Here is a 72,089-nt window from a genome sequence, read left to right on the forward strand (position 1 = left end):
CTATAACCGCTCTTCTTCATCAAATAAAAGAATTGATGAGAATTTTGAGATAATGTACAACAACTAATTGGTACACAATTAGCGCGAATTATATATGATGATCTAATGAAGATTGATAAGCAGAACTATAAGATTGTTTCACACGAGACTTACTTAATACATATTTATCATATATTAGTAAGTCTCTTGTGAGACGGTCTCACGAATCTTTATCTGTCAGACGGGTCAACCCTACCGATATTCACAATAAAAAATAATATTCTTAGCATAAAAAGTAATACTTTTTCACGGATGACCCAAATAAGAGATCCATCTTACAAAATACGACTCGTGAAACCGTCTCACGTAAATTTTTTCCTAGGAGGAATCTCTTGTCTCACTTTCTTTATAACCACATTGAATAATTTTTTTCCTTTCGTATCAACGATTAGTTGATTATGTCATTGCATTGGTTCATCATTTTTGGCTTTGATAAGTGCATTTTATGCACTTAAATTATTCTTATACTTCATATAGATTGTTAGTCTTTTTGGGCGGAATTACGCGCTTTTGTTGTTTTTTGGTGTAATTGCAGGAATCTAGGTGCGGATACAACACGTGCGTGAAAACGAGCTAAAATGGCGCCTAAGAGAAGAAGTGTGAGCAATGCCCCGAAGGTGGAATGCAGTAAGCCCCGCGCATATGCGCGACTTATTCCTGCGCACATGCGCGCAACTGGCAGAAAGATCGGCGCACATGCGCCCCCAAAGCCGCGCACATGCTCGACCCATACAGTGAGTCTCGCGCATATGCGCCACTCAAGCCGCGCATATGCGTGAGAGACAACAGGCGACATCCAGAGAGCAACGCGCATATGCGCCGCTCATGGCGCGCATATGCGCGCGGCTCGAGCTTTCAGAAATAAATAGGCTTCGGCGTGTTCTTTTTAGGGATTCCAAAATTTTTACACACAGCCGCCATCAGAGAGTGCAAGGGGAAAACGAGATCCAACAACGGAACGCGAAGAACGGAGACTGGAGACGCTAAATCCGGACACGGAGACGCACTTTTATCTCCCTTCAACACGTTTCTAATTCGGTTCTTTGTTTTACGTTTTAATGATCATAAACAGGTTTCGTTGTGATCTAGATTCGAGCATGAACAAATTTTATTTTCTAGAGATTGACGTAGTCGTGGTCAAACCTATGTTATTGACGTTTTGAAATTTCATTAATTTAATTCATCGTGTTTATTTACTGATTTCTTGTCTTTAATGTTTATGGATTACTGTCCATAATTCAACTGATTTAATAATTGAGATCTAACACTCGAGAGAGGTGATCGAAATTAGGACATGGGAAATCGCATCATCAGAAGTTTATAACGTGCAAAAGACGTATAACTTTTGTGAATCCATTATAGGACCTTGTGTGCTTTATTACATGTTACATGATTTTGAATAGACATATTAAAATCGATAATATGTAATACATTTCTATTTATCACTCGACGGAGGGAATAGAAAATATTGTGAGTTCTTGGTTAATAAATGGTGTTATTTAATTAAATGTTAGTCAATATTAATTTAGCATAGGGGAGACTCGACGAAATCATATCTCTAGATTGCTTTACTCATTGAAATTCTACGGCGTGTTATAATTATAGGAATTGTTATTTTAGTTGAATTGATTATAAACCAACTATTCGATTTGTCTAAATAAAGTTGAGCTATGTCAATTATGATAATTAATATACAATCTTAAATAATTACTCTTCGTGGAATTGATATCTGTACTCAAACCAGTACTAAAACTTGACACTGTATACTTGCGGTAGTGAAAATACGCAACAGGCTTCAAATGTATTTCCGGCTATATAGCTTTGGGACCAATGTATCTTTAGAATCGATCACTTGACTAATAAATTCTTTTCACACTTAATTCTTGATTCTTAATTTAGCTTTATGACACTTAATTCTGTTAGATCAATTCAATATTTGTGGATTAACAAAGGCTACAGAATTAAAGAAAAATTAATATAACTTAGCCGAACTAAACTCATTAATTGAAACTGAATATTCTTTATTAAGTTATTATTTTCCGAGCAAACTTATCTTGGAGCCCAACCGATCAAAGGACGTAAGTATTGAAAGATAGAATAATTATCGAAGACCACTGGTTCAATTATCACTAATGATTCTACCAAACTGAATCAACCAGGCTTTTCAACTGACATCCTCTGAATCAAACTGGATTATTCCTTGTTAATGATCAAAGCCCAACTGAAATTTCTGATAAAATTTTCTGTATTATCAGATTTTTTTATGTTGAATGTCAGAATCCATGTGCACTATTCAAACTGTACAACTATCTATCAGAAAATTTGATGACATGTCACAACAACTATTTGGAAACTGTTATCAGATTGAAAATTCGACCGTTAGGATCGAAGCCTAGATATAGATCAGTTGAAAGAACTTTCAAACTCTCCTAGAACTTCTAATTTACGTGCATTATCCCGAGTAACAAGTTCTTAAGAGTCTAACTGATCAAATATTTTTTCACATCACACTTGAGAGTTTCTATCTAATCATTGATGATCAATTCGTGCTAAATTATTCTTTTATGAGATATTTGTAATTGGCAGTAAAAATTTTACTGGTCATTCTGTTTAAAGTATGAAGTAATCTAGGAGTTTCAGTAGGCAAGAGATAAGTATTGTTGAAGTATGTGATTGCAAATTGGTTGTAATTATCAAATTTTTCAAGTAGAATCCTTCTTGAGTAGAATAAGGGTGATGTAGGAGTTATTCAGTCTCCAAACATCCATAAATATATTTTGTGCATTGACTAATTCAGTTTGATAGCCTAACTATTAGATTAGCCTTGTAATTTTCATTGTTCAAACAGTTTCAGTTAACTTTTTTTTTTGGTAGCACCAAACTGTTGGGTATATTCTTCTAATGACCATAAGTGGGTTGATAAATTCTTGTCATTAAAAATATTAACTTACAAATTTCAACCAATAACTATTCTTAGTCAATCACAACATTTTCAAAAGTTATTCACTGGATTTCCCTACTAGTAAATTTAAGGAAAACTGATTTAAAACCCCATCGTAAAAATTCCATTATTAAAGTAAGAGCTCGGGTCATGGATGACCCGGAATATCGAATGGATTCCCAAATCCGAGTGAGTCTGCAGATGGATTCTTCCGGAGTCGGGCAGGTGCAAGCCCATGCTCTACTCTCCGGGCAGTCATAGGCCCGTGCTCTTGTATAAATCTCCCGGGAGGCATTCTACCCAGGCACCTCGATAACAGTGCCGCACTCGAGTGGTTCAGAAGATAAGATCTTGTATCGAGAAACGTGCATAACAGAATCCTATTGATGTGACACGATGGGAAAATAAGGTGGTTTGACAGAAAGTCAACATCAAAGGCTATGAGTGGTAGGTGTATGTGTAAATCGAGGTAATCCTTGATTTTCCTTCCTATAATAGCAGGTATGTAATTCATTTGGGGGACTTCGGTTTTCCTCTTCTTCTCTTCTCTAGTTCTGGAGAATGATTCATTCACCAACACATATGTTAACACACATATTTACACCAGTAGCCTTTACTTTTATCTAAGCTACACTGGTTATCATCTTCAACCTGATAACTTAAGCATCGGAGTGGCCACGCTGAACACCCCTCTGGCACCCATTCACGAGTTCATCTCCTTGTCTACAGGTCACAGTGGAAGCTATAGCTCACAGATCCATCTACAATGCTCATTTTCCTGAACAACATTATTGATAGCAGATCCGGTGGAGCACCCGGCTCACTCATTTCACAAGGATCGCATCATTGGCGCCGTCTGTGGGAAATTGAGTTCAAGACGTAGATATGGTTTCCATTCAGAACTAAGTCCGACCAGCTCGGCACTCAGATCTTATATGAGGATTTCATATGAGCTCGAAGCTCAGCAGCTATTCCGGATTGACATGCAAGAGTATTTGCTATGTACTCAGTAGCATACATCTGTAATCTAGCTCAAATATACAATTTCACTCTATCGAAAATGAATTCGGATTCAGTATTTCCAGGTTAGTGATTTGGTTTTTAATAAAACTAAAATAGCAGGAGAAGCAAAAATATTTTAAGTCCGGGAGACACGAGGTCCCGGCATCATATTTAAAGTCCGGGAGACATGAGGCCCCGGCATCTTATCTGAAGCCCGGGAGGTATGAGGCCTCGGTATCTTATTTGAAGTCCGGGAGACATGAGGCCCCGACATCTTACTATTAAGTCCAGAGATCCGTACCTCGACCATTCATGAAGGCCAAGGCTCCACACCTTAGTTATTTATAAGCCCAGGGTTCTCAAACCTGGCTCGGGGCTCCGTACCTCGACCATTCATGAAGGCCAAGGCTCCGCACCTTGGTTATTTATAAGCCAAGGGTTCTCAAACCTGGCTCGGGGCTCCGTACCTCTGTTAGAGTAGGTGCACGTCGAGCCAAGTGTTGGCCGAGTGTTCACAATGAAACTCTACGTATAAACAATCTTTATTTTAATAATATTTCAAATTATTATTTGGGCACATATTTATCTGAATATACATGCTAGTTGCATAGATAAAGCCCTTGAATATACAAATAGTAGAAAGAATATGAGATGCTCATATGATGATCATCATGAAACTCATATTTGGAATACTGTATATTCTAAAAAGGATATAGGCCTCCCGAGTTCGAGAGTAGTATCTGCGATATGAGTACCATGTTTCATTGGTATGGGACATTGTGATGTCCGAGAATGTGCTCCTGGTAGAGTGCACTGAACAACCCTCCATAAAGGACTTTTCAACTGGTTCTCACTTATCGAGTGGAAACGTCCTAGTTTATGGTTGTACACCATTAGTCCTTATGACCCGGGACAACATTGAGACTCTATGTGCTAGCATTACACTTTGACTTGTTTACCGACTCTCAAGGGGTCATCAGATGGCAAGGTTGGGTATTTTGTCGAAACATATAGGAGTCGATGCATTGTAGTCGAGGATTCACCGCTTACCTTCGGGTATGGATATCCTATGTGATCTCATGTATATGTAGTATGAAATCTCTGATCAGAATATGGTGGTAATTATGAAAGGGGTTTCATAGATTACACCATCGATACAACTACAACATGACACATAGTATCGATTCATTGACAACTCTCGATTTACCAATGGTTATCGAATCGGTCGGGATATATGAGTTGAAGGGACCGTACTGTACGCTAACCATAATTGAATGGTTCTTGCAGGCACTATCATTTGATACCTAGGGAATCATGTAAGCGATGCTGCTAGGCGTTTAACATGATTGGTTGGGTACTATCAGACTTGAGTTCTAACGTTCTTGTTATCAAAGAGTCGATAATTAAGAATGTATCAATTGGGGTATGCTCGTATAAGGACATGTTTAGTCCGAATCACATGGAGATGTAAACCCACAGCAAGTAGTATCAATGAACCATTGAGGGTCACACAAGTGCTAACTTTTTAGATCCCGTTGAGAAGTAAATAGTTCAATGTGTTGAACGGCTTATAAAAGAGTTTATAAGCATAAATAAAAATAGAAGTATGACTTCTATAAGGAGAATGCAAATTTTAATTTGAGAAAGTGTTCCTAAATTAAAAGTTGGCCAAACAAATAATGTATTTGAAAATTGTGATTTTAATAAACATTATTATGGACTAAATTAAATTAATTCAAGTGTTGAATTAATTGAACACTAGTGGACCTAGTAGAGTCCAAATAATTAAATTAATTCAAGTGTTGAATTAATTAAATCACATTAGATCTTGTAGAGCCCAATTGAAATAATTATTTAAACTAGTGGGCTTGAATAAAATCAAGTAAAGTTTAAATGTGCTCAAATGTGTTTGAGACATTTAAATAAAAGTCCATGGGCTTATAATTGTTACAAGCCCAAATAGAATGTGCATGAGAAGGTGAAAGGTTGAGAGACAACTTTTTCAAGGTCCAGGGCATGGCATGCTTTTGGGACACCACAACACTTTTTCAACCACCAAGAAAATTGTTCTCCTTTCTCTCCCATCACCTTATGGCCGAAAATTTGATGTCTAATTCTCTCCAATTTTTGCTTCTTCACTTGTTGATGAAAGCACACACTTCTCGAAGAAAAATGCGCTAATTTTTCTAGTGCAAAATTAGGGTGGATCTACCTTGTTAGTGGTGGACCTAATTTGAAGAAAGAAGTCCAAAAGAAAGGTGAAGCTTGTAGATTGTCAACGTTCAAGAGCTAAGTTGTTTAAAACTTAGTTGGAGCCAAAATCAATCTTTGTGATTGATAGGTAAAAATTCTAGACACCCTATGTATGAAATTTCGTGTTTTCGTATTTGCTACATACTATAGGCTTAGGGTGCTCGGTTTTCTTGTTGAAAAACAAATTTTGAAACTTCCGTTGCGCTACCGGCACCTTAATCGATCCTCTTTCAACCTCGACCATTCCCAAGTCTAGGGACATGCTCCCCGGCCCAAGGCTCCGCACCTTGGTTATTTATAAGCCCAGGGTTCTCAAACCTGGCTCGGGGCTCCGCACCTCTACCATTCTCAAGTCCCGGGACATGCTCCCCGGCACAAGGCTCCGCACTTTTGTTATTTATAAGCCCAGGGTTCTCAAACCTTGCTCGGGGCTCTGCACCTCGACCATTCCCAAGTCCCGGGACATGCTCCCTAGCCCAAGGCTCCGCACCTTGGTTATTTATAAGTCCAGGGATCCATACCCTGGCTCGAGGCTCCGTACCTCGACCATTCATGAAGGTCGAGGCTCCGCACCTTGGTTATTTATAAGCCCAGGGTTCTCAAACCTGGCTTGGGGCTCCGCACCTCGACCATTCCCAAGTCCCGATACATGCTCCCCGCCCAAGGTTCCGCACCTTGGTTATTTATAAGCTCAGGGTTCTCAAACCTGGCTCGGGGCTCCGCATCTCAACCATTCCCAAGTCCCGGGACATGCTCCACGGCTCAAGGCTCCGCACCTTGGTTATTTATAAGCCCATGGTTCTCAAACCTGGCTCGGGGCTCCGCACATCTACCATTCTCAAGTCCCGGGACATGCTCCCCGGCACAAGGCTACGCACCTTGGTTATTTATAAGCCCAGGGTTCTCAAACCTGGCTCAGGGGCTCCGCACCTCGACCATTCCCATGTCCCGGGACATGCTCCCCAGTCCAAGGCTCCGCACCTTGGTTATTTATAAGTCGAAGGTTCTCAAACCTGGCTCGGGGCTCCGTACCTCGACCATTCCCAAGTCCCGAGACATGCTTTCCGGCCCAAGGCTCCGCACCTTGGTTATTTATAACCCCAGAGTTCTCAAACCTGGCTTGGGGCTCCGCACCTCGACCATTCCCTAGTCCCAGAACATGTTCCCCGGCCTAAGGCTCTGCACCTTGGTTATTTATAAGCCCAGGGTTCTCAAACTTGGCTCGGGGCTCCGTACCTCGATCACTCCAAGACCCAGGACTCTGTACCCTGGTTATTGTATAAGCCCAGGGTTCTCAAACCTTGGCTCGGGGCTCCGCACCTCGACCATTCCTAAGTCCGGGAGATATGAGGCCCCGAAAATCTATTTTAAAGCCCGAGAGACATGAGATCCCGGCATCTTATACTTAAGTCCGGGAGATATGAGGCCCCGACATTTTATGCAAAGACCGAGAGGCACGAGGCCCCGGCATCTTATCTCAAGTCCATGAGACACGAGACTCCGGCATTTCATCTCATTTCTAGGAGACATGAAGCTCCGATGCTTTTATAGAACAAGATTGATTTTATTTCTTTGAGAATCCAAGCATGACTGATCGAGACAGCGAGTATTACTCTCGCCCGACTATTTAAGAGATGGGTGATGATACCCCCGTAAGAGCCGGGTCATGGATGACCCGGAATATCGAATGCTCTTACGAGGGTATTAGTTATGTTTTTAATCGAAATATTACTTTATAAAATTGATCCAAATTGAGACTGAAAAATAATATTATTTTAGAAAAAATGTTAATTTATCAAATATGAATTTATAGATATTTTATTTATAAATAAAAAATTGACATTCCAAATTTGAATATTTTACAATTTGGGAAGCAATATGAGATTAAAAAGGGTAAAAGAAAAAAAAAAACATCGCAGACCTCGTGAAAAACGTTTACAATGGCCTACTTTAAACGACTAATAAATATTTCTTATAACATTGACCGTAATATTTATATAATTTATGGCGACCCTTTTCTTTTTCTATCCTTTAATTTTAATCCATATTCGACAAAAGCTCATTTAATTTGGTGCATATAACTAAAATATAAGTTTATTTACAATTCATCAGCAATCATTTAATCTTGAATAATAATGATTACAAGTAAAATATCATAAATTAAAATAAAATTACAAAATTTTGCAACTTATAAAAAATTGAAAATTTTAGGACTTTACAATGTTTAAATTTTATTTTAATTTGCCATGTAATTTAATTTTTTTACAGAACTAACTAATAACAAAATACAAATTAAGAATCAAATAATATTTCTAAAAACCATCCTAAATTAGAAAAATTTATGATATAAATTTGTATATAAATATTGTCTCGAATATGTTTATTTTTAATCAAAACTTGAATTAAACTAATTCTTTTGTTTGTATTGATTTAAAACTAATATAAATCATGATTGACTAAAAATTGATCCAAATCATAACTTCTTTTTATTATTATTATTATTATTATTATTATTATTATTATTATCTTAGCTCGATTTTTGAACATCTTTAAACAGAGTTATTTAATTTTATGAACATATATTTTTCAAGAAATTCAATTTAAACGGTGACAGTTCAAATACAACATTCAGATACGATGAACCAGCTATATCGATAGCAATGGGGCTTAGGCCATCCAACCTAAGGCCTTCCCCTTGGGAATGGGCTATCCAATATAAATAAAACCGAGGACGTGAGCGATAAGAACGTCCAGTAAAAAAGCATGAGTATACAAACCTATATGACATGTACATGCTATGATATCAGGGCGGTCAAGAAACATGAATCACAAAGGATCTCAACATGCTCAGTCTAGAAGCGCCAAGTGGATAGTGTCGCGCAGTACTCATCTGGGTCACTACATCCACTACAAAATCAGACGTTGGCCTGAAATGTTCCGGATCACCGAATCCATCCCGACCATTGTGTACTCTCGATGTCCATGCGCCCTAAAGACATGTCTGAGCAGCCCCACAAGATATAGCTTATCTCGAAAGAGATACAACTCAACAGTAAATGTTAGATCTCAAAGGAGATACAGCTCAACATAAAATGCAACATCCATCATAAAGCATGACATAATAGCATGCATCATATGATATATATCAATGCAGCAAATAATCAAGCAACACATATAAGAATGTATACATGATCAGGATATCTCGGATAGTACTTTCGTACCTCTATCACTGAAATTCTAATCCACAGAAAAAACCAGAACAACCAGGTCTAGCCCAAGCCCATTAATCAAGTGAAAATCATCACTAAAACATATCTACTAGGCTTAACTAGAGTATCAAATAATCATGAAATAATAATGATACAATTCCAAACCTTCGTCGGTCGTCAGCCTCGCTGATCTAAGTCCAACCCATCCAAGTTCGAACAGTTCGTTCCCTGACTGCTTTGTTCCCTTGCTGCCCTGCTCGGACTTCTGTCCTGTTCAAATTGCTCTGCTCTAACCTGCCCGGACCAGTTATGGTCTGCTCTGTCCAGACTGCCTTTCTCTGACCTGCCCGGATTGCTATGGTCTGCTCTGACATGCCCGGACTGTTGTGCTCTACTCGGATTGTCCGGACTGCTCTGACCTGCCCGGACTGCTCTCTAAGATAGCTAGAACACACAATACCCCCTTCATAGTGAGAGATCCCATGATCTATTTATAGACCTCAGTTCCGGACTCTCGAGCACTTTCATGCATGGACGTGTCAACACAATGCCATGCACTTCGACACATGTCTGGTCACCTGCCACTCGGCCACATGCACAAAGACACCTTCCCGATTTGTGACACGTTACTGGACACCTCAGCTCACTATCCTGACCCCCAACTTTGCACCCTAACCAACAACCCAGTTCAGACATATTCCCTAGCACCAGTTTGGACTTATTCCCTAGAACCCGTTTGGCTCAGCCATGTATGTTCAGCCACTACCTAGGTTGCCATGACTTCAGAAATCAAGTATGGCTTTTGAAATCAGCTATGGAGGTTCCAATGTCAATTAACACATGATTTACTTAATTAAAGACATTTAATCATGTTTAATTAACTTAGTAGAATTCGAGGAACTACATTCTCCCCCACTTAAAAAGATTTCGTTCTACGAAAAGGCGAAACTCGGAGAAACACTTTCTTACATTGCTGAAACTGAAGAGGTTGACACTTGGTATTCGCATAACTAGCATGTCGATTCTGTGCAGTCTTAATCCACTTCTTGATTACTGCAACCTTATCAATAACCTGTTGGACTAACTCTGGTCTCTAAACATGTCGTTCCCCAACTTCGTCCAGAATAATGGAGTACGACAACGTCACCCGTAAAAGATGATAGTTATTGTTGTACGCGAGCTCAATCAAAGGCAAATGATCATGCCAAGCGTTCCGAATTCCATAACACAGGAACACAACATATCCTCAAGCGTACAGATAGTCCTCTCTGACTGACCGCCAGTCTTCGGATGATAAGCAATACTCAAACTCAGTGAAGTACCCAATGCTGACTGGAAAGTAACCCAAAACCGTTAGGTAAAACGAGGATCTCTGTCACTAACAATACTGATTGGCACTCCATGTAAACGTACAATCTCTTGAATGTACAATCGAGCCATACGATCGAAAGTGAAATCACGGTTATATGGCAGAAAATGAGCAGACTTGGTGAGTCGATCCACTGCTACCCAAATAGCATCACTTCCTCAAGAATAGGTATATTCAACAATAATCCTCTATGTCGATGATGCTCTTCCTTACCTGTTGACAAATTAGACTCTTGGAGACAAAATGATACACGCTGCGCTTCATCCTTTTCCACCAAAATCGCGTCCTCAAGTCTATATACATCTTGTTGCTTCCCAAGACTCAACTTGCTGCGATGAGCCTGAGATAAGATCTCTTACCTCGAAGTGCCATCCTATGGTACTACAACCCGCCTAGACAAACACAAAAGACCATCAGACTGATGTGGAAACCACTATCTCCATCAGCTAACCGAGCTAGTATCTGAGTCTTGAGATCAGACGTCTGAGCATCTCGAATCCGAGTGAACAAAACTGGCTAAGATAAAATGGTAGCAACACGAATGCTCTCCATACCCTTCCAAATGCTTGAAGTTAAACCCCAACAAACAACAATCCTGGACAGCACTAGACATAACACTGGTCTGAAGTGCAGAAACTCTTACCTTTCGACTAAGATAATCGGCTATGAGATTTGCAGAACCTGGATGGTACTTGATCACACAGTCATAATCCTTAAGTAGATCCATCCATCAACGTTGTCTCATGTTCAACTCAGCCTAAGTGAATAGATACTTCAGACTCTTATGGTCAGTAATAATTTCAAACTGAACACCGTACAAATATTGATTCCAGATCTTCAGTGCAAACACAATAGCTGACAACTCCAGATCATGAACAGGATAATTCTCCTCGTGAGATTTCAACTGTCTGGAAGCATAATCGATCACTTGACCATTCTACGTCAACACACACCCTAAGCCCAGCAAAGATGAATTAGTGTAGACCCTGAAACCATTAGATCCTGACGATAACGCCAAAATAGGTGCAGAAGTCAGAAGTCGGCGAAGCTCTCTGAAAATATCTTTGCACTCAGATGACCATTCAAATGGAACATCCTTTCAAGTAAGATGCGTCAATGGTCTAGCTACTGAGATATTCATGATGAATTGACGATAATACCCTGCCAGACCCAAAAACTACGGATCTCGGCCACTGTCGTCGGACGTGACCAATTCAACAGTGCCTCAAGTCATACTCCCCTACTTAAGACTCAGAAGTTCAATCGTCTTTGCCTGGCGAAGAGCTGGAGGAAAATATAGCTGCATGAAAGCTGCATGGAAGTCAGCCCAAGTCACCTTACCGTGAGACTTGACTATCGGCGCAGAAGTCGATCGCCACCACTTGCGCATGCCCCTTGAGAAGAAAACCAAGGGTCTCCATCTGCTGCTCCTCGGTGCACTAGAATGTACGTAAACAACCAACATCGGGAGTCTCACCACTGACTAAAGGCTTAGTCCCCATCTGAATGAAACGGTGCAACTGAAAACGCCTAGGGCCATCCCGATGATGAAGATGCTCATGATGACGCCTATGGTCGCCCTGGTCACTCCAACGACCTAAACTGCCATGACTACTCTTGTAGTGACCCGTTCCAGAATCACCTACTAATTGAAAACTAAGCATGCAATTAACTTAATAATTACTAATCAGAGATAATAGCGGAAACAACTAACAAATGATAGTTATACAACCCAAACGAACTCTAGAACAACTCAAAATAAAGTAAAGAATATCTGGTACAACCATATCGAATCAAATGATACCGAAACTAAACCAACCGGCTACTCAACGTCCTCCTCCTGCTCCTCCGGAACCATCCAACCTGAGACCTGCCCCGTGGGAATGGGGTGTCCAAGATAAACAAAACCGAGGACGTGAGCGATAAGAACGCCCAGTACAAAAGTATGAGTATACAGACCTATATGAAATGCACATGCTATGATCATGATACCGGGGTAGTCAAGAAACAGGAGTCACAAAAGGATCTCAACAATGCTCAGTCTAGAGGCGCCAAGTGGATAGTGCCGCGCGGTCCAACCTCTGGGTCACTGCATCCACTACAAGACAGACGTGGACCTAAAATGTCCCGGACCACCGAAGCCCTCCCGACCCGTCGGCCACTGTGTACTCTCGGTGTCCATGCGTCCACAAGACAGGGCTGAGCGGCCCCAAGATATAGCTTATCTCGAAAGAGATACAGCTCAACAGCAAAGGCTATCTCGAAGGAGATACGGCTCAACATGAAATGCAACGTGCAGTAATAAACGTGACATAATAGCATGCATCAAATGACATATATCAATGCACCACATAATCATGCAACACATATATGAATGTATACTCAACCAGGATATCTCGGATAGTACTTTCGTACCTCTATCACAGCAATCCTAATCCACTGAAACCACCAGACAACAGGTCTAATCCAAGCCTATTCATCAAGAGCATACCCAATCAATACTACCATGCTCAACTAGCAAAACCAGTACTCCCTAGTACTACCAAAGGTTTAGGGTTTACCTTCGTCCGTCGACAGCCCTTTGATGTCGATTGCCTCGAAACTCCGGCGCTGCTATGCTACCAATCCCGGCAGCTCTTGGCTATCGCTCGAACAACAACTAGCCCTAGAATCCTTCAAAACTCAAAAGGAACTTAACTCAAGGATGGCAAGTCAAAATAGAATCCGAGCACTTTTAGAGCCATGTCACCTCCGAACTCACTCGGAACGTCCGACACGTGTCCATCGGCTTTGACAGCTCATGTTCGATCCACGAACATACATGACCGAACGTGAAAACACGTGTGATCCACTTTGACACTCGTTCGTCACCGACCCTGATCGTCCAACTCTTCGGTGCTCGAACCACTCGACTTCCGATCATGAAATCACATTAATCCGTTAATTACCCAATTCGCTTCGGTACTACAACTCTCATCACCAAGGTGGTCAGCCATCGCTACAAGACATAATGGAGGAAAACAGTTAAATGGTCAATGGAAATCCCAAAAACAGAATCTGTATCCCAAAATCATTTGTATGCTCTGATACCATAAATGTAGTGACCCGTTCCAGAATCACCTACTAAACAAGAGCTAAGCATGAAATTAACCTAAATAACAATAATCAGAGATAGTTGTGGAAACAGTTATACAACCCAATCGAAGTTCAGAATAATTCAAATCAAAATATGCAGTACAACCATATCGAATCAACACAGTACTGATAAACTAAATCAACCGGCTACTCAACGTCCTCCTCCTCCTCATGAGCCATCCAACCTGAGGCTTGCCCCATGGGAATGGGGTGTCCAAGATAAACAAAACTGTGGACGTGAGCTATAAGAAACACAGTACAAAAGTATGAGTATGCAAACCTATATGACATGCACATGCTATGATATGATAGCAGGGTAGTCAAGAAACAGTAATCACAAAAGATCTCAACATGCTCAGTCTAGAGGTGCCAAATGGATAGTGTCGCGCGGTACTCCTCTGGGTCACTACATTTCAAACATATAATGTTATTACTATCATGTAATTAATGTTTGAGGAGGTGATTTTTCTAAAAAATTATGGATCCGAATATATGTTCGAGATTAATTATTTATGGAACTAATTCCAATACTTTGGAATAATGTAAAATATAGGCAATCCTTGAGAAACAAAAATAAATTCTTTGAACTTTAAATGATATTCAAACAAGATTCAAACTATGGAACAACAACCAAAATTTAGTAAAATGATCTCGAAAGGAAGGTTACCACAACCTTTGGTACTGAACCCTTATTACATGAAAGTTGGACGATCAAGGTAATGCCAAATCCTTTAACTGGCGAAAAAAAAAATGATCAATCTAATTAAAATTGTCTCATAAAATAAATTAACCTGATGAAATATATAGAAATGATTGGTCTATAATATCTTCAAAACCTTACAGAGTCTTTTGCATATCTCAATGTCGTAGATCTGAAGATAAACACAACAAGGGCTGAACCTCCATCAATAACTTAGATACCTTCTCACGAACCAGCAAGAGAAAGTGTAACATCCATAAGCTAACTTATGTAAACCACATGCATGCAAATGAACTAAATTGCTTAATTATTTTATTTAATTGATTTTAAATGATTACATGATGCATGTTATATGATTAAAATTTCGATTTTGCATGATTAAATGATTAGATAACATGATTTCATGAGAATCGAAGATATTATCGAATGATTTCATGAGAATCGAAGATATTATCTAAATATTCGATAATAGGCAAGGGAAAAGAGACCGGGGACAACCAAGATAAAATAAATATTCTTCAATAAATATTTTCAAAGCTTATTAATATGATTAATTTTTTTAAAAACGGGAAAGTTCAAATTATTTTACGAGACGAGTTTGATTCTATTTGGGAAGCTGGTTTTGGGCAAACGAGAGAATTTTACAAGAGTAAAATTATTATTTTTGAAAACTAATTTTTATAAAATTTTATTTTTCAATTAACTAAGTGTTATTGAGCCTAATTTACCTAGGATTAGTAGGCTCAATTTCTCTTAACTCAAAGGTCCAAAATGTAAGTTCATTAACATGCAAATTAAAATCTGTAAAAAATAAATCATAGGTCTTTTGTACCCCCTATCAGCTGAAATCACACACACACAACAAACACAAGTTCAAAAATTCCTAGGGGAGAAAACAAGGAGTCTTCGTCGCTTGTTTGTCCTTCTTCGTACCTCATGCCGACGATCGTATATTCGAGCGTTCTAAAATGCAAAGACAAATTTCTAAATTCCTTTGACACATCATCCAATCCATATTATGCATGTTTTGTTTATTTTTGCATGAAAAATATTGGAGTTCAAATTGCTTATCATTTTGACGGTTATTTTTAAAGTTTTGAAGAATTGTAAGTGTATATGAACGTGTTATGATTTCCAACGAGTACGCTGCCAACATAGGATGTTTATGGGATTGAACAAGTGTTGTTTATGCACGAGATGAGGGTTTGACAAGAGCTAGAAGGGGCCGTGCATGGCTGATGGTTCGAGGCTAGGGTTTTCATGGGACATGTGTATGTAGGTTTTGGCTAAGGGAAGAGGGGGCATGCAGCTCGACCTAGGCTTGGGCAAGGGGTCATGTTGGACGTGACTAAGGGCTAGGAAGATTTCTAACATGGCTAGGGCTCAAGGGATGCCGTAGGGAAAAGTCCACAACCACGTGGACTCTTCTTATACACGCTAGGTGCGATCGCAAAGGAGGCGGTTTGTGGCTTGGCTGGGATGGTGTAGGCTATTCCAGTAGGGTCTAGGGAGGATGGTCAAGAGTCGAGACAGAGGCTGGTGCTTCTTGCTCCATGGTTCCGCTCGAACTCGTACAAGACTTGGTTGCTGCAAATCCGAGGCACGCTACTGGAATTTCGAACATGTTGAAGGGAATTCGGTTAGTGGCAGTACTTTGAGCAGCAAATTTAGCTCAAAACTTTGGACAAAATGTGGGTAGGATGGAGGTAAGCTGAGGCTTGAGAATAGCAGCTAGGGAGCTCAAAAATATGGCTAACTTTCTGCTGAAACTTTCAAAATGTTTGAGAATGTTTTTGTTTCTTTTTTTTTAGTCATCTTGTAGGGTATTTATAGGCTAATAGAGGTGAGATGAAAAGGCTGTCATTCAAGGCCATTACAACCCTCTTTTAAGGCTTTCATTAGCCTTAAAATGTCTGTTACTCGTGGAGTCAAAACAACTCTTGAATGCCCCTTTTAAATGAAATTGGATGATACAAGTTGTCATTATCTTTTGTTGAATCTCCTCTAAAATTTTTGAGTCCTTACAAAGGTGACTGCCTTGCATTGCTCTTTTGGATTAACTTCAGTGTTTCTAGGAAATTGACCCCTGTTTTGATCTCTTAATGCATAGGCCAACTATCCAATTTGTATCTCCAAGGATTTCATCGAGGCACCCATATTTCCTATGTGAGTCTCCATACTGTCAAGATGAGACTCAGTCCTCGCCATATTTTTACCAGATTCAGCAACGAACGTCCATACCAAATCCTCAAACGAAGGCTTTCCTTCCCTTTTGATGCATTGAACCCTACTGGAGGATTCAACACATTCTTATTATTTGCATATGAAAAATTTCTTGTGATTTCCCGAACCAAGATGATAAGTATTATGGGGAGGGTTACCTCGATATTCTCCACAGCCACAAAAATTCCTGTTGTTTATGTACCGATCTTCTTCAGAAAGATGTGGTTCTTCAACAACAATCATTGCACCTTCACTCTCTGATGTGCTCACCTTATTCATAGCAGTTATCCGTGTAGTCAGTGCAGATACTTGCGCAGTGAGTGACGTAATAGGATCCACAGCATAAACTCCAGCTGTCTTCTTCACTCCAGACCTTTCAGACGACCACTGATAGCTATTACTAGTCATCTGCTCAAGCAAGTCATAGGCTTAATCGGGAGATTTGGCAAAGATCGTGCCACCAGCAGCTACATCCACGGTTCCTCTTGTTTGCCCATTCAGACCATTATAGAATAATTCGATTTGTACCCAGTCTTCGAAACCATGGTTCAAGCACTTTCTCAACAACTCTTTGTATCTTTCCCATGCCTCATACAATTGCTCAAATTCAGTCTGCCTAAAAGTGCTGATCTCTATCTTTAACTGTGTAGACTTTGCAGGGGGAAATATTTAGCAAAGAAATTCGTTACCAACTCCTGTCATGTCGTGATGCTCCACGAGGGAAGCGATTGGAGCCATCTTCTTGCTCGGTCATTGAGAGAAAATGGTAACAAACGAAGTCTAATAATATCATCAAGAACATTATTAATTTTTACTATGACAATAATCTCCAGGAAAGTTCTCAAGTGCACGTGAGGGTCTGAAGTGGTGGTTCCAGCAAATTGGTTCGGCTGAATCATATTATCAGAGCAGGCTTCAGCTCGAAATTGTTGGCATTATAGTCCCCCAAGAAATGCCAGAATAATGAGTGTTGATCACTGGCCGAAAGTGATCTCTGATAGGTATAGCTTCTGGTGGATTATGTCTCGCGTCCTCTCTGTTTCCAGCCATTGCTTGGATTCTTTCTCTTCTCGATTTTCTTAATCTCCTTGCAGTTCTTTCGATCTCAGGATCAGAAATAAGCAAGTCAAGACTTTGTGATCTTCGTATACACTGTCAAATAGAGAAAATAACAAATCAGTGATTATAAAATGAAATAAAAAACAACTCTGAATTAAAATCTAGAAAAATTGGTAACAATACTGATAAAAATTTAAATTTGACACTCCCTGGCAATGGCGCCAAGAACTTGTTGCGTATTTTCGGCTTGCAAGTGCACGGTTGTCAAGTTTTAATATATGAAAGTCAAGTGTCGTTCTCATGATGAGTGTATAAATAAAAATATATTAGTGCTTGTAATTAAAATAGTCACGACTTTATTTAGTAGAATCAATAAGAAGTTTGGTCTATCTAACATGAATTAATTGCAACTAACTAGAAATCTAATCACTGAATGGAGAAATATCAATGAGAGAAAATATCTAAAAGAGAGATTTCACTAAGTTTCCACGATAATTATTCTCGTTGAATTTATATTCATGAATTCCAATTATTTGATGGCCAAGAACACTTAATTATTTTATTCACCCTTTCCCAAGTGATAAATAAATGGTATCATTGAAACTTCGATCCAATCATTCCTAATAATAATATAAGTTTAATTGATATATGCAAACGATGATCTTATCTAGGCCTCGCTAAAGCTATACGCCTTCCGAACGATATAAACATTCAACGACGTATTTCTAATGATCTATAATCATAGTCCCTCTCTCGAGTTGTAAAATTACTCAGACAACAAATAATTTATGACCAGTAAACTGAAGTCGAATAAAAACAAACACAATTAAACTAAAAGGAATTCAATGACCTAAACAACCAAGTCGAATTATCGTATCAACAAAGCTACGTCATCTTCTAGAATGGAAAAGTTAGTTCATAACGAAATCTAAACAAAAACAAAGCATGTTTGATAGTTTAGACATCGTAACACAGGAAAATAAAGGTGAAAGAATCATATAACAAATAAAAATGACGTCTCTGTCCCTGGATTCGTCGTTCTTCGTCTTCGTGATCGATCTTTGCGCTCCCATTCTTCGTCTTGTGTGTGTGATCTCGTCTCTCGTTGGCTTTTCTCCCAAAATGGCTTTGTCCTTTTTGTGACCTAACTTTTTCATTTTATCCTCACATGGTCGTTGAAATTCGGAGTCTGCATGCCTCTTGGGCGAGAATGCGTGTGATCCGGCGCTATCGCATGCAAGATTCTAGAGTGTGTGCGTTCGTGATGTGCGCACGGCCGCGCGCTCTGCTCGTCTGCCTAACTTCTGCGCGCATGGATGCGTGTGCTCTGTCGCGGCCGCGCGTGCCGTTCTGGAGTTCTGCTGCACATATGCTTGTGCGGCTGCATTACCGCGCGAGCCTCTGCCCTTCTTGCATCCTTGTGGCTTCTTGTACACCTTTTTTCTCCATTCATGTATGTCATTCAACATAATCCAAAACGCATAATTCGGTTCGAAACTAACATAATTTAAAATGGATTTTTGTATAAATTAAGTGTAAATCTTACCCTTATAAAATATGTTCGATGTATATAACATTGCACACTAAAAATAAAGAGCTCAAAAACATTTAGAAAATTTTAAATAATCAAAACAAATTTGAACGAGAGTGAAAATAATGTGTGTTTTGGTCCCATTTGGTACTGACAATCCTGCGTCTATTAAACCCCACCCCCGTCGACATGGAATCTCATTACATTTCGTAGTTTTCTTGATTTATTTCTCGAGCATATTTAATTTTAATCCTAAAAAATATGGGTGTTTTTCTGCCTTGCCATTCTTCAGAGATGTTGGAGAAGCTGCTGGGAACGGTGTGTGGGAAGATTAAGGATGCACCCAAGATCGAGGAGACGAAGATTCGGGCCAGTGTTGTTTTGATGAAGAAGAATGTCTTAGATACAACTGATGTTGGGTCTTCTATCCTCGATCGATTCTATGAAGTGTTCGGGAAAGGCGTCTCTTTGCAGCTTATCAGCGCTGAAAAATTTGATCCGGGTAAATTTTTTGAACTTCATCTTGTAAATCAGGAAAGGTCGGCTTTTTGGAAGCCCTTTTCTTTCAAGTACTGGTATTCTGTTTTTGTAGGGCTTTAGCAATTTTTTTTTTATCTGAACGAACTTTTGGTTCAAATCTTGCAGCTGATGGGAAAAGAGGGAAACTGGGAAAAGTAGCATACCTGGACAACTGGCTAACAAAAATAACTTCGGTTTCTGCGAAAAATGACGCAGAATTCAACGTGACATTTAGCTGGGACGAATCCGATGGAGTTCCAGGCGCTTTCATTATGCGAAACCATCACCACAGCGAATTTTATCTGAGGAGTGTCACTCTAGAGGATGTTCCGGGTTATGGTCCAGTCCATTTCGTCTGTAATTCTTGGGTTTTTCCTGTACATCGTTACAAGTACGATCGCGTTTTCTTTTCGAACCAGGTACTTTCCAGGTTTTAATGTTGCCAGTAATGGGATTTTGAATTGAAAAAAAAAGTGATCTTTTTCTTGTGTTAACAGACTTATCTGCCAAGTGATACACCGGAACCGTTGCGCATATATAGAGAAGAAGAGCTAATAAATCTCCGAGGGAACGGGTCGGGTCAGTTAAAGGAATGGGACAGAGTTTACGACTACGCTTATTACAACGACTTGGGATTCCCCGAAAAAGGAAAAGATTCGGCCCGCCCTGTGCTCGGTGGATCGACCGAAAACCCGTATCCTCGTAGGGGACGCACAGGGCGTCGCCCGAATAAGAAAGGTGACTTTTTAAAAAATTAATTTTACGCAATTTTTTCTCAGTTTTTACTGATAACCATGATCTTGAACTTACGTAAGTTGTATTGTGTTTCCAGATCCCAATTCAGAAAGCAGATTGTTTCTCCTGAATTTGAATATTTACGTCCCACGAGACGAGCAGTTCAGCCACGTGAAATTCTCCGATTTCATCGGCTATGCGGTCAAGTCTCTGGGTCAGGTTATAGTCCCTGAGGTGAAAGCAATATTTGATAAAACTATTAACGAGTTTGATACGTTAGAAGACGTTTACAACTTATACGAAGGCGGGATTGAGCTTCCGCTGGTCATTCATTAAGCAAAATCAGGGAATGTGTTCCCTGGGAGTTGTTCAGGGAACTTCTTCGTTCAGATGGGGAACGTTTCCTTAAACTCCCTGTCCCTGACGTGATCAAAGGTAAAATTCTCGTCAATCTTCACAAGAAAACGGCGTTTTTTAATTTTTAACAATGTTGTAATGTGGGAATTCTTGTATACATGTAGAGGATAAAACGGCTTGGAGAACGGATGAAGAATTCGGAAGAGAGATGCTAGCTGGAGTGAACCCTGTTCTCATCAAGCTCCTCACGGTAGAAGGAACATACTAATTGTCATTTGTATGTAAATCTAGTTTCTTTCGGATCAGGAATTTATTTTCAGCTGCCAAATTTTAAAATCACAGGAGTTTCCACCTACTAGCAAGCTAGACCCCGCCTTATATGGTGATCAAAACAGTAAGATAACTCGAGATCACGTTGAAAAGAACATGGACGGACTCACCGTAGAAGAAGTATATCGTCCTTTCCTGTGCAACATTTTCTGTATTTATGCTCCAAACGGTCATTCTTATCAGTTATCCATTTTTGAATGCAGGCCTTGGCGAATAATAAGCTTTTCATACTAGATCATCATGATGCCCTGATGACATATCTTCGAAGGATCAATACAACCGCTACAAAGACATATGCTACTCGAACCATTCTTTTGCTTAAAGACGATGGCACACTGAGGCCACTGGCCATCGAACTGAGTTTGCCACAGGAAGATGGAGACGAGCATGGGGCTGAAAGTCTGGTGTTTACTCCATCTGATGAGGATGGAATTCAGAAGTCATTTTGGCAATTGGCCAAGGCTTATGCTGCAGTTAACGATTCAGGCTACCATCAGCTCGTATGCCACTGGTATATATACTTACATTTGTTGCGAAAGAGTCTTGGATAACAATGCTATAGTGTGAGGCAGCCATATACGCATTTTGATCCTAGTGTGTTTCCTAGGTTGTTGATCGGTTTAAAAATCTGAGTTTTCCATTATTACAACAATTCTTACAAAGACGACCTATAGCAGTTTTCTTTAGGTTGCGTTTGGATCGAAGGAGGATTTTGAATATGAGAGGTATTTGAAAGGATGATTTAAAATGTATACCCCTTGGAGTGACTTGAAATCCACTCCAAAAATAATTAGTTGGGATATGAAATCAATCGACAAACAAACAAATTGATTTTCCATTTGCAACCTTATATCACATATGGTGCCCGACAGGATACGCTGCATAAAGTTGTTCGATTAATTTCGCAAATGAGTTTGTCGTATTTTGTTGTGTACGTGAATGAGCAAAACCTGTTAGATTCGGTGTGATTTAAGAATTTGTGTGGTACCTCAATGTGTCAAAATGATGTCGGATTTGTTAATGCAGGTTGAACACACATGCTGTGATTGAGCCATTCATAATAGCAACGACCAGACAGCTGAGTTTGCTTCACCCGATATACAAGCTTCTGACGCCTCATTTTCGTGATACAATGCATATAAACGCCTTTGCTCGACAATTTCTCATCAACGCAGATGGGGTACTCGAAAGAACCGTCTACCCCGGAAGATACGCTCTTGAAATGTCTTCTAAGATTTATAAAAACTGGAACTTCACTGAGCAAGCACTCCCTCGAGATCTCCTCAAAAGGTTGTATCGAAAAAGTTTGACTTTATTTGATTTATATCTTTTTAGTACAATACCTAGTGCTCTATTCGACATGTTGAACTAAATCAACGCTAATATTTAATCTTATTTGCTTCATTGCAGAGGAATTGCCGTTCAAGATTCAAGCCAACCGAACGGCCTAAAGCTTCTTATTGAGGATTATCCATTTGCTGTCGATGGCTTAGAAATCTGGTTTGCAATTGAGGCATGGGTCAAAGAATACTGTTGTTTCTATTATCCCACAGATGATAAGATCCAAAATGACCCCGAGCTTCAATCATGGTGGGATGAGATTCGTACAAAGGGACATGGGGACTTAAAAGACGAGACCTGGTGGTATAAAATGGAGACACAAGATGAACTCATTCAAGCCTGCACGACAATCATATGGATTGCCTCTGCTCTTCATGCTGCTGTAAATTTTGGACAGTATCCATACGCTGGCTTCCTCCCGAACCGCCCCACTGTAAGCCGGCGTTTCTTGCCTAAACCAGGTACACCTGAGTATGCGGAGCTCGAGTCGAACCCAGACCTGGCATTCTTGAAAACCATAACAGCACAATTCCAAACACTTCTTGGCGTCTCTCTGATAGAAATATTATCCAGGCATTCCACAGATGAAGTGTATCTTGGGCAGAGAGACACCCTCAAATGGACTGCAGATAAAGGAGCCTTGGATGCCTTTGAGCGATTCGGGGACTCGTTGAAAAAGATCGAAGCGAACATCATTGAAAGGAACCAAGATACAAGGTTAAGGAATCGTTCCGGGCCGATTAAAATACCTTATGCGTTGTTGTATCCGAATACGACCGGGGATGATGGCCTGAGTGGGCTTGTCGTGAGAGGGATTCCAAATAGTATTTCAATTTGAAGTCTCGTATTGCTTGCCGAGTGAGTATATGGATTGTAGGAGTTTAATGTCCGTAACATACTGAGGGAATAAAGGATATCAGTCTTCCGCATGATGTTGTACTACTTTTTCTTATTGTGAAGCACAGTCTCCATATTGTTTTACGTAATAAATGATGTCTTGTTGGTTACACTATTGCATTTGGATCGTGTAATATTTAATCCATCAATAAAACATATAATGAATATCTTAATAAGTATAAACATATATCTAAGAAGTCATTTTGTATGGATAGATCCAAATAATTCCATTTTTTGAGTGATTACAAATTTTCAATATAAGTAATATTCTAGCTAATTTGGAGTCTTAAAAAATGTTAGTTATTATGCACACGTGATGCGTGTGTACAGTCTTTTTTATCATTATCGATAGACTGAAGTGAAATTTGACAAATTATTGAGGAATTAAATTGATATTTGAATTGTTGAAATAAAAAAATAAAAATAAAGTGTGTTGATATTAAAAACAAAAAAACAAAAACAAAAATGTAATATTAGTATCATTAAAATTACTTCTTAAGTGTTTACTATCATTTTCTTTAACTTTAATAAAATAGAATATATGTTTATGATATTGTTTTACAAATCAATTTGTAGATATGGATATCTGATTTTGTCCAAATGAAAAATAATAGTTTTTATATCAAAATTATAATTTTTTAATTTATTTATTTTCCAAATTAATATTATATAGGTAGGTATGAAGAAACACATGGCTGACAAACCTGCGTATCTAAATCACACATTCTAATTGGACTCACGATAACCCCTTATCCGATATCCAAATCTCCCTCCACACACACTCCACACACTCTTTGATTTCTTATCAATATTCTGCCCATTTTCAACATCTGACGTCGGATAATCTTACCATCACAATCCTCTCTCAATCCAACAAGCTACATGGCTATGGCGACCCAAACCTCCCTCTTCACTCCCACCTTATCTGCCACCAAGCCCACCGACCGCGTGGCGGCGCCATGGAAACAATCACTCGCACAATTTTCGATTCCCAAGCCTGTGAAGGGCGCCTACTCCGTGTCAAACGGTCCCATCAAGGCTATGGCAGAGGAAGCTCCGGCCGGCTTCACCCCACCAACGCTGGACCCCAACACGCCGTCTCCCATCTTCGGCGGAAGCACCGGTGGGCTCCTCCGCAAAGCCCAGGTCGAGGAATTCTACGTCATCACCTGGGATTCCCCAAAGGAACAGATATTCGAAATGCCGACTGGCGGCGCCGCTATCATGCGACAGGGTCCGAACCTGCTGAAACTGGCGCGGAAGGAGCAGTGCCTGGCGTTGGGGACAGTACTGAGATCCAAGTACAAGATCAAGTACCAGTTTTACAGGGTGTTCCCCAACGGTGAGGTGCAGTATTTGCACCCGAAGGATGGGGTCTACCCGGAGAAGGTGAACCCCGGTCGTAGTGGAGTCGGGGTGAACCTGAGATCCATTGGGAAGAACACTAGCCAGATTGAGGTCAAATTCACTGGGAAGCAAGTGTTTGACTTGTGAGCTCTGAAATTTCTGCTATTTGTAATCATGTGAATTGAATTGAATTAAGTTTTAGTTTTCTGTATTTGTGTATGGCTCTTCTTGAAGATCAACATGGACTATATAAAGTTTACTCTCTGTGTACGTTGTTAAGTATGATCATATGCTTCGAAAATATCCTATTACTCGCTTATATTGATCATTATTTCTTACACATGCATGCGTAATTTATAACTTCGAAAAAAAAAAAAAAGGTCTCTAGTGATTTGGTGCAAGTGAAACAATCTTTCTGAACTCATTCCTATTGTACTCCTGATATCATATATTGCAGTGATTAGTTCGAAATTTACTTTTATGATCTTGGTGTGAGCGATAGATTGAACTTCAGTATCCGGCATTATACACTTTAAGGTCATGATTGAGATGTTCTTAAGCAGGCCGGAGCTATTAGTTGAGACCGAGAAGGCTCGGGTCTCACAGGAAAAGTATTTTTTTATCGGATCTACTCGATCTCGACTAAATATTCAGTTGCTAGAATGAACCAGAAGCTACTGTCTCTATCTTTTCGACCAAATAACTAGGACTAGTCTACGGGGGCAATGCCACTTGATTTGAAAATTGAAGATTATTAGCGAATGAAATTTCACAAACGAGGGACAAAATCCATAAAGCTCAACAAAGAATGTTGAGAATTGAGTTAACCAAATGTTACTGAAGAATTCAATGAATCTCTATTTATAGTAAAATGATAAAGAAGAAAACGTATGAGTAAAAACTAAAGACGTGTTTTCTAATACTCCCCCTCAAGATGGAGAATGAATATTGTGAATGGCCATCTTGGATAAGAGCTCTCGGAACTGTGTGGGAAGAAGTGACTTCGTAAACAAATCAGCAAGTTGTAAGCTTGAAGCCACATACATTACTTTGATTACTCCAGCCTGTAGCTTCTCCCGTACAACATGGCAATCTATTTCGATGTGCTTAGTACGTTCATGAAACACCGGATTGGAGGCTATATGAAGAGCTGCCTGATTATCACAAAATAGAGGTACTGGTGCATCATAGCATACGTGAAAATCTTTGAGCAATGAGAGCAACCACATTACTTCACAAGTTGCATTTGCCATTGACCGATACTCCGCTTCGGAAGATGATCTTGATACGGTATGTTGTTTCTTCGATTTCCAAGATATCAATGATTCTCCCAGAAGCACACAGAAACCAGAAATTGATCTTCTTGTATCAGGGCAAGCAGCCCAGTCAGAATCAGAAAAGAAACTCAACTTGAGATTGGATGAGCTGCTGTAGAACAAACCTTGACCCACTGTCCCTTTAACATACTTCAGCACCGAATATATAGCTTGCAAATGCGTGTTTCTTGGCTTTGAAACAAATTGACTTAGCTTGTTAACTGAGTAGGTCAAGTCAGGACGTGTAACAGTAAGGTAAAGAAGTTTACCCACAAGTCGTCTATAAACAGAAGGATCAGGGAGTAATTCACCCTCTTCCTCACTGAGTTTTAACCCGACATCTAGTGGCGTAGTTTGTGGTTTACAGCCAGCAAGACCTGTATCAGTAAGTAATTGAAGAGCATAGTGTCGTTGGCATATAGAAATACCTTGGGATGAACGTGCCACTTCAATTCCAAGAAAATATTTGAGATCACCCAAATCCTTTAGTTTAAATTTATTATCCAGAAAGGTCTTCAAATCAATGGCTTCTTCCTTATTTTTTGTGGCAATAACTATGTCATCCACATATACTAGCAAGGCCAGAAACACATCTCCTCGATTGCGAGTGAATAAGGAATTATCTGCGTGGGATTGATCAAAACCAATACGAAGTAATGTGGAAGAGAATTTTGCAAACCATTGTCTCGAGGCTTGCTTCAAACCATACAAGGACTTGTGTAACTTACAAACTGCATTTGAAGGTATTCTCTCCCCCTGTCGTTGATATCCCGGAGGCAACGACATATACACTTCCTCAGACAAGTCACCATGTAAGAATGCATTATTCACATCTAATTGTGTTAAAAACCAGCCATGGATTGAGGCCAAAGCTAACAAAGTTCTCACGTTACCATTTTGGCAACAGGAGAGAATGTTTCGAGATAGTCTATACCCTCTTGTTGGGTATAACCCTTAGCTACGAGTCGTGCCTTGTAGCGTTCCAAACTCCCATCAGCAAGGAATTTTGCTTTATATACCCACCTACATCCTATAACACGCTTGTTAGGCGGCAAAGGCACAATGGACCAAGTCCCATTTCGTTCCAAAGCTTGCAATTCATCAGTCATGGCTTGTCTCCATTCAGGTTGAACAACAGCCTGAGAGAATGTGTTTGGCTCGACAACAGATGAAATAGCATGCACAAAAGATTTATGAGATGGAGACAAACGATGATCACCAATAGTCGAAGACATTGGGTGAGCAGTGCAAGTAAAAGGAGAAACTTCAGTGGTATAACAATGAAAATCTGTCAAACTACTTGGAGGTTTGATGATTCTGTTGGAACGAGTAACATGTACTAGACCATGTTGATTAGAAGTATGGGAGGAATCAAATTGGGTTGGCAGTGCATTATCAAAGAAAGAATCTAAATCGGAGGCAGGAGACTCATTTTGAAATGGGAAATCAGTTTCATGGAAAACTACATCACGAGAGATGTATATTGCATTTGTATCAAGATCAAGGAGTTTATATGCTTTAAAACCTAGTGGATATCCCAAAAACACAGACTTAATGGCACGGGGTGAAAACTTAGTACGATGGCTCAAAAGAGTCGAACCATAACATAAACAACCAAAAACTTTCAAGTGGGAGTAAGAGGGTGGCTTGGAATACAATAGTTCAAATGGAGTTTTATGTGAAAGTCGAGGAGAAGGGGTTCGGTTAATCAAATACACGGCAGTTTGAACACAATCACTCCAATACACTAAAGGAACGCATGACTGAAAAAACAAAGCACGAGCCACATTGAGTATGTGCTGATGTTTTCTCTCCACAACTGAATTTTGTTGTGGTCGTTCCACACATGAGTGATGAGAAACAATACCTTCATTACGAAAGAAATCGGCAAAATCTAACTCAGGAGCATTATCTGCCCGAACAGCTTTGATTTTACGGTCAAATTGGGTGAAAACCATCTTGAAGAAATTGGGAAATATGTTGGATACATCAGATTTAGCTTTGAGGAAATACACCCAAGTGAAGCGTGAATGATCATCCACAATCGTGAGAAAATATCTATATCCTTCAACGCTTAAGGTAGAAAATGGTCCCCAAACATCAAGATGAACTAGATCAAACAAATTCTCACTAACCAAATTATTTGATATAAATGCCAAACGTTTCTGTTTTGACAATGGACAAATATGACAATTAAAATCCTTTGCTGAACATAAGGACCCAAGGGGTAAACCACTGCCTATGACAGACAACCTTGAAAAAGATGGATGACCCATTCTAAAATGCCAAAGCTTACATTGAATTAAGGAAGCATTACAAACAGTAACAGTAGATAGTTGGGAGGAAACTTGTGATACCGGGCTGGAATTGGATAACACGTAGTGATTGCCAACACGTTTACCCGTCCCAATCATATTGTTCTCGTTGAGTGCCTGAATTTGACAAGAGTTAGAAGAAAAGGAAACCGAACAAGGAAAATTAAGTGTGAGTGAACTAATAGATAACAAGTTGAAATGAAATTGAGGTACGAATAAGACATTTTCCAGAACAAGATCACATGACAAATGCACTGAACCAATATGTGTGGCTGGTGCAGTGGAATTATTGGGTAATGTGATAGTGGAAGCAAGTGATGTATATGAAGAGAAAAGAGATAGAGAACAACAAATATGATGTGTTGCCCCTGTATCCAACACCCAATCCCGTTTCACAATTGAGGTAAAAGCAAAAGATAAGGGATTTATACCGCTGAAACAAGAAACAGAGGGCTCATGCTGTTGTGCAACTGAATTTGAGCCATATCCAAACTGGAGTTGCGAGCTAAGGAAAGCAATGAGTTGTTTACAATGTTCAGGACTAAGTGAATCACTCAATCCACTTGAGCTTTTGTCACTGGAATGGCAGACGGAAGCACCTTCAGTAGTGGAGGAAATTCGAACTTGATTTGCTCGACTACGATCTTCACTCTGTTTATGCTTGTATTTGGGATGACTAGGTGGATATCCATGGAGTTGATAGCATTTGTCAATTGTATGTCCTGGATAGTGACAATAGGAACAAATCAGTGCTTTATCACTTTTACTGCCCTTACCCTGTGAAGAACTTTTAACAAAAGCCGCAGCGAAAGATTGTTGATTAGTGTGACCACCACCATAAGCCTCTTTATGGATTGATCTTTGTCTCTCCTCCTGTACTACCAGCGAGAAAATCTTAGATATAGCTGGAAGTGGATCCATCATGAGGATTTGAGCTCGTATTTGAGCATAAGAATCATTTAATCCCATCAAAAATTGTAAAACACAATCCTGATTTTGATAATTCACCCTTTCTTTCATTGAACCGCAAGTACATACAGAAATCGGCTGGAAATCTTTCAATTCGTCCCAAAGATTTCTCATACGAGTATAATATCCACTGATATCCATCGATCCTTGCTGTAAACCATTTAACAGCTTCTTAATCTGAAATATACGTGGAGAATTGCTTTGATGAAATCGATCACGTAAATCAGTCCAGATTTCATGTGCGGTAGCAATATACATTAAGCTATCCGCAATCTCACGAGAAACTGAATTGATAATCCATGAAATAACCATGCTATTACAGCGGATCCAGGCACCATACAACAAATCATCAGCTGGAGGACGCACAGACGTTCCATCGACAAAATTCATCTTATTTTTCGCGGTTAATGCCATAGTCATCGCGCGACTCCAGGTGTTGTAATTGTTACCTGTAAGTGAATGAGACACCAGAATAAGACCAGGATGATCACCATTCTGCAAGTAGAAGAAGCTGCCGGAATCTTCAACAGCAGATCTTTGGCCCTGATTGGTGGTAGATCCGTGAACATTTGAACTGGAAGCGCCTCTCGCCATGAAATAGGAGCAGAATTACTGCAAATTAATGCTCTGATACCATATTAGCGAATGAAATTTCACAAACGAGGGACAAAATCCATAAAGCTCAACAAAGAATGTTGAGAATTGAGTTAACCAAATGTTACTGAAGAATACAATGAATCTCTATTTATAGTAAAATGATAAAGAAGAAAACATATGAGTAAAAACTAAAGACGTGTTTTCTAATAAAGATCTACTATATGCTGCCAGATACTAAGTATTTAAAAAAAAAAAAAAACAATATGTATATACCCTAGCCCCAACCTGACCAAAGGCGCCACCCTCCTCAGATTTCGTGCAAGATTCCGGAAGTGCTGGACCATTGCAAGACCTGATCATTTTCCATGCAAAACCTGAAAATCATACTACTTTGATTTTTTATCATGATTTCGAGTCAAATTCGACAAGCCTGCTTTTCAAGTTTTCCCATTTGGCGTGAATTGGATAATTTGTGATTTGCAGAATGGTGTGAAGGAACCGTGGCTGCCAAATGATATTTTGGACAAGATCCAATTTCTTGAGGCTAGCACGCAACTTTTCTCGCACTTATATATTTCGAAGTTTAGTATATCGAATCCAATGACCAAGAAAAAAAGAATTGATACCTCGGGATGTATCTGGTACCCGCGACGTCTTTAGTCCGGGTTTTGGGTAGCCAAGAAGCCAGGAAAGTTGACCAGCCCGTCGAGAAGTGAGGATTCGGGTAGAAAATATAGCGAATAGTGCTCCACATCACGGTTGTCCGGGTACCTCGGTACAAGTGTCATCTCCAAATTCGCAAGTATGAAGCGCCATGACTTGATCATCATTAAGAGATCTTTTGGTGCACGTATGAGTGATATGACTAGATCAAAGATAAGTATGAATTGTCGGACTTAACAATGTCAGTAAGCAGATTATGGGCAACCATCCACCATGAGTAGTAGCTGGGCACTGAAAACAAAGTTATCATTGACTTATCTTGTAATGTCTACTCGTTTAAAAAGTACGGAAATATTTTTTTTCTATAAAGCTCACATTTTTGAAATATCATTTAAACGTTTTGCATGCATGCGCTCTACAGAAAAATATAAGATTTAAAAATGATATTAAATATTTGACAATAAAAATAGCGTCGTTTAAAAATAACCAAACTCATCCATAATCATACGAAAACATAAACTAATAAAAATCTTAAAATCATCAACGTATGAAATTATTCATCTCCTCTCAATCTCATAAATCGTAACGCGAAAGACATGTGGTCCTCGGATCGTGTCACTGGACCAGCTCTGCATACTCAGAGTTCGGCACCTCCAGTCTCCTCATCATTAAGCTCACCTGCATCACACACGTCTAAGAGTCTAAAGACTCAACACACATGTACCAGGAATAACAAGTAGATTTACATAGCACACAGCAGTGAAAAATATCATACTCAACATATCTTTCATGAACTTAAAAGCATAACATAAATGTGTCGTGTAAAATCATATCGTGTCAAAGTATGTCATCTCATGTCATCATATACATAAACGTGTTATGTAAAATTATCGTATTAAATCATGTCATCTCATGTCTTCATATACGTATACATTTTCTTTTTAATTGAATTCAGTTCATTAGCTGTGACGTTCGTATCATCATGTCAGTCGATGGATCCATCTACGTATAACAACGGTACCGAGCGGTGGGGATATCAGCGACCTCTCACCAGTTAACTGAGCCCTGGCCTATCATATCATTATATCATGTCAATGGAAATACGATCGTCGACCTCCCTCTGGGGCCTTCTCCCGTAAACGTGCTCCCTCTAGGGCCTTCTCTCGTAAACGTGCTCCCTCTAGGGTCTTTTCCCTCACGATATCTCCAATCATATCATCATGTCATCGTGTTAGTCACAATTAAATCACTTATTTCAAAACGTGTCATCATATTCATCATTTAATATAATCATGCATATACGCAATTTTTTTTTTCTTTAAACCAAGCATGCACCGTATTTATCATTAATGCGTAAAAATCGTAAACATGATACATAAACCTTTAAAACATAATAAAATGTGCTCAGGGCGCTGCTAGGACCAAAATCTCACCCCGGGTGCAAAATGACCAGTTTGTCCCTGGAAATCCAAAATTATCGTTTTACCCCTAGACGTAAAATTCCACGTCTTTAACATTTTCTTAATTCCATTGACTCTGAAATGTCCCAAATAATTATTTAAGCCTACATGAAATTTCTCATATTTTTATTTGGCTTAAGTCTATGACTTTTAGATCAATCTTTAAATATAACCTATTAATGTTTTTTAATCCCGACTTAAACCAAACCTTAGCATAAAATTCCTAATTTAAAAACTTAGACTTCTAATAATTATTTGAGCTTAAATATAATTTTTTATAATTTTATTAAGCTTAAATCTAGCCATTTCAATTAATTCTTTAATTTACCTTTCGTGCGACGACTAAATCCCGGATAAATCCAAAACTCATTATTTTGATCCGAAACTTACCAAACTACTTAAAATGTCCCAAAACATTTTTAAAAGCACTCCTAGACGTAAACTTAAGCTCATTTCATAACTTAACCGAATTGTTTAAAAACATGGACCAAGGTCCCGGTTTTAACCCGAATCGACTCGAAACTTAACCAACTTCTTTTCAACTTCTTACCCCACCTCATAAACACTTAAAAAACCCTTAAATCAGTCAGTACTAGGCTCTTAACCCCTCGGCCAAGTCCCGAGAGTTGCTGGAAAATATTAGTTACCCTCCTTTACAACCCTCGATGGACCAAACTCGAAAACAAGCACCCCTAGGCCTCACCCGCTCGAACCAGCCACGAACTAAGTCAACTAGGACCTAGACCAGACCCTACTGCACCCAAATAACCGAGGCTTGCAGCCCCACACATGCCCAAACCCTCGCCCAAATGGTGAACTCCCACGCACCTGTTAGAGTAGATGTCCTGCAAGCCAAACGGTTGGTTAGAGAATTTATTGACTCAAGTGAAATAAACAATCTTTATTTTAATATAATTTAACTTTTTGTGGTCTTTTTATACTTTATCTGTATACACATGCATACAGCATAGATAAAGTCCTTGATTATGCTTTAATACAAATGAATCGTAATTCGATGTTGAAACTAATTTGTAAACATTGCATATTCTAAATTCATTCCTAGTCGATTCAGCCGCCTAAAACATGGATAAAGGTCGCTTGAGCTCGAGACAGCATCTGTGATGTTGTGTACTGCGTTTCTTGGTAAGGGCATAGAGATGTCCAAACATGCAGATGGATAGTCATATAATGATTATACCGAACAACCCTCTCTCAGACTTTCCAAGTGCTTATCATTCATCGAGAGGATAAGTCCGTGGTTATGATTGTACACCATTAGTCCTTACGACTCGGGACAGCACTGAGGCTCTATATGCTAGGGATGTGATTTGACTCGTTTACCGGCTCCAGGAGAGTCATCAAGTGACGAGGTTGGGTACAGTTGCGACACATATAGGATCCAGTGTATTGTAGTCGGGGATTCACCGCTCACCTACGGGTGTGGATATCCTATGTGATCTGATGTAATAATAGTGCATGGAATCTCTGGCCAGAGTATGAGATGTACGTTGGAGAAGGAGTTCTCCAATAGTACACGCGATGCCACTATTATAGTTATCACATAGTTATCAAATTAATATGCAACCCTCGATGAACCAATGGTTGCAGATTCGATCGGGATATATGAGATGAAGGGACCGTACTGTACGTTAATCATAATCTACTGGTTCTTGCAGGCACTATCAGTGATACCTAGGGGATCATGGGGCAATGCTACTAGACGCTCTTACCATGATCCGATGGATGCAGTGAGAAATGAGTTCTGACATTCTCGATCAAGGTGTTGATGAATAGAATGGGGCTAACTAGGGTAAGCCCGAATAAAGGATTATGTCCTGAATCACAAAGAGTTATGAACCCACGGCTAGCTGTATCCCTGAACCATTAAAGGTCACAAAAGCACTGGATCGTTTGTTCCCGTTGAGAGAAGAAATTCAAGAAGTTGAATTTATATTATGATATAGTAAATTCAAAGAGTTGAATTTATGATAATTAAATTTTTAGAAAATAAATTCAAGGAGTTGAATTTATGAGATAGTAAATTCAAGAAGTTGAATTTATGAAATTTGGAGAGAATAAATTCAAGGAGTTGAATTTATAAAATTTGATAATTTAATTTATTAAACTCAAAAGTTGGGTTTATTAAATATTAAATTTTGGAGGTGATAAAATTCAAGGAGTTGAATTTATAATTTAAATATTAAATTCAAATGTTGAATTTATAATGTATTTAATTTATTAAAGTTCAAAGGTTGAGTTTATTAAATATTAAATTTAATATAGTGGGAAGTATGTTTAATGGGCTTGTAGGAGTACAAGTCCAACATACTAAATAATTAAAATTTAATGGACCTTGATTAATTAATTAAACTAGCTGGACTAGCCCAATTAATTAATCAAGCCCATCAATGTTAATTAAAAAGCTCATGTATTATTTTATGGTAATTAGGTCATCACTTAATTATAAATAATGGTTGATGAGCTAAACCCTAGCCTCCATGACTTGCAATTCTCGTGAGTAATATTTTTATTGAAATTTTTTAACTTAATTAATAGAGTGTGTCTCATGTGAGACCGTCTCACGGATCTTAATATGTGAGACGGGTCAACTCTACCCATATTCACAATAAAAAATAATACTCTTAGCATAAAAAGTAATACTTTTTCGTGGATGACTCAAATAAGAGATCCGTCTCACAAATAATACCCGTGAGACCGTCTCACACAAGTTTTTGCCTAATTAATATTATTAATTAAGGAAATTACAATTAGAAATATTAATAAGGATTTCATCCTTATTTACGTGAATGGCATCCAAAAGGCTTTTGCAAGATGTTTTTCCATAATACACTTTCGGCTCTTCCAATTTTAGCGTTGAGCCGTCTCTCAAATTTTAATCTCCAACGTTAAAAGTTCTTCCAAATATTCTAGTTCTATTTGGAAGATGAACAAATCTTCTAGTCGTGGACCTGATTAGAAGAAAAATAAAGGAGTCTCTTGAAGAAAGTTCATAGGGATTCATCAAGAGCTAGATCCGTCATACCGGATTAGTTGGAGCCAAGTGATTTAATCACCAAAGGTATAAAATTTCGACACCCTATGAATGTTTTTATTAAAATCATACGAGCGCCCAAAAAGCAAATCAAATTTTGATTGTCAAAATAAATAAAATTTTTAAAACTTCCGCTGCGTTTGGGCGTGCAGAAAACCCAGATCCAACATCACCTAGCTGCGGCCGAACACAAGATCCACCCTTCGAGTCACTTCTCACCCTACTCCCTTAGATCTGCTACCAAACCAGCAACTCACGGCTCTCTCCTGGACCTGTCACGTACCCAAGTTGGTGGTCAATTCCTTAGCCAAGATCAAACCATGCATAGCCGCGACTAGAATCCTCTCAATCTGCCCGCTATACACACTCACACGCTGAAGCCTACAATCCTCTCGATCCACCGGCTTTTACATGGTTTGCAGCTTCCATCCTTCATGCAACTGGATACCTACGACCCTTAACGACCACAACAGCAGGCCCCTTGCACAGATCACCGAAAACGTGAGAGGTGAAACAAAAAAATACACGTGTTACACCAAAACCGTAAACCTTCATGCTATGCTTTGGATCGAAAAATTCTTGAACAAATGAACACAAAACAGCATAAATAAGACGTGTAAGATGCAGAAATAATAGTACGTGGCGTGCCTTTGATGTTAAGAAGCTCGAAATCTTGAGGAGATGTGCATCGGGGAGACGATGGAGAAGCGGGGAAGGAGCTTGCTTGAGAGGAAATGGAGATGGCCGAGGAATTTCTCTTTGAAATAAAATGGTAGCCGAAGCCTTTGCTGGAGAAATAATGTTGAAAAGGAGAGAGAAAGGTGGTGGGGAAAAGGAGTGTCGGTTGATGGTAAATTAAATGATGTAGTTAGTCAATAATTAATTATTAATCAAATAGCAAATGATCCCTAAATGGTTTAATTAAAAGCTTAAAAGAGTTTTAAGTCCAATAAACTTAAAAATAGGCTCGTTAAATCCAAACACGCTTTCGAAAAATATTTCGTGTTGGAAAGATTTTGAAAATATTAGCAGAACCCTCAAAAATTTCCCCGATTCGCTAAAATTTGCGTACCGATAAAAATTAAAATCTTGAGGTTAAAAATACTCAATAAATCTCAATTCTTGAAAAATACCTTTAAAACATCTTAAATTAATATTTAAAAACAAATCATGTAATTAAAATAATTTTCCTGAAAATTCTACGGTTTCTGTTCCCTGTTCGAGCGCGAAATGAAACTTAAAAATTTTTAATGAATGAACCTTTAAAATTTCATGAATTAAATTCTACCATGCATGAATTATGCATAAAAATATTTAAACACAAATTAATGAAATAAAAATGCATTTAAAACTTTAAAACAATTTAATAAAATATCAAAGAAATTTAATAACTTGCATGCATGTGGTTATCGTGAACCTTCAAATTATCGGGACGTTACATATCTCCTATAAATATTAGGTTTTCTTGATATTAATGCATTCGGATGTATACTCTTGTGCAAGAAAAACATACACTCTCTCGATATATAAATCACTTGATTGATTTGAGTGTTGGAGTGGCTAAGCCGGAAACTTTCCGGCACCCCACTAACGATCTCAGCTATTTTAAATGTACATATGTATTAGAGACCAGGAGAACCACTTCCTAACAGGAAGTAGTCTGACTCAGTGTAATTACCTACTACTCTCAAACCCAATTCACCCTGTCATCACCATGAATTCTACCCCTTATTTCAGCTATAAGTATAGTGATTAAAATAGAGAATTAAATTCAATCAAATATGCTGACTCCTCATATTATCGAATCTTAGCCTACTGTAATTAGGTCTAACCTCAACCTAATTCTCCAATGTATCTGAAAACACTCTAAAAACTTCGCTTATAGGTTCTTTAGACACGACTATGTTATGCCATACACGATATGAGGAGCTAAGTCTCCAAATTAGGTTAGATTGTGCTACATCAGAAGTTTTTTTTTAATTGAATTTCATATGAGATCCATGCAATTTGGCTCTACCCCCATTGGATTGTACTCAGTGGGACATAGAGTTTCCCGCCAAACTGCCATTTAGTTTTTTTTATTATTATTGAAGTGAAACTGATAGGATCGGTTAAAGTGTTTTAGAAATAGGTTGAATAAACACGTCCTAAATTTTTATTTATTAATTTTTTTTTATCAAAAGTTAATTTAGTCTGATTGGAAACTGAACTTGATATTTTATATTGTTAACGTCAGTTGGCTAACAAAATATGTGGGAAACAAGCAAAACTAACAGATTAAAACACTTTAAATAATGGCTTGACTAAATAAACTGAATGATAGACTGAAAGTAAAATGCACACCAGTTTGTTTCTGAATGTTTGGAGAACTTAAGGTCCTACGTCACCCCTTCTTCTTTTTGGAAAGCCTCAGAAAGCTTTGATCTTTACAAGCAATTTGCAAAAACCAAATTTAATTTGGACTTAACATTGTCAAAACTGAAACTACTAGTCTACTAAATTGAACGAAGAAACAATATACAAACTGTTCTCGGATATAATGAATTGTAAAGAATTCCTAGTAGTTAATAATCATCAATGATCAGATACAATACGTTGTAAATTGTGCCTTGGTGTATGAGCCGTTTTGCTTTAACTTTGAGACTTGGTAAGTGTTTTTGAAAACTTGAAAATTTGGCAACTTAGTAACTTTTGCTCAACTGATCAGCATCTCTATTTATAGACTCTTGGTTGCACATATATAAGATAGGAGCCCTAATACACGAGAGATGAACATTAGACCCACAATTCTTTAGATACACCACATATACATCACTTTTATGGTGGGAAGAGCTGTACAATGTGAGGGAGAGCCGCACAAGAATTCAAGCGAATAACAAGAATTCAACACAACATTTTCTTTTTTTCTCTTTTACATTTGATGGGATTAAGGGGATCCTACCCCCAAATGTTTATGTTTTGATTTCTTTTTGAAGATTGAATTTATTTTCTAAACATGCTTGATTATGTTATTGTGTTATTGCACTTTGGAGCATTATCAAATTTGAAGTGATTTTATATGTTATAATATAATTGAGACCGAAATGAGATTTTATAACAAGATAAATAACATAATCTATAGATCTACAACTTATATGGACATATAAGGCTGAATATATGTTGATAGTCATACTCCAATAAGTCAAAAGTTAGATGATTAAATGTTCGTTAATGCTATTGAAATTGTTAAATAACATATAGACACTTGGTTACTACATTTTTTAAAATTAGATTAATATAGATTGACAAAGTATATTGATAAATTAGGGAGCCCGTAAAAAGCATGACTTATGAATTGAAATTAAATCAATAGAAAAATCAAGAGACGTGTGAACTGATATCTTAACAATTGTTTATACAATATTTAAACTTATACTATTTAAATTGTGTTTGTTAACTTCTTTTATTTGATTTTAGATTTTGTTTATTAATTAATTCACTCATCATTTTCGTTAACTAAATAATTATGTTTGAGGTGAATTTGTCTAATCAATCTCTGTGAGAACGATATATGTGCTTTGTACACTATATAATAACTTGACTCGTGCACTTGTGATTTATTCGAGCATAAAAGATTTATTTTTATTAGAAATTTTACAATGAAAGAAAAGCTCGATTAAGTTTTTGGCGCTGTTTTCCGGATATTGAAATTGTTAAAAATTTCTTTAGTTAATTAATTAATTTATTTTTTGTGCTTTATTCCTGCGTGAGCTACTGGTTTCTATTATATTTTTGCAGAAATTTTTCTTGTGTGATCTTCGAGAAGTTCCATCAACAATTATTCACAAGTTATGCTCAACAACACAGAGAACCATTCCACTCAGCATGTGATAGATTCAATAATTTTTCAAACACCTCTAGGTATCATGATTGTTCTAAATATTTTCTTAATCGAATTTGTTTTAATGTTTTGGATGCAATAATACGAATATAGGTTGTAACGTAACGAACTTTTGCTACTTAAAATTTGCGAAAAAATTAAATATTTTCTTAAATAAACATGAACGTTCAAAATTCGATAAAATAACTGTACGTCTCAAATTGTCGCAAAGAAAGTACCAACAAAAGGAAGGGACACGGACCCTGTGCCCAGGTCCGGCTCCGGGTCCGTGTAGACTCGGTAAAAATACACTTCGAAGGATATAAAGACATGGACCCTGTGCCCTGGTCCATGGGGGGGTCCGTGTACTCTTGCAAAAAGGACAGTCAAGAAGAAACACAGACACAGACCCCGTACCAAGGTCCGTGTTCGGGTCTGTGTACTCTCGTTGGACGCGAACTCACGGAATCCTGTACATGTCATGCTTACATTCTAGACTTGATCGTACGGACCATGAACCGACACCTCGAGACACATCCTAACATGCCAAAACATAGAACCAACTTCATACAAGCACCCAAAGCAATGACGTCCACCTTACGACACATACAATTCAAAAACGTGGCAATTGACACCAAATCAGTTCCTACGACTTATAGTGTATTCGAGAGCTTATCAACACCGAACGACATTTTAAATAACAACCCGACATCATACTGATCATACCTAGGCGCAGAAACGTTCACCCGTCGATCCCCAACGAAGCTTGCAACAATTAAACTTCAAGAACGCGTCAATACATAATTTTCTGAAAAACGCAGTTTGAGCAGTCCCACGGAAAACGCTATAACTCACTCAATTTTTATCCAAAGATTTCAAATTTACTGTCCAATCGAAGGTATTGAAAAGTTCTACAATTTTTACCTTGAACATTTTCTCAGGATCACGACCGAAAAATTGCAGTTTTAAAAATGACAGCAAAAACGAGTTTTCATATCTAAAATTGTCTCAAAACTGATCCAAACCATTTTCTGCTCAAACGACGAACGTCACACATATATTTTTTTTTTACGCATAAAACAACGCAACACATAATATGACATGATCGATGCAGCAAAAGAAAGAATATAAGTGCTTTTAAATCTTTAACATTACCGAAACAACGATACCGAAACGAGGATGATGCGAGGCCGATCTGGGACGACTTGTGGCGCGTTTTCTTGGTGCTAATAAAATCGAGGGGCTGCTGAAAAATTTTAGGGGAAGGGTTGGCTGCTGGAAGAGCTCAAGAACCCTACTTTTTCCTTTCAAAAGAAAGAAAACCCAATGGGTGTGTGTGTGTGTGTGCGCGCGATGGGTGTGTGTGTGTGTGTGTAAGGTGTGTATATGTGTATTAGTGTGTAGTGTTTAAGGGGAAAACTAATTAGGGGGTTAATTAGGGGATTAATTAATGGGTTAATTAGGGGTTTAATTAGGAGGTTTATTAGGCTAATTAAAATAGATAATTAAATACTAAACCATAATATTAATCCACCACTAACTTTACTAGAACCCCTAATTTTAATAAAATACACGTGTCAAATTTTCAAAAATTTAAAATCCTCTACTATTCAAATTAGTATTTTTGAAAAGCTTAAAAAATCTTAAAATCACATAATAAATTAAATTAGGCTTTAAAAATGATAAACAATTAATAAATCATTTAAATGTCATTTTCTTGACTTTAAATAAATACCACATTTTAAAATCGCCTAAATTCGTCGCCGGTCTCTTTTCCTCGATCTCGCCTCGAATAATCGCCTGAAATATAAAACTCAAGGAAAATGTTTTAACGTGCATCATATAATAATTTTAAAAAAAATCAAATTCATAGATCATGAATTAAAACACAAATTAATGAAATAAACATGCATGAAAACCATTTAATAAAATACATGAGGAATTTAATAACTTGCACGCACGTGGTTCATGTGGAACTCAAATTTTCGGGACGCACAATCTATCCCCCTTAATTTGAATTTCGTCCCCGAAATTCGCTTATCCTCGATAATCCAATAGTTAGATTCTTAATTCTAGTATCCCAACGATCCCCGCTACCGCTGCGCTACTCTGAATAAAATTAAGTCTTATGTTGTCCTTACGTCTCTTCAATCCTAATTAAATTGCCTACCAAAAACCTTGTTTGCGAATCACAACTTAAAACGACTTATGGTAACTTAGTTTACTTTACTACGACCTCGAATTTTGACTTTTCTCGTCGTTCCCAATATTAGAAATGGAGGTTCAAACTTATCGTATCTTACCTTATTTATACTATACCTGTAATGTCAACGACCTATTACATTAGCATTTATGCAGTTCAACTTAAGAACTCTTAGCACCAAAGGTTACTGATCGACTTCTATCCTCGGCAATACACTTAAAAGTTAAACCTTATCTTAACCCCATAATAATATTGGCCTACAATCCTTGAATCGGATCTTTCCTTATGACACCAAACTTACGTAACTTAGCTATTTACAAGTACGTCCCAAATATAAAAATGTTGCCAACCTTTAATTTCGAGTAACAAAAATCCATAAAACTCAACATACACAATGTTGATCTTCTACTTAAATAATAAAACCTTTCTAGCCTCAATCACATGCTTAAAATATTTTCTTCACGATTACAATATAGTTGATGTCTAAGACACTTGGACCTTCCTCATTGGAACGAATGTTCCACTTAGACGTATCCTCAATACTCAATTAATTATAGTGTATAAAACTTAATAAGTTTCCTTTGTTAATGATGGACTAACTCTAATATATCAACTCCACTTATAACCCATAGAATTCTAGAATCCTCATATCAAGCTTTTAGATTTGTTACTCAATAAAAATCTTAATATTCATTCATTGATAACTTATGTTGAACACCACTAATTCCCTTTTGTTTTTATTTCACCCAAATATTCCGTATGAACAAATATCCCATAAATTTGAAATTCAACCTTACGCAACCCAAATAGTTTTGGATAACATAATTCCAACACACATATTCACTTATTCCCAAGTTTCTTAATAACTTACAAAAATTTCTCAAGACAAGATGTCTACCTCAATACATGTGCATATCGATTAACCTAACCATCAAACATACCCAACTTTCTAATAAAATTAAATTCTAGCAAAGGTATAGTCCTAACTGTTAAGATCAGGATTGAAACTTACGACACATCAAAATTAATTTCCCAAAAATTCGCTAATTCAATGTCTAGTCTTATAACTTAGCTAACCGATCAACTTTACCTTAAATCGTCATTACTCTGAATTCTTAATTTGCCACATCATTAATTCACCTACGTTTAACTTTTCAAGCCTAAGGTTGATCCATCCAACAATGTCCCTGATTACCATTCCTTATAATCTTATAACCCAAATGTTTCGAGGTTCTAAATATCTCTTCGAGCCTATATCATCGAAAATTTCGATCTTTTAAACCGTTCGATCTCACTTACTGATAACCTATTCTCCAAATTTCTTAAAAATTACAAAATTAATACTTAATTTCCTCGAAAATTATCGAATTTTTCCTCAATCTCAAAAATTCCACAATTACTGATAAGTCCTCAGCGTTCTCAATTTCATTTTATAGGTTTCCCGTATCATAAGGTTCAATATCCTTAAGTTTAATAAACACAAAATTTAATTTCTATAACACGTCTTACATTTCTATAAATAATTAAAATCCCAAGTGTTCCTCAAAAGTTCGTATTTAATCCTCAAAAATTTTGGACTTTGCAATTTGGTCCTTAAAGTTCTCAAAATTTATATTTTTGGCCCTACAACTCTTCGAAATTTGCATTTTTGTTCCCAGAAAATTTCGATTTAACCCCGTTAACCTTAAAATTCTCGAACTCAAAATTAAATCCCAAAATTTGGTAAGTTCGAAAATAATCGCTTAGAATTTTGTTTTGCACTTAGGTCCTTAAAATTCGCAATTCATGCAATTCAATCCTTAAATCTAACTAGATAGAGCATGCATCCTAAATAAATTATATGTCTTTATACTTCCAAAGATCGTAGTAGTCTTCGAATCATTAATCCTTACATTAAATCCTCAAAAATTAACTAAACTAGCAACCCCGAACCATCTATATTTTCTTAGAAATCTACATGCCACAAAAGAATTCATAATTGTCAAGTTTAACTTATTACCCACAAGTAGAGCATCGGTATTACTAACCAAAAATCAATATGCTCAAATCATTAATAAAAATTCGTAACCAATAGTCGAATTCTCAAGCATGTCCAATACCACAAAACTAGCATGCATGAAAGTCATATAATTTCACATTCATGTCGTAACATGCAATAAAACTTTAAAGATCCATTCTCAAATCATAACGACAGGGCAAACCTGTACTCTAAAACGTATGTCATGTAAACATACAGGTGATAGAAATAAAACATGCACATACTGAAGTCATGACTTGATGCTTACTACTTAAAAGACTTTAAAACTCTAAAACTTACAGACTTGAGGTGTGACTTCGTGAGCTTCTCGCAACTGGCAGTAGGCATAACCCTTTACAAGAACACGACTCTGATACCAACTGTAACGTACCGAACTTTTGCTAATTAAAATTTGCGGAAAAAGTAAAATTTTTCTTAAATAAACATGAACGTTCAAAATTCGATAAAATAATTGTACGTCTCAACTTGTCGCAACGGAAGATCTAAAACAAAGTTTGACAAAATTGTTTGAATATTTTCATAAAAACTTAAAAACATGGCGGTCCTCGGGTTTAGCCTTCCGCTCAGTCCAAGCCTGCTCCTTGGTCCCCACCTCCTGTCTCCTCATAAACATCCTCACCTGCACCGATCAAGTCTAGTGAGTCTAAAGACTCAACACGTATAAACTGGAGATAACGAGTACTACGTAATAAAATCACATGCAACTTTAAAATAGGACATACATACTTTAAACTTGAACTTGTAAGATAAAACTTGAACATATGTACATACATACTTAGACGTGCCATAAACATTTCTTAAAAACATGCTTGCATAATTGAACATACGTAAACATACATGGCTCCATCATTTTGCGTAGAGGATGTTTCAAAGCAAGTGACCCATAACATATTTCACCTGATCAGACTAAACCACATTACTTGGTTACAGGGACGTATCCACTGTCACATACATGAGATCCCCGTTCATAATTTAACGAGCTGATTGGTCCACGTTCATGATTTAACGATTTCCCATCACGATCTAAACCCGTTCATGATTTAACGGGGTAGAGAGGTCCTCGGCCACGTTCACCGACTTTCAAACCAATTCATAATTTGGTCACCAGATAATTAGCATACCTCAAAACTTGAAATATTTTCTTTTGCACGTCAACATACTTACTTGGCGTTGGGGGATTCGTTGGACTTCGATTAGGGCCGTTGCTGCACATACTAACCATGAATTTACAATACTTAACTTGCATTGCTTAGACGTAGGTACACATGCTCACCACCAAACTCCATAAATAACTTAAGACGTTCTAAAACACTCGGGAATTGACCTCATTTAAATCAATGTACTAAACCTTCACAAGAAATCCCAAAGCAAACATTTAAGTTTTTCCAAAACATGAAGTACACGGACCCCGGGTCCGGGTCTGTGCATGGGTCCGTGTGTGTGCGCAAAGAAAGTACCAACAAAAGGAAGGGACACGGACCCCGTGCCCAGGTCCGCTCCGGGTCCATGTAGACTCGGTAAAAATACACTTCGAAGGATATAAAGGCACAGACCCCGTGCCCTGGTCCGTGTGTGGGGCCGTGTACTCTCGCAAAAAGGACAGTCAAGAAGAAACAAAGACACGAACCCTGTACCAAGGTCCGTGTACTCTCGTTGGAAGCGAACTCACAAAAATCCTGTACATGTCATGCTTACATTCTAGACTTTATCGTACGGACCATGAACCGACACCTCGAGACACATCCTAACATGCCAAAACATAGAACCAACTTCATACAAGCACCCAAATCAATGACGTCCACCTTACGACACATACAATTCAAAAACGTGGCAATTGACACCAAATCGGTTCCTACGATTCTAGTGTATTCGAGAGCTTATCAACACCGAACGACATGTTAAATAACAACCCGACATCATAATGATCATACCTAGGCGCAGAAACGTTCACCCGTCAATCCCCTACGAAGCTTGCAACAATTAAACTTCAAGAACGCGTCAATACATAATTTTCTGAAAAATCGCAGTTTGAGCAGTCCCACGGAAAACGCCATAACTCACTCAATTTTTATCCAAATATTTCGAATTTACCGTCCAATAGAAGGTATTGAAAAGTTCAACAATTTTTACGCTGAAAGTTTTCTTAGAATCACGACCGAAAAATCGCAGTTTTAAAAATGACAGCAAAAACGAGTTTTCAGATCTAAAATTGTCTCAAAACCTGATCCAAACCATTTTCCGCTCGAACGACGAACGCCACACATATATATTTTTTTACGCATAAAACAACGCAACACATAATATGACATGATCGATGCAGCAAAAGAAAGAATATACGTGCCTTTAAATCTTTAACGTTACCGAAACGACGATACCGAAGCGGGATTATACGAGGCCGATCAGGGACGACTTGTGGTGCGTTTTCTTGCTGCTAATAAAATCGAAAGGCTGCTGAAAAATTTTAGGGGAAGGGTTGGCTGCTAGAAGAGCTCAAGAACCCTACTTTTTCCTTTCAAAAGAAAGAAAACCCAAGGGTTGTGCGTGCGTGCGCGATGGGTGTGTGTGTATGTGTAAGGTGTATATATGTGTATTAGTCTGTAGTGTTTAAGGGAAAAAATAATTAGGGAGTTAATTAGGGGATTAATTAGTGGGTCAATTTGGAGTTTAATTAGGAGGTTAATTAGGCTAATTAAAATAGCTAATTAAATACTAAACCATAATATTAATCCACCACTAACTATACTAGAACCCCTAATTTTAATAAAATACACGTGTCAAATTTTCAAAAATTTAAAATCCTCTATTATTCAAATTAGTATTTTTGAAAAGCTTAAAAAATCTTAAAATCACCTAATAAATTAAATTAGGCTTTAAAAATGCTAAACACTTAATAAATCATTTAAATGTCATTTTATTGACTTTAAATTAATACCACATTTTAAAATCGCCTAAATTCGTCGCCGGTCTCTTTTGCTCGATCCCTCCTCGAATAATCGCCTGAAATATAAAACTCAAGGAAAACGTTTTAACGTGCATCATATAATAATTTAAAAAAATACAAATTCATAGATCATGAATTAAAACACAAATTAATGAAATAAACATGCATTAAAACCATTTAATAAAATACATGAAGAATTTAATAACTTGCACGCACGTGGTTCATGTGGAACTCAAATTTTCGGGACGTCACATAGGTAATCAATGAAGCTCTGACAAATGGTAGTCCCATATTTCGCATAGATGATGATAAAATGATACACTTGTTAAATGATATGACGAATTTTGACTCACATCAATATTGGTATCCTTCACAGTAGAGTTGAAGCCACCAATACTCCTGACAAATTTGTTAATTTTCAAGATGAGGATGAAGACAGTTTGGAATTGACCACGGATCGACTCGAGGTTATGTTGACAATACGTGAAATTGGCTGAAGAACCTATAGAAAACTAGCCTGAATCAAAAGAAGTTGTGGTAGAAGCATCATATGAAGACAAGCCACCAATAAAGTTAGAGGGATTAAGAAGTTTTTGAAACTATCTACCTCAGCACATTAATAGTGTTATCATACACACATCCATGAAATCTTTCTCTTCCCCAACACCGATGTTCTCTTCCAATGTTCATTCAATATAGAGTGTTGTTGACGAGCTTACATTGTTTATATCAACCAAACTTGAGCGTATATGGAACTAAGATCCATACGTGCTGTCATGAAACTTATTTTGGACATCAACCGCTCCTTGATGAGTGCTTTTGAGGGTCAAGCCAATGACTTAACCCGAGAATTTAAATTTTTAATTTTTTTGTTCTTGAATTGAATTCTTGTTATTTGTGAGTTGATTTTGCTTAATCCCTTAATTTTCATGCAAGTTGTGTATGATGGAAGAAGTGGAAGATTAGTGGCCTAAGAAATTCTTGCAGCATAAGAAGATTTATGTCCATATGCGGTCCTTAAGCCCCACTGCTTTATAATCTTGTGTGTCGTCTAGTGCATTGGGGACATTGCCCAACTTTAGTACGGGGATGGCTAGTTCTTTTCCTTTATTTTTTTTTTGTCCTTCATTAAAAAAAAATAAAAATCATGCATTGTGTTGTGTCAAGTCATATCTAAATGAGTATCTGGTGATGGGTTTGATAATTATTAGCAAATGATGATTATGAGTTAATGAGATATATGCAAGTTTAGTTGTCTTACTTCATTAGTTTAGGATATCTGTATTACATGCACTTATGTTGGAACTAGACGATGGTGTCATTATTATTTGAATGGGTCGACCGTGCTAGGAAACTTCTCTGTCGATAACAAAAAAACATTATTATTTTTTAATATTTCGTAAATTCCTAATAGTTTGTATAAAGTTTATTTGTTCAATTCAAGTGTCATTACTTCTCTGTGGATAACAAAAAAACATTATTATTTTTTAATATTTCGTAAATTCCTAATAGTTTGTATAAAGTTTATTTGTTCAATTCAAGTGTCATTACTTCTCTGTGGATAACAAAAAAACATTATTATTTTTTAATATTTCGTAAATTCCTAATAGTTTGTAAAAAGTTTATTTGTTCAATTCAAGTGTCATTACCATTCTATTCGTTTGTTTTTGGTGCATATTATTACATGGCCGATCCACAAAATTTATGCGAACGACTATATTATTATTTTTTAATTAAATAATTTATTGTGACACAGACAGGGATGAGATCTGTCATATCCAAGAAAGCAGGTTTCACACCTATAAATTATTTATTGGAGATTGGAGCACAAAACTTGGAAATCGATTGTTAAAATAATAAAATAAAATATCTGTTGTTTCACACCTGTCTATGTAAATATAAAAAATTAAATTCCAATGTATATATATTTATAATTTATTGTAATTTGAAATAACATATATTATAAAAATGAATAATATATTTTTTACATATTAACAATATTTTTTTTTTAGAAAATCTTAAAAATATATAATTTATTTTATAGACAAGTGATTTATATTTAATATGTAATAAAGCATATAAAAAAGAGTGAATAACATCATGTCAACAGAATAAAATAAGGTCTTCAAATTCGAATATTTTCTTGAGAGAAAATTCGAATATTTTATAATGTAAGAAATATGACAAAAGTGATTGTGCTTATCTTAATTTGATTCCCACTCTAAGCGTATATTTACGCAAAAAACTCAGTAATTCACGAAACACGTTTCTTAGAATAAAGATTACATAATTTCTCGAGAAATTAATCCATTAATTTGAGGGAATTTTTATTGTTATTTTATTAATTATAAGATTGTTTTTGATATTTTCTTAAAAAAATGAAACGGTGGAAAGTATGTCTTTGGGAAGCATAAGGTGGACCGACCAGTTGGTCTCGTCAAGGCCGATCCTAACAATATTTGGGCCTGAGTCTAAAAAGAGGCCTCTGAATCCTAACAATTTTTTACACATTTATCCACCACAATCACCTACAAACTAGATTAGCAAAGTTCTTTGGTGATTGGCCTGCAGGTTAGCATCGTCCAAACAAAATATGATGTTTCAATCTGAAGAGTTGAAAATGTAACAGTTTATAAGATATTAAATTTCTTCCATAAAAATAGTAAAAGGTATTATCATAAAGTAAAGAGGGTATTTATGAAGTATAACTAATTATTAGAGAGATTTCAAGTGAAAGGGCATTTCTAAAATTTGATTTGTTATGATTTATAAAAATCTAAGTTCACGTAGAAAAGTTAAAAAAAGCTTTCCAAATCACTCTACTCTATGAGACATTATATATAAAAAAAATTGTTATACGCCAAATTTCCCAACTTTTGAAGGAGGAAACCATTAAAACTCCCACAACACCACAATAAATTCTTTCAAGTCAAGAATGCAGTAAATACTTATTTATTGAAATTTAGAGTGCACGATATTCTCGTTATTTTAGTCAGAGAACTTGTGTAGTTTTCTACATTTCTGAATTTCTTCGCTCCCATTCTCGCCCCTCCTTTAAGACACAAATTAAGATTGGCTTTTTACCTCAAGAAATCATGGTAAATTTTGGATGCAAGGCTATCGTCTACGCGCGTCAAACAAAACCCAAAAATCATTCGAAAGAAAACTCAACTTGTAAAGAAATTTCATTTACATCATAAAACAACAAAACTAAATCAAATATATCAATAGAAATCAAATTATTCAAGTAGCAAGATTAGGGGAAAAAGCATTATAATACAAATTATTACTGTACATAACATTAATACACTTACAAGGGTGAGCAACTGATGCTGGAGTCGAAGATGGAGAAGACGAAGGATAGATATCACTTTGGCCGTTGTTTCTTGTCTTTCTCGCCGAGTTTGGGGATAAGCAATTTTACAATATTTTATTTGATATTTTATTATTCTTTATATTTTAATATTTATAAATAAAAAAAAACAATATATATAATTTTTTTTTTTAAATTTTTGGGCCCCAAAACAAATTGGGCCTGAGTCATCCGACTCTCATGACTCTGAAGAAGCACGGCCCTGGGTCTCGTGCAACAGTAAACAAATGGCCGGAAAACACAGAGTCTTGGAGAGATCAAGGAGAGAGTCTTGATTCCAAATTTTTGATAGTTTTTCATATCTTCTAATTGTGTACTTTCTTGAAATTAATATAAGAGTGTGACAGTATAAAAACGCCGAACCGTTTAATCCCATCGTTCATTACAATAGCTTCTTGAATTCTGTTTGCACAAATTTCGTGATGATGTAAGCGTGACAAATGTTAAAAACATCCGTTTGAATGAAAAAAAAAAAATCAAACTTCTAAATATTATAACGATGTAAATTCAAAATTTGATCGTTAATTCTAATTTCTACGCTAAAAACGAAGAAACTGAAGTCAAAAGTGATGAAATAAATTCCCAATATAATCTTGTTATTTATGTTCAAACTGCACAATGTCAGCATGGACGGATTACATACATTTGCCCAGACACCTATTACATAATGTACACACAGAAATCAATCGACCATGTCCACGAAGAACAACGTATGTGCAAAGACCATTATGCCCCCACAAGAACCAAGTCCATTTCACTCCTAGCGGACAGAATTATTTTGTCGCTCTCTTCTTTTTGCCATATTTCAGGAATCAGTTGGACCATATTGGTTATTGTTTCCAACGCATAATCTGCTTCTTTGCTCTTTATTGCTTGTCCAACCTATAATCCAACAAATCAAATCAATCAATAATTATTTATAATCTTTTAACATCGTTTGAAGTTAAAATATGATAATAATATGCAGATAACTAATATAATAAAAAATAAATAAAAAAATTAGTTAATATAATACTTGATTTGATTGATAAATAATAATTTGTTAATTTTGATTTATTAAATTTGAGATTAAATGATAAATTATCATGTTCTCTTTTTAATAATTAATAATCTAATAGTTTTTGGTAAAACGGCAAGCGCTCAGTCCTACAATTGGTATCAGAGCTAAGGTCACGTGTTAGATTCTCAATGATTGCAAATAGTGCAATTATTATTGAGAAGGTAATTGTTGAGTGCAATAATTGTTCATACTTAGTAGAAAGATCGAATCGTGACGCTTGAGCTGCTGTGCTGTTTAAAAAATTTAAGTTACATCATTACCATCAACTACAACTTTTAGTAAAACGATAAACGCTCGGTCGTTTAGACTCATTTGTTATTACTTACGTGGGACTCGAAACTCTACCTCAAGCCCATTTACTGATACCTTGATATAAAATGTTAAATTTTTTATGAGTCACTGTGTAAAAACTATATAAATATATATTAAAATATATCTGTCCCCAATTTTTTTTTTTTTTTTTTTTGCAAATTTCGATTAAAAAATATGGGTCAGATGACACGTACACCAAATCGGCAACATTTCTTTTCAAATTTTATTTAAAAAATAAAAATGAATGATTTTTTAATTTTGACAGATGGCGAATATAAACAATCGAAGGGGAAAAAATCTGATAAACTCACCAAAACAGAACGAAAACCCACAGCCTTGCCAGCAGCAACATTCTTCACGTTGTCATAAAAAAATAACTGAAAATATTATTTAAAAAAACACAAAACTTAAGGGGAAAAAAACTGAACAAAAACCCATTAAATTAAAACGACACAAAAATATGTGTACCGTTCGCTGTGGTTCGATCCCTGCTGCATCAATGGCAACCCTAAAAGCCTGCATCGAAGGCTTCAGCACCACCGGGAATTCATCGGGCCGCCTCGATTTCAATATATTCGGGTTCATCGTCTCGAAACAGACGATCTTTTCGAAGCAGTCCCTTATTCCTAGGCGATCCAAAGCATTCATCGCGTGAACTATGTCCGAATTCGTGAAAATCTGCGGAATGTTTTTGTTTTTAAATCAAATTTTGCTGTGTTATAGTTTTCTAAAGCTTATAATAATAATAAAAAAAAAAGATTACCCACCATTTTTCGTTGTTCGATTGTTTTCAGAATGTTACGTAGTCGAATGTTCGGCAAGATGGAATCATACGGTAATCTTCCGTGTACGTAACTGCGACGAAAAATTGATTTTTTTTAAAAAAAATATCATAGGCAGATTTTTAGTTAATTGAACGAGGCCAGAGAGGATTCTTTTGTTACCTGTGATATTCATCTGGATTTATATCATAACCCGAAGCCTGCAGAAATAGAAATATAATTAAATAAAATTCATTTGATCAATCGAAAAGATCCAATAAATTAACATCAAGAATTTGAGATATATGAATTACTCGGAGGGCAGCCAATGAGCTTCCATAATTTCTAAAGAACTCCCTGTTTACATTCACCACTTCAGATTCTGGGAACTTGCATTTTTCCACAAGAAAATCTGCAAAACCCAGGATTAGTGAAGAAAAATCATATTTTAGCAGCTGTTTTCAAGGGAAAAAGAACTAAAATTCACACGTTTACGCCAAAAATATCATGAAACCTTGAACGTTTTGTTTCAGAGCTTTTCCAATTCCTGTGTCGGAAGAATAGAGGGTGTCATCCAAATCTGATCACAAAATAGAAAGCAAACATTTAATCTCCTCCAAAAATAACTTGTAATTCATTCTCTTTTGCTTTTCCTCTGTTTTACGTCATGAAAAACAGAGTCGCATTTAACAATTTCTATCGATTTATGATCACAAACGAACTTGAGGAATATTTTAACATGTATACCGAAAAGAAGACAATCGAAAGGGGAAACTGAGCCAAAGACCGAGTTCAGGCAAGAATCCATGGAAATGGAGGAAAATTACTCCTGAAAATGAGAATATGGGTTTTGTGGATTTGTAAGAGAAATCGCTATTTGTCAATGGAAATTTTGATGAGGCACAGAGGATTTCATTGGGTAGATGAAGGTTATTTATAGGAGGGAAGGATCGAGACAGAGAGCAAACATGGTGGGTAGGATCATAGGAAGACGAGTTTGATTTGATGAGGTGACTCAGCGTGTGACCCACACGTTTGCATAATCATCCAATCGTTTTCAAATAAAAATTAAGAATTTAATAAAATAAAAAGATCTTATATAAATTATGATTATAGTTTTGCACATTCAACATGCGTGCATAATTTATTGAGTAGGTCTCATATGAGACTGTCTCACATATGAGACATATTCTAATATGTGAGACAAATCAACCCTACCGATATTCACAATAAAAAGTAATACGTTTAGCATAAAAAGTAATATTTTTCATTGATGACCCAAATAAGATATCCGCATCACAAATACGACCCGTGAGACCGTCTAACACAAGTTTTTGTATTAGTATGTTATAATCTTTTACACTTTATAAAAAAAGTAAGTGCTCAATGCATATATATATATATATATATATATATATATATATATATATATATATATATATATATATATATATGAGCAATGATACACTGTACACCTCTTCCCTGCACACCTATGGGCGCCTGCCTACGTGGCACGCCCACAACCACACAAAATTTTTTGTTTTGTGTTTTTTAAAAAAAAGCTGACCAATCATGCACCGCCACGTAAGCGGTGCTCATGATACCCTGTACACTAGATGTGCAGGGTAACAAATTCCTATATATATATATATATATATATATATATATATATATATATATATATATATATGACAACAACTTGTATAAGACAGTCTCACAAGTCGTATTTTGTGAGACATATCAATTATTTGGAAAAAAAATATTACTTTTTATGCTAAAAGTATTAATTTTATTGTGAATATCGATTATTTGGGTCATTTATGAAAGAGTATTACTTTTTTATGCTAAGAGTATTAATTTTTATTTTTGAATATCAGTAGAGTTGATCTGTCTCACAGCTAAAGATTCATGAGACAGTCTCACAAGAGACCTATTATATATATATGTTAAGATTTCTTGTAAACGATTCACACCGCAATCAATCCGATCACTTAGAAGCAAACACTCATTCAAGCAAAAGAATAAATGCACACAAGAATTACGTGGTTCGGCGCTGAATCGCCTACGTCCACGGAAGAATCTGCCAATCTTGTATTAATCAACTCAACACCAGAAAGTTACAATTGCAAGTAACAATAGCCAAGAAAAGTAAAACACATTCGAAAGCTTCTCTCCTCTCAAATGTTCTTTATCTACTTAATGCTATCCATGCAACCTCTCGGCTCCTGAGTTCTAAGAAGTAGTGATCTGTCGGATTTTCTCTCCACCCTCACTCTCTTATATCTCTGAACTGAGGGTGCCTTTTAACTAACTCTTCCCCAGGTCCACGTACACCGTCTAGCTGAATACCTTCCTCAAGTTTGTTGCTAACTGTCTTCGGTTATGGCCACTAACCACCTTTAGCTTTTCCTTGATTTATTCCAACGGCTACTACCTTGAGAGTCACCTCCAAACCCAACAATATATATATACATACATATATATATATATATATATATATATATATATATATATATATATTATAAGGAATATATTTTGGGTACAAATATTTTACTAATATATGATAAATATGTATTGAGTAAGTCTTATGTAAAACAATCTTTAGTTCTGTACTTCAAAAATAATTTTAAAAAAAAGGGTGTACAAGAATACATCAATCCACATTTACGAAGTGCGGACGCTGCTCCACAACGGAATATATATCAAAATCGTCGTTAAAATTGAATCAAAGACGGTTCAAATTGAATCGGAAACCCTCACTAATTTTAGCGACAGTTTAAAAACCGTCGCCAAAATGGAATCAGCGATAGTTTAAAAACCGTCGCTACTGAACCGTCGCTAAACCGAAATTTTGGTATATTCACCATCGTCTTACATTGCACGCTACGAATAATTGTATTTACGGCGTGCATATGCAAATCCAGCTGGCCAAACAAACCAAAGTCAGCAATTCTTGAATCACTGAAAAAATCAGGTTGAATAGTAGAGGTTCCTGAAAAAAACTTATTTCATGATGAATTTTTGTTTGTTTTTTTCTCTGTCTTCAGCATGATTTTTCGTAGCGCGTAAATTCTTTTTCCGCAGCGCACATTGCATGCTGCATAGATGCAAGCCGTTGAAAGTTCAAGATTATCCACGACGTACATGTGCACGCTGTTAATATATTATTCGCGACGTGCATATGCATGCCGTTAATACAATTATCCGTAGCGTGCAATATACGACGATGGTGAATATACAAAAATTTCGGCATAGCGATGGTTTTTGACCCGTCGCCAAAAATATCGACAAATTTTAAACGGTCGTTGATTCCATTTTGGCGACGATTTGTAAACCGTCGCTAAAATACCGTCGCTGATTCAATTTGAGCGACGTGTTTGATATATATTCCGTCGCGCGGACGTGGAGCACCATCCGTGCTTACGAAGCACGGACGCTGCTCCACGTGAGCAGTGTTCGCGCTTCGTAAGCGCGGATTGAGGTATTCTTGCACACCTTTTTTTAAAAAAATTATTTTTGAAATTAGTTTTAAAAATTAAATTATTTTTAAAAAAAACCCGAGGAGATATGTCTCACACAAATTATCTTTGAGATGATGGCATATAAGTTTCTGTGACATGCATTTGGGTACTGATGAACTATGAATACATTATTGATATTTGGCAAATATATCATTACTATGTAGTATCTTAATTTTTCGTAAAACTTTGTATATCATATATATATATATATATATATATATATATATATATATATATATATATATATATATATATATATATATATATATATATATATATATGTATATACACATCATTTCATATTTATCCACATCTTTGTCTCATCCATATAAAAAAAATTGAGTACAAATGAGATCGTTTTATTTGGTTTCTAATTAACTTACCGTAATAAATTTGACCAGAGTTGGAGATTTTTCAAGTTCTGAGAAATTTCTGAGCTAAACAACTAGATTTCTAGAGTAATTAGCTGCTGATTATTAAGCACATATAAACAAGGGTTTAATTAAATGTCTTGGTCAAGTTTCAATTTTTATAAGATACAAACATATTTAGCATGAATTTAATCAACGAGAAAAGACATTTCAAATTTTTACTATAATTTTAAATATTTTTAAGTAAAGAAAAGAAATAAAATAATAGGAAAATCTTAAATTTGAAATTAAATCAATAAAAATGAACTGATTACCAATTCAGTGTGTCATATTTTTAAACAAAACATGCATGATTTTTATTTGATATTTATATTTTTCTTAATTAAATTTTCATTCAAGAAACATAAATGTAACGTTGTGAATTAATGTTGAAATTAACTCAAAATCAAATACTTAATCGAGACTAAACATATTTAAACTTAAATTATAACTTCATTATCCCATGAATTTAATTACAGACTCCAAAATTTATTATATTATAAAAATTGAAATTTGTATATATTTATTTGCTGACTTGATCATTGCAATCTACTTTATACATTGCTACCCAACAAATTAATTTGCATGTTAAAGCGTGGAAAAACAGGGACGCTGATCTTTTTCTTAATCTTCTTTGGGATTTAATTATCAATTAAGATAAAACAGGGTCTAAAAATTTTTTTATTTTTAAAATGTAAATGCGGAAGGTAATGGAATCTAAATAACATACATCTCAGTATAAAATACATTTCAGTATAAAAGTACAATACTGTATAACAGTCTTTCAACTAATCTAGGGTTCAGTTACTAAGTTCAAGTAATAAACCAAATCTACAGTAAGTCCGGAATCACCACGCTAAACTCGTCTTCTCTCGTTATCTTCTCGACCCCGATCATGTCCCACATGTTGTCATGCACACATACAAAACAAAACAACAGCCGATAACTCCGGTGAGAATAAATTCCAGTATAAAACATGATAAGCATGTATAGAAACAATCTAAATCCTAAAACATGCTATCATGATCATGTTCAAAAGTAATAGATTTCATAATCTATGAAATCAAATCAAAATAAGCATGCAACTCAATTCAGATAAACATGCAATTTAAATCAAATCATATAAACATGTTGTCATAACTGAAAGCAATAAACATGGGTTTCATAGTTTATGAAACCATATCTATAAACACATGCAGTTCTAGTCAAATCATGTCTAGACTCGACTCAACTATAACTCTAGGGATCCCGGGGTGAATAAGACGTCGCTGTCTGTCACCTACTCAACCGATCATGGTAACTGTACGTCTTATTCCTAGACTTCGGCCATGGCTGTATCGTGGTGCTACAATCGGAGGGTGTCTGCTCCTATGTACGATACACCGAACGTCTAGAAGTCTGACTGAGCTGTCAAGACTTTCCTATCTTAGATGCAATGTATTACAATCTGTAAACAAAGCATAAATATCTTAAAATGCAATGTATAACAATCTGTAAACAAAGCATAATATAAACAATAAAGCTAGTATGTGATTTTTGCTGGGAAACTCAAATAGTATCTTATTTGAGTTGTGTCTTCCCGAATATCACATGAATTATACCTTTGTCTTCCCTGTCTGACGAAGACGATGACCTGTATTCAACTTTGTCCATATCAAATCTGAAATGACAATATCGAATACAATATGTCAATGAATAACTCAATATACAATCTGTTCTGATCAATACTCCATTCAGTATACAATCTGATCAATGTCTGAACAAGATACAATCTGAGTCATATCAATAATATCACAATCTAATAAAAATCATATCTGAATCTGATCAATCTAAATCAACTGATGTTTCAACGGTATAACAATACAATCTGAATAACCCCGTCAATCTGAACATCACATATATAATACTGGAACTCATAATCTGTGTCAATACAATTCATATTCTTGAATACTAACACAATCTGATATAGAATCTCAGTCAATATCTTTCAAAAATTCATAACAATTATATAACCAGTCTGTTCTTTAATCTGACTTCAATTATACAGTGTCTACGGTAGCAGAAACACCATATCTGAATCATATTCAATTCTGACAATATCATAAATTCAAATCTTGTCTAAACGTAACAAAACTTACGTCCAGATGAAGCCTGCGTTGATAGGAACACAGTACTGAAGTCGGATTCAAAATCTAACGGACGGATTGAAATATAAAGGCGTAAGGATTTTCGGAGGATTTCTCGTTCCTTCTCTTTTCTTTTTACTGAATTCTGAAGCAAACGTTCTATATATATATCAAATTCATGTTAATGAAACGTGGCTCGTTTTCCACAAAACTTCAGCGGCGCTCGAGCGGTAATAAATCACCGCTCGGGCGCGGGACCTTCTGTCCGAGCTTAGCTTGTTATCCAATGGCGCTCGGGCGGTAACATTCTACCGCTCGGGCGCCATACATTCTGCCCAAATTCTATAATTATGGTGCATTGGCGCTCGGGCGGTCTTTTTCTACCGCTCGAGCGCCGAAGGTTCTGTCCAAATTCTTGGCTAACCATGCAACGACGCCCGACCTCGTCATTTGAGTTCTTATAACCTCAATCATATAAATTAATCAACTTCTGATTACAGGAATTAATTCTCGGGCATTACATTTCTCCCCCTCTTAGATTTGAGTTCGTCCTTGAACTCATAAACAATCAATTCAGAGATATACGAGAAGAAAGGTATACTAGAGTTTAAATCAAAACTCAAATCCCTGACCCCCCATCTGGAATACGAATTCATGAAGTATGCTATCATAATACTTCTTAAATTAACTCTGACAGAATCAATCTGGCCATTTTGGTTATACAACATCCGTATAGACTAATCATAATTCATCACATATCAGTACCATCTGCTATTATTAAATCAGTTTATCCCGATCAAGGACATATACCATCTTCAGCTTCAAGTACCAATCGTCATCATCCAACGTTGGTTTCTTAAATCTGTCCATTCTGAACTATCTTCATCTTCCTTCTAATTTTCTTCAAAAGAAATCTGTAGTATTCACCGTATACTGTCTTGTCTATAACTATCTCATTACCCATCTGATAAGCTGATAGTTACTATCACGCAGTGATAATAAGTCATATCAATTAGTGCTAACATCCAGCATCACAGTTCTCTGGATATCTTCCAATATCTGGATAATACACTCTGACTGTCTGTCAATCTGTGAATAATCTGCAAAATAACTTATGGTATGGTCTGCCATAATTGCAAACTTAATCAAAATCACAATCTGATATAGTCTACTTCTACATTCTAGTCACTCTGACTATGTTCTGACATCAATCTGTGTCATTTAGTTCTGCTTTTACATCATCTTGTACAAACTAATAGATATAGATTGAACAATCTGTCAATCATAATCATATTATATCACAATCTGGAAAATATTGGGATAATCTTATTACGAAATTCATCGAAATATACTCCCCATGTCGAATCAAAAATATACTAAGTCTGTAATAAATCTTCTGATTTCTTTCTTTTTGTCTTCTCTGTTAGCGATTCAGACGTATCAGTACAATTTCTGCCAACATTTCAGTACAAATCTGTCACAACTGACTTAATCTGTCTATATCAAAACTGTCTGTTCGAATCTCATACATTCTCAGTCAGCAAAATGAACACTGAATCCACTACAATGCATTTCTGACACTATCTGTAATTTCAGATTCAAACTATTCGGTATAAACAAATCAGTTAATAATAAAATTTTAAAAAAATACCTACCTGGTATTCGGCTCTGATTATAAATATCAATTCTGTTATACAACTCTGAAACATTATGATATTATAACCCAACCAGTCTAATACAAAACACAAAATCACATATCTGTTTCTCTGACCGATACTTTGCTCTGATTATCGAAATACTGTTCTGACCACTCTGATCACGTTTCTGAACTGCTGAAATTCTCGAATTCATTTCTGATACAAGCTGAACTGACTCTCAACGGTTCATAAAATCTGTATCAATACTGATTCAGAATAACAATAATATATACTAATCTAGTAAATATATAGGATTGTAAGTTCTAACAATACTATCGATTCTGACAAATCAATCAGATCTTCATGCCATTCTGATCAACTGCTATATATCATCTGCAAATAAAATGTGCTCCCACACAATATAAGATATCACGAATACTGATTTAGAACAATAACAATACTCAGCAGATATAAATCAATACTCGAATAAAATAATCTATCAAATCAGACACAATAATTTCTGACAATTCTGACATTTCTGAAATCTCTGATCTTCTGACATCGGTATCATTCTCAATCAATAATCCCAATTTCATCTGTGTCCAGGTCAATCTGTATACTAATTTCAGATATCACTTACTCTGAATACAATCTGTTTCAAGCGGAATTCTTATCTGAATAATTTCTGTATACAATCATCACAGTTCTCAAAATATTCAATACAATCTTCAAATATTAGATTAGATCAATCCAATACTGCAATTATATCAAAATTTCATAGATATAACAAGTATGAAATCAACAGAATATCTCTGAACATACTGAATATGCCAAAGAGTAACACTAAATCAGATGTAACTCCTGGTTGGTACTCTTCCACTGATCTTCCAATTCATTATCTATCATTCTGTACACTCAATATCATTCTGTACTGAATTCTAAAACAACAATCAGTATCTGATCTGAATTCAATTCTGAAATCTATCTTTCTGATATAAAGCAAATCTAAAATCTTATCTGACAACATCAGTCATTCTGTATATTATTGGCAAATCTGCCATTGCTAGACTCGATTCCAGTAGATCTACTGAATACATAATGATACAATCTGCTCCTTTCTGTACTAATCGAGTCATATACAATACAGATATCAAAGGAATTCTAAATCTAGAATCCTTATCGTGGTATCTCCACTGATCAGTTATCTCTGGTCTGAATCTTATCATTTCTGGAAAAATTCTACAATATGTCTGTACTTGTTCAGCATATTCATATCAATAATGCAATCAAATCCTAAAGCACAAGTACATCAAAATCTAACTCGATCTCATTCTTATCTTACTGTAGTATATAATATGTCACAGAAATCTCTGATATCAACATTTTCCTCAACAAGCTAGGAAATCAATACTACAGTATAAACAGACTCCACAGATACAGCATATCTCCATGCAACTCAGTCAAAGATATTCTTAACAAATGCATTAGTATATATCAATACATATGCAATAGAATCATAAAGAATAGTACCTGTTATGGATTCTGGGTCTGTTTCTCAATTGAACGTTGTTCCCTAAGATCTTCGGGACCGTCTCTGGGGACAAACTTTAGCAAAGTGTCCCGGCTGTCTGCAGATATGACAACTAACAGTCACTCCCTGGCATTGCTCGGTGGGATGTCTCCCTCCACAACTCCGGCAATACACTCCATAATAACTTGGACTAGAACTGCTGGAGCCAGATGAACCGCTCCCTAACTTCTTGAATGGCTTCTTCCGAGCTTTCAGCAAGTCTTGCTTTCCACTCGTACTGCCGCGATCAATTCTGAGAGGGGATTGCTGTGTCTGGGGTTGCTTCACACACAACCTCCCTAGCTGTCTAATCAGACTCGCCTCAGCTCTCTTTGCTCTACTCAGGATGTCAGCAAAATGGTAAGGTCGCTGCAAATTCATCAATGCAACTACCTCTGAATTCAATCCTCTGATGAACTGATTCACTACAGCTTCATCATTCCCAGCTAAATGAGGAACAAAACGCAATAAAGTAGAGAATTTCGCAGAATATTCATCAATATTCAATTGGCCTTGTCTCAAATTCTCAAATTCTGCTCTTTTGTCCTCCCGGTATGAAACTGGGAAAAATCTTTGATAGAATTCAGCTTTGAAGACTTCCCACGTGATCACAATACCACGTTGTGCTAATACTCCGTTAATTGTAATCCACCAACTTCTGGCAACCTCTCGTAACTGGTGGAATACCAATTTAACTTTCTGTTCATCTGTACAATCAAGGAAATCAAATAATATTTCTATGTCATCCAACCAGTTCTGACAGTCTTCAGATGTCTCGGAACCACTCAGAATCGACGGCTGTAACAACTGAAATTCTTTCATCTTTTCTTCTAGCTGAGTTTCTGATGCATCCATCTGTTCAGATGAAGTACTGCCCTTTTCTGAAATTCTTCGAGACGGTATATCTGAATATCAAACAAATTAGTACACAATCTATACAATCTGTCTCAGCCCTCCTCTGATCATATACCTCTGATCCAGACTCGGTTCTGATTCAGGCTTAGCAATTACATGCTGCAATCAATTCAGATAACAAACAACATGTAATAGGGAAAGCAATAAATCATGCTAGCACACATCATGCAAGTCAACATTGACATAAATCTCATGCTAGCAATCACATGCAAGGAGGACAATTCAATCTACCCCGCTCATTCTCTACTATCTCATTCTAAAAGATCTATCAATTCTGACTATCTCAATCTAAAGGATCTATCGCTCTGATATCACCTGTTGTGGGGACCCGGACGCTGATCTTTTTCTTAATCTTCTTTTGGGATTTAATTATCAATTAAGATAAAACAGGGTCTAAATTTTTTTTATTTTTAAAATGTAAATGCGGAAGGTAATGGAATCTAAATAACATACATCTCAATATAAAATACATTTCAGTATAAAAGTACAATACTGTACAACAATCTTTCAACTAATCTAGGGTTCAGTTACTAAGTTCAAGTACTAAACCAAATCTACAGTAAGTCCGGAATCACCACGCTAAACTCGTCTTCTCTCGTTATCTTCTTGACCCCGATCATGTCCCACCTGTTGTCATGCACACATACAAAACAAAACAACAGCCGGATAACTCCGGTGAGAATAAATCCCAGTATAAAACATGGTAAGCATGTATAGAAACAATCTAAATCCTAAAACATGCTATCATGATCATGTTCAAAAGTAATAGATTTCATAATCTATGAAATCAAATCAAAATAAGCATGCAACTCAATTCAGATAAACATGCAATTTAAATCAAATCATATAAACATGTTGTCATAACTGAAAGCAATAAACATGGGTTTCATAGTCTATGAAACCATATCTATAAACACATGCAGTTCTAGTCAAATCATGTCTAGACTCGACTCAACTATAACTCTAGGGATCCCGGGGTGAATAAGACGTCACTGTCTGTCACCTACTCAACCGATCGTGGTAACTGTACGTCTTATTCCTAGACTTCGGCCATGGCTGTATCGTGGTGCTACAATCGGAGGGTGTCTGCTCCTATGTACGATACACCGAACGTCTAGAAGTCTGACTGAGCTGTCAAGACTTTCCTATCTTAGATGCAATGTATTACAATCTGTAAACAAAGCATAAATATCTTAAAATGCAATGTATAACAATCTGTAAACAAAGCATAATATAAACAATAAAGCTAGTATGTGATTTTTGCTGGGAAACTCAAATAGTATCTTATTTGAGTTGTGTCTTCCCGAATATCACATGAATTATACCTTTGTCTTCCCTGTCTGACGAAGACGATGACCTGTATTCAAATCTGTCCATATCAAATCTGAAATGACAATATCGAATACAATATGTCAATGAATAACTCAATATACAATCTGTTCTGATCAATACTCCATTCAGTATACAATCTGATCAATGTCTGAACAAGATACAATCTGAGTCATATCAATAATATCACAATCTAATAGAAATCATATCTGAATCTGATCAATCTAAATCAACTGATGTTTCAACGGTATAACAATACAATCTGAATAACCCCGTCAATCTGAACATCACATATATAATACTGGAACTCATAATCTGTGTCAATACAATTCATATTCTTGAATACTAACACAATCTGATATAGAATCTCAGTCAATATCTTTCAAAATTCATAACAATTATATAACCAGTCTGTTCTTTAATCTGACTTCAATTATACAGTGTCTACGGTAGCAGAAACACCATATCTGAATCATATTCAATTCTGACAATATCATAAATTCAAATCTTGTCTAAACGTAACAAAACTTACGTCCAGATGAAGCCTGCGTTGATAGGAACACAGTACTGAAGTCGGATTCAAAATCTAACGGACGAATTGAAATATAAAGGCGTAAGGATTTTCGGAGGATTTCTCGTTCCTTCTCTTTTCTTTTTACTGAATTCTGAAGCAAACGTTCTATATATATATATATATATATATATATCAAATTGCATGTTAATGAAACGTGGCTCGTTTTCCACAAAACTTCAGCGGCGCTCGAGCGGTAATAAATCACCGCTCGGGCGCGGGACCTTCTGTCCGAGCTTAGCTTGTTATCCAATGGCGCTCGGGCGGTAACATTCTACCGCTCGGGCGCCATACATTCTGCCCAAATTCTATAATTATGGTGCATTGGCGCTCGGGCGGTCTTTTTCTACCGCTCGAGCGCCGAAGGTTCTGTCCAAATTCTTGGCTAACCATACAACGACGCCCGGCCTCGTCATTTGAGTTCTTATAACCTCAATCATATCAATTAATCAACTTCTGATTACAGGAATTAATTCTCAGGTATTACAGTTTTCGTTCTATTTCGTGGAATAATGTTCAACATTATTTGATAATATCGCGATAATTCTTCATTTTGAGTTATAGAAACGATTGTGGTAGAAGATACGACATAAAATAGATTGGAGGACTTATGTCATCGTGTTAGCGGATCGATTTTGTTGGGTTAATTTTATTTATATGAGATTATATATTAATAATTATATTTTATGATATGTCTGTTAAGTTAAATCCAAAAATTAAAGTGAATGGTTTACGTTTTGGTATAAGAATTTAATGTAAATAGGTTGTGAACATTTAATGGGTAGAGACGAAAGTATAAGAACACAAATAGAAATATCAGAAGATAATGATTTATATTATCTATATATGAGTTCCATATTCTCTATCCTCATTATATAAATAAGATCTAAAGAGAAAACTAAATGATTCTTTCAATGAATAACTCGTACGTCTGGAAGATCAAGACTCATTCTAAGCAATTATGGTTTCAAGTAAGCTTCCGTTTTAAGTTTTCAGTCAAATCTTTAATGATTTAGTATAATGAATTCTATGTTTATATTGTTTTTCCCCAACAAAGTGGTATGAGAGTCACTTATGTTAAATCATTGAGATTTCTTTAATGTTTATGAATATTATTTGAATACACATTTGAAAAATAAAACTTTATTTGAAATATTTTTTAATATGGCTTCAGATCTATAAAAGAATTTTGGTTGAAAATAAATATTTTAAATATTCGGTTTCGATAAAAAAAAATCGGTTGAAAATTTTGAGGATTCGACATAAAAATTCGATTTTCCGTCCTGTTTTTTGTTCATAAAAAATTAGAGTGAAACCGAAAATTTCTGTAAAAGTTTTACCAAAATCGAGTTAGGGCGCATTCCAGTACAGGAAGAGAGGTCCATTTATGCTGTTTCAGCGAAATTGCGTTGCTGGGCAATGAGGTGCCCTCGGGGTGCCCCGTACTCAACTTTCTCGAAATTTTAGTTTTTTTTTTACGGTTCAATTTTATTCAATTTAAATTAAATTTTCAATTATTCAAATAAAGATAATGTTAAATGAATTTTAAAATATATAGATTGAAATAAAATTTAGTCAAAGTGACCTATTTTATGAAAATTAATTTTATTTTGAAATATAATTTTTTTTGTATATGTCATTTATATGATATTGATCGGCCCAAAGGAAGATTTATACTATCGGTGTTTGATTGCTGGGTCATGATATCACTTATAAGTTAATATTTTGTCTAAAGATAAAACAATAATGGAGTTATCGGTATCATGTTTATGAGGTTAATTTATTGGTTATTATTGTTGGAACATTTCATGTCCGCAATCTTGATTATTATGTTAACAAAACTTGTTATTTTGTTTCTAATAATTTTACCTAAGTGCACAAAAATTGAAACTGATCAGGACTCGAACTGATCAGTTATCGAGCCAAAACTAAAGATATCGAAGAATACAATCTGAAAGTACCAACTGATGAATCGAACTGAACCAGTTCAACTGATAAATCGTAAACCAGTTCAACTGATTTTCCAGCTGATAGGTAGTTCAGTAGAAGACCTTCAGAAGTCCGGTCTGCCGATGAAGATTTCAACGGATGAAAAGCCCAACTGACCAGTTCAACTAAAAGAGTGAAATCAGTTCAACTGATGAGTCAACTGATTTCACCAGCCCAACTGAAAATCAATTCAAATTACCAGTTCAGAGCATCAGTTAGAACCAATCAGTTGCTGAACTCGACAAGCTTATTCAATAGGATCCAGCTGTGCACAAATGTACAAAAAAAGCTGTACTATCAATAGTACAATAATGAATGTTACAGCAAATCTTAAACACAAAATGTTCCAGAATGGCTGTCTGAAAAGTTACAACAAAAATTTCAAGGAACACATTCAAACTGCAACGATAAAATGTGATGAGTCATGATGTACGGTCGCGTTACTGCTATAAATACAGATCGAGGCCATCAACAAACATATATGAATAAGGGGTGGAAAAACATGAGAGAAAATAAAGGACACACTTATTGCATATCAACTTACAAAGAAGCAATCAGTCCAGTCGAGATAACACTTCAAGTTATATTAGCTTACTGTAGAAGCTTATTTCTCTTAGTGTGTGAAAACACCTTTCGGATTGTTTTCAGAAATTAGTTATCTCACACACAAACTCACCACCACTCAAAATACCATCTTTCACAAAGACTTAAAACTTGTGTATATAGTCTTTGACACATAGACGTTAAACAAGTGTTGGCTGGAAGGTGATGTCTTCAGTCTAGACTAGGAGTTCAGTTAGGCAGTGAGTAAGTCCTAAGTTGGGTGGGTTTGTACAAGGTGTTGTATAAATCAAATTCTTTTAGTGGATCCTACCTGAGGTGGTAGAAAGGATGACGTAAGAGCAGTTAAAGACTCCGAACATCCATACACATATCTTGTGTATTAACTGCTTTCATGGTACATCTTATTTGCAATTTGAGAATAAAAATTCAATCTATGATGTTAAATTATCAAAGAGTAAAAATCAAATTCAGATATCAAAAGAGTATAAATTTAACAAGATAGGGAATGTTGTTAAACTCATAAAACTAGAGATTACTTGTGTCAATCAATCATTAAAAAAATATGATATAAATGAGTTTATGTCTTGTTCTTTAAAAGCATATTCAGGTGATATTTTTTTGACGGAAAAATGATTGTTCTGGAATATGTGCGACCAAAATTTGAATTATAGACATTTTTACTAAGACACTCGATTCTATGAGGTTTGAAATACTAAGAAAAGCCTTGAGTATATGTGTCATATAAATCTCTCTTATGATACAATTGCTGCATTTTGAGTATTTGAGCTTACAACTTTAGAAAATTGATATTTTGACTTTAATCGAGCTAGGTTGTGAGGTGATACATACAATTGAGGATCGTGACTAGGTGTGTGGGGACCCGGACGCTAATCATGTTCTAAATAATAATTATGACTAATTAATCAATTAGTATAGACAGGGTCTAATTTTTTTTTTTTAAATGCAAAGCGGAAACGTAATGTAATTAAATTCAAATTACATATTAAACATAATATACAATTATTGTATGATCTACAATAATCCAACTAGGTTCAACTATAAGTCAGTGCTGAATCCTAAGTTGCTTCAAGCCCGGATCTCCACGCTATCTATTCCAGCCTCGCTCTCTTCTTGACCCTGATCCTAGCCCACCTGTTGCCATGCACACATACAAACAAGACAACAGCCGGATAACTCCGGTGAGATATAAATATCCAAGTATAAATCATGTATACATGCCATCATATAAACAATATAAAAGCATATGACAGAAATCATATCCCATATCAAAATCATGAAGTGAAATAATAACAAGAATAAATCATATCCTAAACATGTACCCTAATCAGGAACATAATCAATATCAAGAATAACTCCTATTCTAAACCTGTACCAATAATCAGGAACAACAAAGAACATGAACCATATTCAGGAACATAATCAACATCAATAAATATAAATCCATATACTTGTCACTCAGACTCGTGACTCCACGTTTTTAGACTAGACTCAGTCCTAGCCTAGGATCCCGATTTCCAGATGTGTCATTCCTATATCGACAAACAGTAATAGAAAAGACTCCAGTTCTATCCAAGTCGATATAACCAAACATCCAGTGTCCTGACCTAACCGTCATGGACGGTGGTCCTATCACCAATATCATGTCCTGTGACAAAGTGCAATGGGCCAGTGACGAGTCCTCACTATCCGGCCCTTCTGTCACAAGAGGAAATGTCTACGACTAAGCATATCCGCCTATGACTCAAGACATACATTGTCTATGAATCCATAGACCAAAATATCAATCGTATTCAATTGCAAATAACAATGCAATAACATAAAGTATGTGATTTAGGGAAACTCGAGTCAAACCTCACTCGAGTTGTGCAATCCCAACTCAACATTAATTTATACCTTTATCTTCTCGCTCAGAAGAAGTCCCGACTCTATCTCGGTCCATTCCCAAGTCTGGTAATAACAATATCGAACAGATATAGTATCAATAAACAACTCAATTCAATACCTGTTCTGATCAATATTCGGATCACAATAAAATCTGATCAATGTCAATTGAGATACGATCTAATCCATATCGACGATATCACGATATAATCAAAATCACTACCGAATCTGTTCAATATCAATCAACTGATGTTTCGACGGTATAACAATACAGTCTCAATAACCCCGTCAATCCAAACATCACAGATATAACACCAGAAATCATAATTAATATCGATACCAGTCATAATCTCAATAACCATACATATCTGATATGAGTTCTCAGTCAAATCGACTCCAAAAATCATAACAATTACATAACCAGTCCGTTTCTCAATCTGATTTCAATTCTATGATGTCTAACATGACAAGAACATCATATATGAATCCTATTCAATTCTGACAATATCATAATTTCAGAACACATCTAAACGTAATAAAACTTACGTCCAATTGTAGCTGTCGTCGCTAGGAACACGATACTGTATTCGGATTCAAAATCAGACGGGCGGATTGAAGTAAAAAGGCGTAAGAATCTAGAGCTTCCCTCGGTTTTCTTCTTACAATTTCTGAATAACGTTTGTATGTATATCTATATATATATACATCTCACGCCTGCATACTAACGTGGCTTCTTTACGTTTTGCATGACTCGCGCTCGGGCGGTAAGAAACTACCGCTCGAGCGCGGCAGTTTCTGCCCAAGCATTTTCAACTTGCACCCTTGGCGCTCGGGCGGTAATATTCTACCGCTCGGGCGCCACATCTTCTGCCCGAGACACATTTCTGTTGAATATTGGCGCTCGGGCGGTCAAAAACCACCGCTCGGGCGCCACACTCTCTGCCCAACTTCCTCGAATTTCACCCGTAGTCTTATTTTCGTGTCCCGATTAATCCTTTCATAATCATATCAAATTATATATCAATAATTATAGATTACTAGGATTAAATTTCCGGGCATTACATTTCTCCCTCTCTAAGATATGATTTCGTCCCCGAAATCACAAACACTCAACTCGTGTTATACAGATAATCATATCATATCTCAAATCAGATACAGGAAGGAGATGTACAGAACTGCAATAAGCTCATATCAACAACATCATTCGTGACAAAATCAATCTCAGAACCATGGCTATACAACATCCGTGTATACCAATCGATAACTCAACACAATCAATCTCATTATCTGTTAATACCTGTCAAAGACATACTCCATCTTCGGCTTCAAATACCAACAGTCATCATCCGACGTTGGTATATTTAGTCTATGTATTCTGAGCTATTCTCGATTTCTTCTGAATCAGTTTCATTTTTCTTATCAGATTTATGATCTTATCAAATCCAATCTCAGGCATCACTGCAATATCCTTCCCATACGAAGGAAATTCACAGTTCTCACTGTACAATACTTCGACTAAAGCTATTTCGATGCTATTATTGTATAATAATTCACAAGTGACACTGAGTCATGTCCACTAGTGCTATAATCCAGCATTAAATTTCTTGGATATCCTCCAGTATCAAGATATTTCACTCCGACTATCCGTCAATTTATAAATCATAGATAAAAAATCATGTTATACACTCAGCCAAAAGTATAAAATTAAACGAAAATCACAGTCTGATAAAATCAACTTGGCATTTAATACAATCTGACTCCTGTTCTGACATCTCTCTCAGTCGTCTGGTCATATTTGTACGTCATCCTGTACAATATAACCTATACAGATTTGAACAATCGTTCAATCATAACCACTATCTTGGCAAGATAACCTATATATATTTGAACAATCGTTCAATCATAACCACTATCTTGGCAAGATTGCAGTAGTGTCATCACACAATCCATAGAAATGTACTCTCATTTCTTTTTAGAAATCAATACTCAAGATCATTAATCTACAATTTCTATCTTTTTGTCTTCATCTGTCAGCGATTTAGACATTTCAATACAAATTCTGACATAACTGATTTTCATCTGTTTACTTCAAAACTGTCTATTCGAATTATCACACATTTCCTGTTACCAGAATAGTACTGAATCTACTATTGTGTGCATCTGACAATACCTGTCCATTTCCAATTCGAATATCTGACATAAACAAATCAGCTAATAAGATAAATTAAAGAAAAATACCTACCTGGTATTCGGTTCTGACTATCAAAATCAAATTCTGAACAGTCTGGTCAAACTTTTGAACTGCTTTAATCTTCAAAATCAGTTCTGACTCGACTAAACTGTATATAAGCTCAACGGTTCATAACAATCGGTATCAAAAACGGACTCAGAATGATAACAATATCAGATCAGATTCAGAATATCAATACACAATACTGATCTAATAACTGTATAAGACGCAATCTCTGACATTTCTGACATCTCTGAAATTCTGCTATATTCAATGTCGTTCTCAGCCGCTGATCATGGTTTCGCTGGGCTATACTCAATGAGTATACTATCTTCAGATATCACAGACTCTGATCCCGATTCATGTCCGAACACTTCTGTATACAACACTCTCAGTACCCAGAATATTCAATACAACTGTCAACTGTCCGATTCAATCAATCATACGCTGCGAATATATCAAAATATCATAGATAAAACGAGCATATATCATAAGAATATCTTCTGAATATCGGATTCATCAACCCATAATTGGAACTGAAGTACTTTACAGAGAAACATATAATCAGATGTAACTCTAACTCTTCAGGCAATAAATCTTTCAACTGATATCTCAATTTTCTCAATTCGATCAGTATCAGTCTACAAAAAAGTCTAAAATAAAACCAATACTTGGAATCAAATCAAGGCTGAAGTCACTCTCTCTGATACAGGACAAACCTGAGATCTCATCTGCAAGACTATAGCAAACTTCCTGCTACTAGTAAATCAATCCCTGATAGGCTCATCTTCAGTAATCAACTGAATACATAAGGAATTACTCCATTCCTTTCGATAATCATCGAATCTTATATAATACGGATATCAAGGAATTCAAAATCAAGAATCCTTACCGTATATCATTCATTCTTTGGCCATTTCAGGTCCAAATCTTACCATTTCCTGGCAAGACTCTATAATAGCTCTTTACTTGTTCGATATATCAATATCAATCACGCAGTCCTCATCAGACAATACAAGTACAATCTAGTCTAATTCAATCTCATTCTCAACTTACTGCAGTATACAATATATCACAAAATATCACTGATATCAAATTCTTTCCCCAGAAGGTATAAAGGTCAATACTACAGTAACACAGACCCAACAGGTACAACATATATCAATGCAACTCAGTCAAAGATAATCACAAGGAATGCATTAGTATACATCAATACATATGCACATAATCATAAAGGATCAGTACCTGTCAGTGTATCATCAATTGTGTCCTGGGTATGTTTCTCGATCCCTCCCACCAGAGGATTCTGCTCCCTGACATCTTCGGGGACCTCTCTGTGGAAAAGCTTTAGCAAAATGTCCTTACTGTTTACAGATATTGCACCTACCAGTTACTCCCCGGCATTGCTCCGTGGAATGT

At 36.4% G+C, this 72,089-nt stretch overlaps 3 protein-coding genes and 1 long non-coding RNA gene across 6 annotated transcripts; 2 read left to right on the plus strand and 2 right to left on the minus strand.

Annotated features, from left to right (window-relative positions):
• The first annotated feature begins 19,650 nt into the window (after positions 1-19,650).
• Positions 19,651-23,750, plus strand: LOC140833835 (linoleate 9S-lipoxygenase 5-like). Its single transcript, XM_073198276.1, is given in 10 exon segments — positions 19,651-19,963; positions 20,107-20,399; positions 20,478-20,718; positions 20,813-21,034; positions 21,037-21,150; positions 21,237-21,322; positions 21,415-21,522; positions 21,606-21,913; positions 22,429-22,692; positions 22,813-23,750. Coding segments are annotated over 10 exon segments (2,646 nt in total). The 5' UTR covers positions 19,651-19,722; the 3' UTR covers positions 23,582-23,750.
• Positions 23,751-24,392: 642 nt separating this feature from the next.
• LOC140833836 (photosystem I reaction center subunit II, chloroplastic-like) lies at positions 24,393-25,246 on the plus strand. Its single transcript, XM_073198277.1, has one exon. The coding sequence runs from the start codon at positions 24,523-24,525 to the stop codon at positions 25,132-25,134; it is 612 nt and encodes a 203-aa protein (XP_073054378.1). The 5' UTR covers positions 24,393-24,522; the 3' UTR covers positions 25,135-25,246.
• Positions 25,247-30,460: 5,214 nt separating this feature from the next.
• Positions 30,461-36,184, minus strand: LOC140833837 (uncharacterized). The gene is made up of 4 exons (XR_012118583.1): positions 35,533-36,184; positions 31,899-33,135; positions 30,811-31,525; positions 30,461-30,558 (listed from the first exon to the last, which is right to left on the minus strand). It is a non-coding gene; the product is annotated as an uncharacterized lncRNA (long non-coding RNA).
• A 14,152-nt stretch (positions 36,185-50,336) lies between these two features.
• LOC140833838 (uncharacterized protein C24B11.05-like) lies at positions 50,337-52,870 on the minus strand. Of its 3 annotated transcripts, XM_073198279.1 has the most exons (9): positions 52,654-52,869; positions 52,421-52,486; positions 52,221-52,318; positions 52,090-52,127; positions 51,913-52,000; positions 51,614-51,823; positions 51,457-51,522; positions 50,481-50,655; positions 50,337-50,430 (listed from the first exon to the last, which is right to left on the minus strand). In XM_073198279.1, exons 1-8 carry the CDS (start codon positions 52,712-52,714, stop codon positions 50,500-50,502), a joined length of 783 nt encoding a protein of 260 aa, XP_073054380.1. In that variant the 5' UTR covers positions 52,715-52,869; the 3' UTR covers positions 50,337-50,430; positions 50,481-50,499. The 3 variants fall into 3 exon arrangements, with proteins under 3 accessions (XP_073054380.1, XP_073054379.1, XP_073054381.1); XM_073198278.1 differs by having other exon boundaries at positions 50,337-50,655; XM_073198280.1 differs by lacking the exon at positions 51,614-51,823 and having other exon boundaries at positions 50,337-50,655; positions 52,654-52,870.
• Positions 52,871-72,089: the final 19,219 nt, after the last annotated feature.

Source organism: Primulina eburnea, chromosome 6 (genome assembly GCF_022965805.1).
Source record: "Primulina eburnea isolate SZY01 chromosome 6, ASM2296580v1, whole genome shotgun sequence".
Taxonomy (NCBI): Eukaryota; Viridiplantae; Streptophyta; class Magnoliopsida; order Lamiales; family Gesneriaceae; genus Primulina; species Primulina eburnea.

What these genes read in the sequence shown, in the direction of transcription:
- LOC140833836 (XM_073198277.1), top strand. Translation starts at nt 24,523, where the DNA reads ATGGCTATGGCGACCCAAACCTCCCTCTTCACTCCCACCTTATCTGCC.
- LOC140833838 (XM_073198279.1), bottom strand. Translation starts at nt 52,714, where the DNA reads ATGGATTCTTGCCTGAACTCGGTCTTTGGCTCAGTTTCCCCTTTCGAT. An exon ending in AATCCAGATGAATATCACAG is followed by an intron (nt 52,001 to 52,089) that starts GTAACAAAAGAA and finishes TTTTCGTCGCAG; the next exon opens with TTACGTACACGGAAGATTAC. An exon ending in CAATCGAACAACGAAAAATG is followed by an intron (nt 51,824 to 51,912) that starts GTGGGTAATCTT and finishes AACATTCCGCAG; the next exon opens with ATTTTCACGAATTCGGACAT.